This window comes from Lagopus muta, chromosome 3 (assembly GCF_023343835.1).
Source record: "Lagopus muta isolate bLagMut1 chromosome 3, bLagMut1 primary, whole genome shotgun sequence".
NCBI lineage: Eukaryota > Metazoa > Chordata > Aves > Galliformes > Phasianidae > Lagopus > Lagopus muta.
Window position 1 is genome coordinate 23514621 of NC_064435.1, and position 72089 is coordinate 23586709.

The 72089-nt window shown below is 41.8% G+C and overlaps 1 protein-coding gene across 1 annotated transcript; it reads left to right on the top strand.

The window, feature by feature from the left end:
- The first annotated feature begins 17740 nt into the window (after positions 1-17740).
- CDH17 (cadherin 17) lies at positions 17741-44952 on the top strand. Its single transcript, XM_048939961.1, has 18 exons — positions 17741-18166; positions 20540-20609; positions 23706-23804; positions 24482-24619; positions 26152-26290; positions 27419-27577; positions 27868-28067; positions 29912-30043; positions 30822-30972; positions 31722-31937; positions 33718-33794; positions 34887-35078; positions 36149-36393; positions 38198-38328; positions 39529-39765; positions 41152-41268; positions 41374-41490; positions 43701-44952. Exons 2-18 carry the CDS (start codon positions 20565-20567, stop codon positions 43811-43813), a joined length of 2508 nt encoding a protein of 835 aa, XP_048795918.1. The 5' UTR covers positions 17741-18166; positions 20540-20564; the 3' UTR covers positions 43814-44952.
- The last annotated feature ends 27137 nt before the right edge of the window (positions 44953-72089 follow it).

Sequence of the window (72089 nt, forward strand, 5' to 3'; positions counted from 1 at the left end):
TGACACTCACCCTCTTGCTCAGTTCTGCATTATCAGGAAGAGATTCTGGGCATGGAGGAAGCTATAGGGTGAAGAACTGCTAGCAGCAGCACTAGCTTAGAGAGTTGTTGCTTCAGTTCACTGAGGTGTTGGAGTGTGTTACTGTTTGTTACCTCTGGGTGTAGAGTGGGAAGGCTAGTGCTGAGCATCTACACGCTTCGGGGATTTTCTTCCTTTCGATCAGGCCTGGTCTTGTCCTATGGGACAGAGTGCCCACCCAGGACTGCAGTGCATTTGTTGTACTCCTGAAGGACCCTGAGTTTCACATGAAAAGCCCCTTGCTGCACAGCCCCAGCAATTATCAAATCCACCAGATTATCAGAATGCTCACAATACGTAGCAGCTGGTGTACGTAAAATATCTAATTAATACTATTCTAATCTGCAATGCTGACATTTCCAACCCTAAATATCCACAGGCCCGCTGTTCATCTCAGATGCGAGTGTCCAAAACCATGGAGCAGATCAATCAGTGATTCTAATCTCTGCCCTATTTATTAAGTCAGGGCTGCACTGACAGGTCCTAATGTAATAATTGCAGTGTCGGGCCCAGAGATCTGGCAGTAGCTGTGGAATACATGAGTCACAGCAGTGAGCACACTGAGGCCAAAAAGGCAAAACTCACTGAGTCCAAACAAAATAAAACAAATAGAGAGAGAAAAAAAGCCTAAGAGCACGCAAAATACCAATTATAGTGTAATAGCTCTTACAAAAATCTCTTTTTTTTAAGAAGGCAGATCTGATCAACAAGAAGAATTAGGAGGCATGTCCAGCTTTAACTAATTTAATCATGATAGTTTTACTGCAAGAAGGAAGATTTACTTATGCATTGTAATAAACTAGATGCTAAAGAACTGTTATTGTTAGGACACTACATATGTGCAGGTTTTCCATTGCATTCAGATCTTGCAGAATTGTTAATGCAGTTTAGTCAATTAAAAGAATACCACTTGCAATAAAATCAGCAGATACAATGTGGATTTAACTTTCACATATACAAGTTTGTCAACATTGGTTCCTTCAAAAGCTTCAAAGACCGTGGACCACAGTTATCGCTCTTGGACTGCTTTGGAGTGTAAGTACAAATGGGAGAAGGGCTCCTGTCAGCAGCAGTCCCAGTGATGATGTGAGCTACAGAGGGCTGCAGCAGAGGAAGGAAGCAGTAGAGGAAGGAAGCAGATGTTTTCTATGCACTATTGCCTCTACGATCACAGATGACCCCTCTTGCTCTCTACAAAGGCTTTTTAAGGAAAGCACTCAGAGAAGAGAGGAGATGGTAAAGAGGGTAAGTGATGGATCCCACACTTAGGTCACAACAAACCCATACAGTGGTGTAGGCTTGGGGAAGCAACTGGAAAGTTCTCAGACAAAAAAAGACTTGAGGGTGCTGGTTGGCAGCTGGCTGAATGTGAGCCTACATTGTGCTCAGGTGGCCAAGAAGGCTGATGGCATCCTGACTTCTATCAGAAATAATGTCAGCAGAACTAGAGAGGTGATTTCACGCAGCACTGGAGAGACCTCACCTCGAGTACTGTGTTCAGTTTTGGTCTCCTCACTACAAAAAGGATACTGAGTTGCTTGAGCGTGAGCAGTGGAGCTGGTGACAGGACTGGAAAACTGGGGCGTGAAAGGGAACCCAGGCTGTTTAGCCTAGAGAAGAAGAGGCCAAGGGAGGCCCCATTACTCTCTGCATTTCCCTGAATGGAGGTTGCAGGATCCAGATGCTAGTCTTTTTTCTTAGTGACAAAGTGAGGAAAATGTCTCAAGTTATACCAGCGCACGTTAAATTGGACATTAGACATAATTTCTTCAGAAAGATGACAGTCAAGCATCAGAACAAGCTTCCCATAGACTGTCATCCCTGGAATTATTTACGAGTCATGTGGATGTGGTGTTTAAGGTTGTGATTTAATGATGGGGCTCAGTAGGCCAAGCTGATAGTTGGACTTGATGATCTTGAAGGTTTTTAGAAGTTAAATGATTCTATGATTTTCTGAGTACTAGTAGCGTTTTATTGATGAGATCCCCCGACAAGTAAATTCTTGGATCACCAAAAGTGTACTTTGCACTCATTCCTTCCAACAACTCTGAAGGCCGCAGAACTAAACACACAAATAATTTCCACATCTGACCTGCAAATGCTTTTACTTACACAGGAGGTAAGATGTGCAGCTTCTCTTCCAGTTGTCTTTTCTGGGCTTACCAGAGGCCATTGCTCAGTGCAGAACTGCAGGCTCGACTGCGCTCTGCACACTGCTGGAATTCATCAGATATATCTCCACATACACAAAACAATATTTAATAAGACTTGCCTTCCTTGTCCACAGTCACCTTCTACTCTAGTTCAGTGTAGTCATACAGGTTTCTTTGGTTTCTTTGGTGCTTATCTACTTGATGGACTCATGCAGTACAAAGTATGTGGCAACACCCAAGGTATATGTGGCTGTGTTCAAATGACTCCACCAGCATTTTTCAATGTGTGAGACTGTGATATATTTACACATTGACCTTTAGGCCTCTCAGTGTGGCCTCCTCCTGTTAAAACAGGAAATGTCACAGCTATGTGACACTTTTCACTATGTTCTAGAGCAGCTGTGGAGAAGTCTTGCTCCTGCCATCACATCCAGTAGGGACCATGGGTTGGTGAGCAGCAGCTGTATGGACCCAGGGCTGGGGGGCTAATGTGCATAACCTGACATGAAACCTCCCCATGTGCCCTTCCTCCCAGTGCTCTCACTTTAGAAATCTCCCACAGACATCAAGGCAAACAGAAGCTCCTCCATCAGTGGCCATCTCACCTGCAAATATCTCTACATTTATCTTCTGATGCCTCCATTCTATCCCTGGAATTGTTCAAGGACTGTGTAGATGTGGCCCTTGAACAAGGGTTAGTTGGGATGGGTTGATGGTTGGACTAGATGATATTAGAGGGCTTTCCCAACCTTTGCAATTCTGTACTTCTAAGATATCAAAGCAATGGCTTTCTTGCCTAGAGACACTGAAAATCAGTGTACTAATTACTTGTGACTTTAGCTATCAGATAACAAGAACAATGCACCCACAAGAGAGCACACCAGTCCTGGGTAACTTGCTTTGCTGTGTCTGCCTGCCTCATCACCTGGTTAATAATTTGCTAAGGAAATGATTAGCGCAGAACACTTCCTCTAGGTTTTGAAAATTATGCCTGAGTAATTTTACAATGAAATTATTTTCTCATCTCTGCAGTGCAGGGTGAGGGAGCTAAGCAACTGCCTCTATGGAGGAGAGATCTACGGCTCCTCTCAGCTTTGCACTAATTCCTCTCTGACACTGTCTGATTTTTGCTGAATAACTGAATGGCTCAACTTCTGCTGATTTCTCAACAGGTTTTCCATGGCCAGTATGTTATTTCTGTGTCGTAATTCCTCATGTTCAATATCTTTCAATTAACAGGTCTTTGTATGGTTGCATTCAGAAGCAAACTGCTGGAATCCAGTTGGGATGCTCTCTTAGCACCCTTGGCAGCATTTTGCCAAGCTACTTTGGAGCTCCCCATCCCCACTAGGATATGCTCAAAACACTGTGGCACATGGGTTCCTAAAGAGAAACTACCCCAGCACCTGTGCTGTGGCTAGGATATGTCCTGGTAGTGGAGCTGTGCATTGTGGCTGTATTGAAACTACCCGTCATAAAAAGCAAATACAACTTGGCAGGAGAATTCTGGGCTCCCATCCATGACCCAGATACCTTAGGCTACAGAGAGAGAAAGTGTAGATAGAGCTTGCAGTAAATAAACCTGAGGATTGGAAGGGTGATGGGATAAATGTGTTGCTTTCACATCCCAGATAAGTGCTCTATCCATATAGAAAGCCCTCCTCTGGTATTCTTGTCAAAGCACATTGATATTTTTTGTGAATAAATTTCAGATTGCCACTGCAGAAGTATCAGCATGGTGCTTAAGGACCCAGTTAGAAGAAATGCCCTACTGCTTTGATCTAGAGCTGCTTCTCACCCCATGCTCATTCTGACTGGGGGAGGAAAAGTTACAGCAGGACATGCTGTTGAGGGATATCGCCTATGGGCTTTTATCAACAATATCTTTGCACTCACCTTTTCCACTGGCTTTATGAATCTGAAAATATCGATCACTTCCCCTTTATCCTTTAACTAAACCAACTGTAGTGTCCCAAACTTTTAATCTCTCATCTAAAGGAGCTGCTCCAACTGCTTACCCACGTTTGTTGTCTTTCTCTGTTCCTTCTCTAACACAACCCTACCTAAAAGGCAAAGGCTCCAGCACTATATGCTGCTAGGATTTGAATAGTGACAAAACATCATTTTATTTCCTGCTTTCAGTATCATTTCTAATTGGATCCTGAGTTGATGGGGTTTTTTGTTTGCTCGTGGGTTATTGTTTTTTTCTGCATTTTTGGCTGCCATTGTAAAATGAGCCAATGTTTTTGGACAATTATTTGTCATCTGATATTTTTTTTACTCACTGATTAGTTTTTACAAAATCCTTCATCACCAAAAATAGTTTATACTGAAAAATATCCTTCTTTTAAATGCACCACAGATTTATTTAATGCATTACTTTGAAAACAACCAAGCAAATCATACTGTACAGTCCTCCAAACTTGACTTAAATGGGACTTAAGTGCGTATTTGGTTGCAGTGTACAACTCCTATATTCTGAGTGTTGCAAAACTTGCTTTTGTAAGGATTATTGGATCAAGACCTTTTTGTAGACCTTTTCACATGGAAACCTGAAAAGAAGTTGGTGAAAGCAGCTCTTTCAACCCTGCTAGTATCTGGCATTATGTCATAATGAACACAAGGAGGGATGCCTGCAGCCTGCGTTTGCAATGTTTGCTTAGGCAAATGGTCCAGTGAATATAATTCAAACTAATGGTACTTGCAGAACTAGGGAGCATCTTTTCAGAAGATGGATCTGTTGTTTTTCATGTGACTAAAAAGTTACGTCATTCTTCCACGTGAATAGGAAGTACATCATGGTTTTGTGTGATTCATCAGATACTTTCAGTATGATGTACTCTTATCTCTGTTGGGTGGACCTGGAACTGTCCTGCACTTTGGCATGCACTGAAACAAGATACTGTATTGAAACAAAATACAGACTTTTCTCTGGACAGCTCAGAGCAGGAGGCACACTGGGTGGAGAAAAACGAAATGAGCAAGTATAATTTTCTACTCAGATTTTCTGGGCAGCCACTTCCCTTCCATAACTTGCTGTTCACATTACCAAAGTCCATTTAAAATATCTCTAAACCATGAAAAAAAGCATATAGATGCACCAGTTGACTCACGTTTGCTTTGGAAGAGTAATTTCATGCATAGAATTTGTTTGGAAAGAGGCCGCTCTAAGGCTACAGGGTGACATCCTAATTTTATTCCTGAACATGTCCTTGACTTCAGATCCAATTATAGCCAGGTTAACAAACATGTATCTCGTTTCGCCCTCTGCATTCTCAGAGAGATACTGCTTTCTTTTCTAATACATATGGTTGAAGGATGTCAGTTGGAATGTTTTTGCAGGACTCAATGCTGCCTTTTGGGAGGCAGTAGGTGGCCTCCAGCCCTGCCAGCCCCCCAGAACATCACACCCACTTGCCAGGAACTGGAGGATGATAAGAAATGTGGACTCTGTCATAGGGAGACTGAGGACTTCCGGAGCTGCCAGCCGGGAGAGGTGCAGGCAAAGCTTGCCATGGTCCAGCTCCGTATTTGAAGGCCATTACTACAATGGTTTCTACCTGCTCTTTGATAGAACTCTTGAGCAGAAGAGGGAAATGGCCAGAATGCTTTATATCCATAAAAGGACTCTTGCTGGCTTTAAATGTTTGGCTCTGGAAGGCAGTACTTGCTAGGAGTACCATACTGATATCTGCATTGCTGGCAGATGGAACCTGCTACAAGCTCTGCTGCTGAAGTACACCCTACTAGTGACAGATTTGGCTTCTGGGGTGGTAGCCTGGAGGGGAAGGATACTTGTACCCAGCCTTACTATGGCAATCAGATATTTTTTTACAGCAGTCTGTTCTGATATATGCTTTGTTCTAGAGGAAACCTTTCCTCAGAACTGAGCACGCTCTATCACTGTGCATTTACCATAGTAGTTTTGGCTGTGCTTGGCAAAGTTTTTGCCAAAGTTTTTTAAAATAAAAGAAAACTAACAAGCAAACTCTTCCTTCTTCAGCTAAAAAAAGAATTTAACATGACTGTAGACCTGCGTATTTAAGATGTATACATTTAGAGCATAGAGATTTTGAATCTGAACTGTAAGATTAAAAATTGCGTGACTTCAGAAGCCACATTGTTACGTGCATGCAATGTGTGTTTGAAGCAGCTGCAGAAATATTAACCACTTTACAGAAGTAGAGTGTAACAGTCCACTATTGACGCACATGTTAATGTTGATCATAAATAGCACTCAGTCTATCTCAAGGAAATGAAACAACTTCAAATCAAGAATAAAAAAAGCCACAGTGTTTCTAATGGGACTGCTCTGTCTGTGAGCATTTCTGCGTGAGAAGACGTAGTCGAGGCCTCTGTGAGCAGCGCCTGTGGCATTCCTGTGGGCACAGCACACGGCTACCACCCAGCTCTGCTCCTGGGCTGTGTAAGTAACACCAGTGTTGCTCTTTCCCTATGGCTTCTGTCTCTGTTCTGGTCATTGCTATCTTGCAACAGAACTTGGCATCAAAAGCTAGCAGCACAGTAGGTGCAGCTGAAGGTGATGCCCAACCTACTGTTCACCATTCAGCAAGTGCAATGCCAACCTCTGGCTCTGACGGCAGCTGGAAGGTGACCCCTGCTGGTCCCTGCTTGGGCAACAAGGCATGGAACGACTATAGCTCTTGTCAAAAGGGCAAAGAGGGAAGGACCTTGAGGGGTGTACAAGAAGTACTGCTGTGCTTGGAAAGAAAAACAAAGGAGTGAGCCAGTGACTTGCTGGCATTGAATTCTTCCATGCCAGTATAATCAAAGCACTTGAGAAACTGTATTTTCTTTCCTTTCATTTGTCTTTGCCTTTGCTTGCCTTTCGCTGTGAGTCTTCTCTTTCTGACTGCATGTAATAAGAGTTGAATGGAACCACAACACAACCAGCCAGAAATATTCCTTTCTGCCTATGAGAATAATAACACAATTATAGAAATGATATAAATGATTTGAATTGGTGGCAATGTGCAGGGCTGGCATCCAGCTCCGAAGTGATATGGCAGCAGCAGCAGATGAAGGTGAGAGCAGACTTGCTCTATGCAGCAGCCCACTCAGCACTTCCATGCTGGCTGCGGTGTGACAGCAGTACCCAGGGTGTCACCAGTGTGACCAGTCCCTCCTGGGAGCCCTCCTGGGGGCACACTGGAGGGTCAAAGCTCTTGTCCTCAAATCTAAGTTCTCTTTCTTATAAAATGATGTATCAGCCATATATCCAGAAACATTGTCCCTACTCTTAGATAGGTTCAATACTGAAAACCAGCCATGTGCTAGGTGGTACAAGCCGAGAGTGGGTTCCCAGTGATCAGCTCAGCTCCAGCTTTCAGCATTCAGCAGAAATCCCCATAAAGGCAAATCTTGATAGCAGCTGGTGCTGCATGGCCATTAATGCTTTTGTGTAGAACATATACACAGCGGTCACTGTTGTCTAAATACAGAAGCTAAAGTCAGCTACAGAAATTCCCAATGGCAAGAAACTGTTTCTGGGAGATCTATGATAAAATCTTAGTTGTAGTTTTAATTTCCAGATTGGATAAAAATTAACACCAAAAATGAACAGCCTTACTACATATGCATGGAACTGTGCTAAACACAAGAAATGTTTATATTAACCTTACAAGAGGTAAAGAACTAACGTTTACAAATAAACTAAGACCACGTGCATTTACAAGTTATATGAAGATCTTTATTATTTATATACAATAATGGTTCACTATGTAAATAGAAATTATTAACATTTCTGTAACACGCCGTCCCACGTGTCAGTCAGAGCATTTAAATTAGGTCAAATACTTGCAACTGCTCAAGAAATTGCTTTCCATTTTGCAAGTAACCTGGAAAATACCTGCACAGAAATACGCATACCTAACTTCCATACTAGATAGATATTGAAAGCAAAGAAAAGCAAACTTAAAAACATCAAGGCTGACTAGGGAACATATAAACAGGAGGGGGAATGGCTGTTTATGAGGGTGGATAGTGATAGGACAAGGCGGAATGGTTTTAAACTGAGAGAGGAGAGATTTAGGTTAGATTTTAGGAGGAAGTTTTTCACTCAGAGGATGGTGACACACTGGAACAGGTTGCCCAAGGAGGTTGTGGATGCCCCAACCCTGGAGGCATTCGGGGCCAGGCTGGATGTGGCTCTGGGCAGCCTGGTCTGGTGGTTGGTAACCCTGCACATAGCAGGGGGTTGAAACTGGATGATCATTGTGGTCCTTTTCAACCCAGGCCATTCTATGATTCTATGATCCTGTGATTTTAGATTACAACAGAAAGTCTGCAAATGTGATTTAATTAAACAGGATTCCATAAGCAGCAAATGAAAAAAAAACAAAAAAATAAAGACAATAAAGTTGCTTATCTCATACTCACTGATGTTAGTTTAATAAAAGATTACAGTGGTGGGAGGTAAGAATAGTGCTCTGTAGAAATTAACCATAAAATTCTTTTGTAGTCAAACTACATGCTCACAAGTCCAGGTTTTATTTTCACATAAAGTAAAATCCAATTATCAAAACATGCTGCTGTTGGCATGCTGTTTTTAACACATAACAAGAACACAAAATGCTACCAAAGCTTTGTGCTTGCGTATTTCTTTTCAAGTTAAGATTTTTCTGGAAGAAAATGGGTTCTTAACCTAATGGGGATTTAAAACAACCTGACTTGCATTTTTGAAGTAAAGATAATACAATTCTGAGCAAAAGAAAAAAAAAAATAAACAGAAAACCATACATGTTGAGAAAATTAATAAAAGCTTCAGTGTCTGACAAAGGTGGCATTGCAGTTGATGCTGTTGCAGATTTAGAGAGGATTCATCCACAGCTGCCCATTACCCTGGAAATCATAGGATCATAGGATCATTAGATTTGGAAAAGACCATGAAGGTCACCTGATCTAACTGATCCAACACATCCCACTGTGCCCACTGACCCATGTCCCTCAGTGCCACATCCACGTTTCTCAGACCAATGACAGTGACTTCCCACCTCCCTGGGCAGCCTGTTCCAATGCATTACAGCCCTCCCTCACAGCAGAACTCAGGAACATGTTTACATGTCTCAGCCACTGTGGCACAAAGCACCGCACGGTGCTGTGAGTGAAGTTGATATCAACGTAATACGACAGCGTTTGCCTGAAAATAGCTGACGTTTGAAGGGAACACCCCACTTTCAGTGCAGGCAGCTGGGATGAAGAGTGTGCACAGCAGCACTCACCTGGGAATGAATTCCTAAAGCATGGCCACTAGAAGAAAAGTAACAGAAGCCTCCTGGACAACTTTTATTTGTTTCTAAGTATGCACTAATCACTTCTGCACAAACAATGCAGCATATTAATCTAAAGATGTAGACTAAGTAGACTAAGGCTGAAACAAATTTAGCAAAAACCTAAAGACCAACCTAGAAATGAGAATGTTTCCAAAACAAATAGAAGTACGGTTAAACATATTGGGGCAACAAAGAGTCTAAAGTGCCACACCCTGCCCTCATTACATCTCTCCTCTTTGTGATCTTGTCACAGTCGGTTGCAGGAGCATCAGAGGCACTGGACATGCACTGCTTCTCTTTCTACATACAATGTTCACTGTGCTGTGTAACTTAGCAACAAAAGTCACTCGTAAGAATTTACTACCAACATTACTATTTCATGAACATAACTCAAAGTCCTTACACTGGTAACAGCTTTTTATCCTTTAGATTAGCTAAAGACAGCAGCTAAATATCTGCGGTTCCAAGAAGCATAGAATCAGAGAATCATAGAATAGTTTGGTTTGGAAGAGACCTTAAAGCCTACTCAGCTCCAACCCCCTGCCATGGGCAGGGCTGCCCCCCACCAGCTCAGGCTGCCCAGGGCCCCATCTAACCTGGTCTTGAATGATTCCAGGGATGGGGCACCCACAGCTTCTACAGGCAGCTTGTGCCAGGGCCTCGCTGCCCAAGAGAAGAACTTCCCCCTGACATCTAATCTAAATCTCCCCTCCTTTAGTTTAAAGCCATTACCCTCTTGTCCTAGAGAGTTAATTCATTTGAAGAATATGCAGAAAGTTCAAAGCTGTATTTTTGTTCTCCCAGTGCACTGCATCAAATGGTCACACATTTTGTTTTCTACGAATACGTGATAAGTTCTCTTTAGTTCAAAAAAGCATAATTTCCACAACTATAAAGAAATATCATGAGTCACACAGCAAAAGAAGAATACAAGGACATTCATTTGTGGTGGCATCATTACTTAGATCTTTCTAAACCCAACATTGTATTCTGGGGCCTGAATTTATTTATTTATTTATTTATTTTTCATTGCTGAAATAGGCAGCAGCACTTATGTTTGTAGAAGGGAGATAAATTTTCTTAAAGACATCTTGCAGAACTGCATGAGTTCAGGTCTACAACATGCTGAGAACTCCTAAAACACATTACCCGAATGTGAATGTATTACTAACCAATAATTGATAAAATTTCACCAGTATCCCAAGAACTGCTGCTTTCACTCACCACTTACTGGGGATCCATAAAAATGAAGAAGTTGAGGCAAATAGTACCTCAGCAACCTGATTTCTGTTTAATAGGTGTGCTTCTAGGCACAGGTCTCCCTTTGGACTGGGAGGAGAATGTGCCATGGCAGCGAGCTCATCGGGTGCTGGGTGCATGTTTGCTCAGCCCTGCCCTGCTGTACCTGCTCTGGGGATATGGCCTGGGAAGTAGCTATGCAGACAGAAAGTGCAAACCTGAAAGCAGACTAGAGATACTGCCATGAGTCAAACTGATTGCAACGTCTCGCTGAAGCATTTGGGTAAAAGGAAACAGCTTTGCACTTCTGTTGCTTCAGTGAAACCTTAGCCTTGTGGCTGGGCTCCCAAGAAGGAAGTCTGTCTTGCCTTTCTGCTGTCTTCAACCACAATATTAATGCCTGAATGCACAACATTTAGTTGCAACTTTGTTTGTCCTGGGTCACTGTGGTCTAGGATGTATGTTGACACTGGGAACGTAGGGCAGCACCTCTGCACCTCTGCTCACGGGCACCGCAATATCAAAATCATGGCTTATCCTCTATTTGAATTAAACTTGAGATACAACAAAGTCAGATGTAGATATAAACTGATGGATTTTTCCTACTGACTTTTAACTTGAAAGTTATATGACAAGCAAGTTTGAGACTTTAAGATAGGAGATGGGGAAGAGTGTTGAGTCATACTATTTCAGTTAAGGTCAAGAAGCAGAGGTATACCTTCAGGGAACCATTTCCATATAAGTCACAAATGAGGCAGAGAAAGAGCTAAAATGGTCACACGTCAGTCTTTGAAAGTACAGAAGAAGTGAACACAAAGTACATAAGCTGATAGCCCAATAGCACTGCTGTTTAGTCACAGAAGCAGTCCCTTGGGGTCCCAGCTTGTACATGGCGTGCCAAGGAAAGCTGGTTATCCACTGCTGGCAGGAGTTGAAGCTATGTGGTATTTATGGCATTTTCTATTCTAAGCAGAGGAATTAGTATTTTAAATAATATTAATCGTGGATGGCTGCAGTGCATGTGCACGGTTCTGTCTTGCAAACAGTGAGCCTTATCTTCTGGTGGCTCATCCACGCAACTAGGCTTTAATCACAGAAACAGATAATTAAACTGAAATGAGATATAGTTTATTTTTGTCTTGGCCTCTAATGCATGTAATATTCCTTCAAATGGATATATTCAGTCTCAGCATTGATGCAGATCTCAAGAAGGCTCAAGTCCACTTCTAGCTCTTCTGTGCAAGTCCATCACGCTTCCAATGGAAGGCACTGCTGCAGTCAGACCTTGTGGTCCTGCTGAGATGGGATTAATGGAATTGATGTGTGACTTAATTTTCCAATAGGGATTACATTTGTGCCCATCTGGCAGTTCTTCAGAAAAGATGTGCAGACAGAGTTGAACTGATCTCCTGTTGCTTTTATAGTCTAGGCAAAGTGAGAGTTAGTGAAGTCTCAGGCAGAAACTTATTTTGTACTCAGAGGTGTACAAGTGGGAGAAGGACAAACAGCATCAGCTTCCAGCTGCAGAACTGAGGTCCAGCTGCTTGTGTTGGTTTTTGAAAAATATGTTCCGTTTTTCAGGCTTACAGCAGAGCTGTGGGACTTGGGGCTGCCCAGCCACTGCAGATGGCAGTGTACAGTCCAATGTATTTTGGCTTTTTTTTTGTTAGTCAGTCAGTGCAGGATGTAGTCATAGTTGATTTTTGTTAAAAGGCTGAGAGGAGAGGACATGGGAAGAATATCCAAGACCTGCTTTGGTTTGCAGAGGAGAGCCTTCGTGCCTGGGCTTTGCTTCCAGGTTCTGATATTTATGAAGTGACTGCTGTATGTCCAGACAGCGCAACATGTGATCACAGTGATAAAAACAGCTCCAGAGACTGGTTTGCTTTACTGTGCCCATTCCAAAGTCCCATAGGTGGGTATGTATATCCAGGTGATTGACTGCTCTCAGACCATCTGCTTCACGGGTCCTCAAGCCACGTGCACTTACATGTGCGTGTGAATAAGCAAAAACAGCATCAGCCTGGCAGTTTACTTCTTGTTTCTTGTCATAATACTATCTTGCTGTTTTCTAAACAGGGTTTAGCTGAGAAAAGACTGGTTTCCTATTTTGTTTTGACACAATGTTATGCTTTGTGTTACGTTTTGAGCCTTGCAAACTGTGAACTTGTCTTCGTATGTGTTGAATAATGACCAAAAGTGTTTGTTAAAAAAATTCTTTCTTCAGCATTTCTAGCAACAAAATGTAATTTTGAAACACGTGGGTCATAACTTCTAATGCATATGTCACTTCAAGTCCTCCTGAGAATTAAGTAGTGGACACCAACATGCTGAAAGAAAGAGAATTTCAGTATGGAGCACGAGTTTTAATCTCCTTTGGAGGTCTTGCAGTAAGTAGTGTAAACACAAGTAATCTCTAGAATATGCATTGTTTATTCCAGAAGAGCTATTTGGTTCCATTATGTCATTGCTTGCATGAAGAAAAAGGGAAACTAAAATCTATCATCTTGACCTGGGCAAGTTTAATAGCCCAAGAGTTTAACAGCATTAGCTCAGCAACTAGCAGGGGCCAGGACCCAATGGCAGCAAATGGGAATTTTACATCAGGCCTCATGTTAGAGATGAAGAATGCAAGCTGGTGTGGTCGTCTGTGTGCTGAGGGAGAGCTCAGACATCTGTGCCTGGGTGAGGTGAGGGATGTGGCTAGGAGCACAACTTTTGTGGGGTAACAGCTGCAAAGCTGGGGCTGGACAAGGCCTTCGAGGAGACACCTTATCAGAGCCAGGCACGCTGATTCAGCTTCTGCCTGCTTTAATGGTGGCCATATGTGCCTACGCATGAAACCAGACTGGAACATCTCCACCCAAGTACTGGTCAGGATTTGCTAAACTGCAGTGTGCAATCAGTTTCACCACGAGCTGAGAACAAGCTACTTTGTGGATGAAGAGCTGAGGTGGCAAGGCTGAGATGTACTGATAGCCATGAGAATTTCAGTATAACTGATGTGGATGGATGGCCAAAAGAAGGTGCTGGAGACATACAACAACAGCAGTAGGGACAGAAGAGGCCTTCAGTGGTTTGGAAATGGTCTACTAGCTTCCTGATGGAGGACAAGACCAGAGTTTCCCAGCAGATGAGCAACTCACAATGATAGCTCCAAAGAAGAAAGAATGTATTAAGGAGCGCAGAGGACAGTTTAAGGTACCCTATCTGAGCTCCTGGTGGTCTGCTACCAGCTGCCCCATGCAGACACTAAGGTTTTGGCCAAGAACAAATTAATTCAAGGGCCAGTCAGAAGAATGTATCTACTGGGGCTGCATAGGTGATGTGACTTCAAGAGTTCACACTGTGAGCTTCTGAATACGCTTGCTTGTCTTTTCCTGTTGGTTAAGGTAGAACAAGAGGTTAAAATGGGGTTAAAGGGAGGTGATAGTAAAACCTCACAGTATAAAAATTACACTGAGAACTTGTTGAACAGGCAGTACCGTCCTTTGTTCCCATCCCAACATGTGCACACCTAGTAACCTCCCCTTATCTCCTTTACCATGGTACCCTTCTTATGGGTGAGTTAAGTGTCCATCTGATCTTCCTAGTTTGTGCTTTTTATCCAAGTTCCCTTTGCCCAATGCTGTATTTTGTACCATTTTATAAACTTAAATTATTGAAATGTGGACAGGGTTCTAAACAGTAAAAAGTGTAAGACTTTGAAAAACTGAGGGAGGGATAAAATAAAAGCCTGAAGAGCATCTTAAATGCAATTAATATGAAGTTCTGGAACTCATCATATATTCTCAAGATTGTGAGAACCATAGAGATTTGGCTGAGAAATACAAGACTGAACAGTTTGTATAGAAGGATGAAATGCTAGTGGGGATGCAAATCTTTGCTTTGAAGACTACAGAAGAGTGGAGTGATGTAGGTGCCTGGTAATTGTACCATAACCACAGAATCACAGAGTCATAGGTTTGGGTTGGAAGGAGCCTTTAAGATCACGTAGTTCCAACCCCTTGCTATAGACAGGGGCACCTCCCACTAGACCAGGTTGCTCACAGCTCCATCCAACCTGGCCTTGATTGCTTCCAGGGAGGGGGCATCCACAGCCTCACTGGACAACCTGTTCCAGTGTCTCACTACCCCCACAGTAAAGAATTTTTTCCTATTATCTAGTCTAAATCTACTGTCTTGCAGTCTAGAACCATTTCCCCTCATTCGGTCGCCATGTACACTTATAAAAAGTCCCTCCCCAGCTTTCCTGTAGGCCCCTTCAGCTACTCGAAGGCCACTGTAAAGTCTCCTTGGAGCGTTCTCTTCTCCAGGCTGCAGAGCCCCAGCTCTCTCAACCTGTGCCTGTGGGGAAATTGCTCCAGTCCTCTGATCATTGTAGCCTTTCTCTGGGCCTGCTTCAACAGCTCCATGTCATTCTTGTGTTGGGGGAAGTACAGTACATTTGAAAAAAAGAAGGTTTCTTTAAAACAAGGTTATTGGTAAGAAGGGCTTTATAGAAAACAAGAAAATTACCAGGAATAATAATGTCTCTCTAAAAGAAATGAAGGGGACAATGTGTTCCAATATAGATGTGGTATAAGGTAGTAAGAATAAATGACTTTGTTAAACAAGGCTCTTTATTGATCTTAAACTCACTCAAGGAAGCACAAAGACAGTTATGAGTAGTTGTAAGTACCGGAGTTGTAAGTTCCAGAAACGAGCATATAGTACAGGTAAATCCAGGCCAAATCAGAATTACTGAGGTTCAACTATGAGTGCAGTGAAATTAACATGAAAATACTATATAGGGGCTTTGATAAGAGTTACATTGCTCAGGGAGTATTGTTTGTAGGAGCCTGTCTGTGGCAGCACTGAGAAGTCTTGCCTGGGAAGATCTGAGGCATGGCTCATAGGCAAAGGTGGGAAGCAACTGAACTGAGAACAATGATATGATCAAGAAGATGTCTAGAAGTACCACCTATGGAGATTAGCAGACACTGTTCCAGGAGAAATGAAGGAGCTAGGTGACTGGAAACTCAGGTTTCTTTCGAGAGTTATTTTTTTCTTTTGGTTTTATCTCCTTTTGACACATATTGATGATGTTCTGAAATTATCATACAATAAAGGACAAAAAAAAAACAACAACCAAAAAACATTTTCTAAATGAGAAGAAAGGGAGAGCACCTGAGGTAAGGGAGGTCCCCTTAATTTTGGAAGTAGAAGAGGTATGTGGAGAGGCATGAGGTGAATCAAAACAAAGAGTAAAAGTAAAAAGACAAGAAGGAAAAGCAAGAAAGTAAAGAGGGAGAAATGTCAGCACTGATAAATGGGAAGAATAAAAAGGATGTGACTAATGATATGAGAAGAGTTGTTTCTGGAAAAACTGACGTGTTGGATGGTGATTCACACAATAAACACCTGGACACTTGCCTTCTTTTCATCAGATTTACTCAGAGAAGCAGCTGGCTCAAAGATCCAGTCTCAGCGCTGAGTTTCTTCTTGTGATTTTATCTGTGGCATCATGTTATGACTATTTTAAAGCCTTAAGTGCTTCTGGACTTTGTAATATTTTTGACATGGGAGCTTTTTTTTTTTCCTATGAGCTTACAACCTGGTTGTTCTGCAGCTGGGGGATTATTTCAGCCAAAGAAAGATGCTGAGGAGTGAGTAAGCTCACCTCTTCCATAAAAAAAAAAAAAAAAGGATGCATTCAATTAAGCATATTACCTTTCTTAAATCTGTATGTGAAGTACCCCACTGCACTTCTTAAGAGCAAGACATCCAAGCAGACTCTAATTTCTAATATTTTGAAGACATAAGCCAAACTTTTTTATGTGCTCCTGACTTACGACTCGACTTATTCTGCTTTCTCTAATGAAAAGGAGGGCTAAAAAGTGAAGGTCAGAAGCTGTTCACAAGAGTTTGTTTCCTTAGGCTTAATTTTGAAAGCATTGCTCATTTATGTTCAACTAATACACAATTAATCTGCATGTAAATCACTTCAACATCAACATATTTCCAAGAAAGTCCAATTGCCTTTCCCTTATGATATTTACTTTGAAATAATTATCAATGCTTTAATGGAAACTGTTGTTTCTGAGCTGTGCTCCAAAGATAACTTGCTCCTAGCAGGCAGCTTCTGAGAATGTCTGAATCACTCTGAGTACGTGAGCAAATGAAGAGCAGTTGTTTTTGAAATAGCTGGGAGCACTGTCTAGAGGTTTTTTTTCCTACAGAAACAAATGCCATCTTCAAGATTAAAGTGTGATCTGGAGTACAAACAGAAAGTTCACCTTTCCCAGAATTGTACAACTTCCAGCTATAAGCAGCTCTAAATGCGCCTTTCTTTGGATGCCTAATTCAGAAAATGCTTAATGCACTGCACAGATGATTGAACAATGTTCAGGAGTAATATAGCATACTTGGGAAATTGACACCAGAAGTTAGAATCTGGATGAATATTAACATTTCACAGGAGAACAAAACCAGTCTGTTCAAAGCATCTGAAATAAGCGTGGTGTTAAAAAGTGGGTTAGCGGGAAATACAGCATCATGATTCTTGTATTTCTAAGTGTCTCTGTGGGCTTTTTGAGATTTGATTTCAGTGCTATTTTATTTATTTTTTATTTTACTATTGCCTCTTACAGTCCAGTTGATTTCAGCTCCCCTTACCGTCGGTGCTGTAATTACAGAGACCAGCAGGCAGTGGTTCTAACCATTGGGCTAACACCTAAACAGACATGAAAGCTGACATACAGGGGAGAGGAACCATTACATCTGTTGTGAGAGGCCCATCTGGAAATGAGCAAGTGATTTGCCCAGTTACCAAAGTTCATTTACTGCACACCTCAGGAAGAATTTGAGCCCTCTGAGTCCATAATGGGTGGAGTATTCTTACAAACAGGACAAGTCCTCCCCACACATAGAAAACACATCACCTCTATGCCCAAAACTTTGTCTTCCATCTCCAAACTGTCCGTTTGACAAGGCAAGCAGCAAACACTTTCCCTACCCAGGGTCATGTTGTCCCCTTGCCACTTCCTGTCCTCCTAGAAGGACAACTTTTCCCCTGTGGCCCCAACCCACATTCTGTGCATCACCTTCCTCGTGACCCCGCTGGAAAACAGAATTCAGAAGGAAAACCCCAATGGACATAAAATATACCGAAGGCTGTAAATTATCTTAGAGCTGAACTGCTTCCTTCCGCAGCTGCCATTTTGTGCCACCACACCTAGTCATTAAGAATCAATAATTCTCCATGCTGTTAATGTTTGAGCTGCTGAACCTCTAGGGCGAGTCTCAGAAACTCTACACTGTGCGGAGACGCACAGACGGACACGGCCAACCTGTGCAAAGGCAAGCACCACGGCTGGAAGAAAGGAGCAATTTTTAGATCAAAAGAAGCCTTTTGTGTTACAGGTAAGCGGTGAGCTAGCTGTTGTTTCACTGAGAGACTTTAAAGGCTGAAACAAGGGGTTTGCTGAAGGCTTTGCTGGCAGTGTCAGGAACTCAGCTGTCCTTGTAAAATGGATGTCTGCTTGTGCTGAGGCTGTCTGGTTTGTATTTGATTTGGATCTATTTCCCCTGTTTTCTCTTCACTGAATTTTAACATCTGAAATCAATCATTTTAAGAAAATCAGCTTTTTTTTTCTTTTTTTTTTCTTTTTTTTTTTCTTTTTTTTTTTTTTCCATGGAACAAAATATTTCTGATTGTTCCTGATCTTTAGCCTCCAGGAATGTTCTTTCTTCTCTGAATGTTTATTATTGAAAGTTGCTGAGATATGTGCATGCTAGAGGTTATCCTAGAGATTTCTTTTCAGGTAGGGAACAAAAAAAAAAAAAATTACTAGGGATATGGAGTGCAATGAAACAGAGAAATGAAGGGGAAATACGGGTCAAGTCCTCATCCAGATCTCAGGCTGCTTTTGCTATTATTTCAATCCTGAAACTGTCTAATGCTGATAAGTTATGTATCTGTTCATATAGACCCAAAATCTATTCTAAGTGGCAGAGGAGTACGTGTTTTGGTGCTCTGGTCTTTGGTAGTGCTGTGACTCGGCAGCAGCTTTCAGCCATGCAATGGTTGACACTAAAAATGCACAATGGAGATTCATACCACTCATCACTGCCTTACAACAGGCCCTGCAAAGGGTACCTCATTAGGGCATGATATTTATTTCCAGTAAGGACACTTTGTGTCCAATCCAAGAAATGTCTGTATTTCCACTGCCAAACTTTGCAGTCAGTTCTGGGCAGAGACACCTGATGAAGACACAGCACAGATGGACATGAAAGAGTGCATTTTCTGTTCCTTATGCTAAGGGTGAACATGCTGCATCCATAAACTTTCTCCTCTCTTGCTCCTTCTCTTCTCCCTAAACCCAAACCAAGCTATTCCCACGTCTTCTGTTCCAGTTGCCACCATAAGTAATTCATTTTTTGAGGCTCCTGTCTGCTATTGAATGCAGTTGAAATTGGCCAGTGTATTCAGAAGGTGCTGGGAGGAGCAGAGAAGTTGCCAGACAGAGGAATGGCCCACACCTCCATAGACTATCTAATTGCAATATTGGGAGCAGGAGGTATCTTCACAGGTGGTTCAAAATGACTTCTCTCCATCTTGCTTGTGCACAGTTCCATCTCCTCTGGCTGCAGGCAGGGCAGTGAGGGACCTGCTCAACAGCATCAGTGCCAAGCACTGAAGGTTTGCCCTTCAGCCATGCTTTTCAGACAGATCTAATGACTTTCCTCATCACATCTAGTTTCAAAGGTGTGCTGTTACATTTTCTTCCAGTACCCACCCAGCTAGCTCGGGTACATGGAAGAAGCCCAGTAATTTCAAAGGGTGCAATTGCACACATTCCTCAGAATGACATTTGCTAGAGAAAACACTGTGTCACACTTCAAAATAAGTGGACAGCAATGTGGACAACAATTTCTATATTTGCAGGTCCTATTTTTAGTCAGATGTTAAAGAAAATAAAGCTTAAAAAAGGTATGATGGAATGGCCAAGCACCAGGGAGGGTGCTGTGCCTTCATGCTGTTTTATTTCAGTGGACGCCTCTAAGGGACAGGGCTGAGGTGGCTGACTGATACCTACAGGTGTGAGCCAGGTGAACATGGATCTGCACTGGAGTCATCAGCACTGTACCCCCACCTCACCTCTCTCCAGGACAAGCCTCATCCTTTTAGTTAAAATCTGGTAGCAGTGAGGAAGTAAGATTTCATTTCTGAAGAACCATTTCATTTGCAGGAGGATGTAACACCAGTCACTGCCTTTTTTGGAAAACCAGGTTCTCTTGAGACATGCAGTGCTCTCTGGTTTGGAAATTTCATTTTCAGTAGCCAGCTAATTTTAAGGGGTGCTCCCTCTGCTTCTGCAAGGTGCAAGGAGTGGTTTTGTGACCAGAAGACAGGGCCCTTAGGGTAGCTTCCACAAAGATGTACAGTTTTCTGTGATTATATGTTCCCTTTCAACATGCTTTTGCATTTAGTAAAGCAGAAATGAAGAGGGCTTGTGTGGTGCTGACCAGCCCAGTAGTGAGACCACATGACTTGACATTTTGTGCTGATTTTGGCTTATTTCTAGCAGCCACCTGAGGCTCTCACAGCACCTGGGACCTCCAGCAGACTGGGGACAAGTGTGTTGTTCCCATTCCTGCAGCCCCTGAGAGGGGTGAGCAGTCCTTCGGTGTTCATCTTTATAACTGTATAAAGGTTTACCTGTAATCTCTACGCACAGATAGAGTTGGCTAGCTCATAGGCTTAAAGTTTCTCTCACCTCTTCTTTGCAGGAGCTGAAGTAAATCATATTCCAGTATGTTTAAGCTGTGTGGACTTCAATTTCTGCTTGCCTTTCAGTGGGTGAGTTGCAGCTTTTCCTTCATTTATCTTGGAAGAAAATGTCAAAGGTTGCCCAGGGGCCTCGGAGCTCTAACATGAAAAGAGCTCAGCTAAGCAGCCGTAAAACTGGGTGCTGGAGGACATCGCAACCGTGTATGTGATCCTATGGCCAAAGGTTAAGCAGCCATGTCACTGATGAGGAAAAATATATATATATTTGGAAGAAATCAGTTTATCTATTTTGCCTCTTATAGTTTCTCCTTAGATACCACGTTTTCCAATAGATTGGCTTTTTTGCCAGTTAAGATTTAAAAATACTGCTGCAAACCATTAAGCAATGCAGACATCTGTCACATCCTAGTGCACTGTCCTGTATTATAACCCGTACATAGTAAATGAATGTTAACTGAGCACTGGAACAGGTTGCCCAGAGGGGTTGTGGAGTACCCTTCTGTGGAGATATTCAAGACCTGGCTGAATGCCTACCCGTGCGACCTATTGAAGGGTACTTGCTTTAGCAGGGGGTTGGACTCGATGATCTATGGAGGTCCCTTCCAACCCCTGCAATTCTGTGTTTCTCTGTATTCTATGGCATATAATGGCATATGGTTTAACCCACACGTATTAATTATTCAACCTCATTATTTCAAGTACATATATTCCTTAGGTAATTTTGTGGAGATGAAATGTATAAATTTTGCCATTTATGGACCTCATCTTCTACATTCAATAGATTTCCTGGTGTCCATAAAGGCTTCCCTGACTGTTTGTTCTTTAAAATTGAAATCAATTGGAAAGCTAGAGTGAATCAAATTCAAGTCTACGAAAAAATGCCTTAAAATGTGGAGACTCCGGGCGTAGGACTGGTGTGCAACAGGAAGCACTTTGCTGCAGCTTCCCTTACCAGAGGCAGCGGCACTGGCAGTTCCAATCCCAGGAAGCCATGCCACAGCGTATGGCTGTTTGAAACTGAGCTGTCAGCCAGCTTATGGGCCAAGGAGTAAACCTTATTTCCCCTTTAGGCCCCTGAGGAGTGATTCATGCTGTAGACATACGTTTGGAAACATTTATGGTGCACATAAAGCAATTTTAATTGACAGGAAGAGATATCTCACTTGCATCAAAGCCTGAACTTTGAACCTGTTGGGTTTTATGGTGTCAGCCTTTGTTCCTCACAGTGGGGCAACTCCCGCTGTCAAACACGACCAAGGAAAACCCCTCCAAAAAATGGCCCTGGGAAAACCTCCAGAGATTTGCGGGGGTCAGGCTGTGCCCACCAGTGCCACGTGGGGAGAACCAGAGCAATTCAGATTTGGGCTCCTGCTAATCCCCTGTCTTGAGATGAGCTATCAACATCCAGAGAAAAAGCAAAGGGCAGCCATAAAGTATTGTATCCTGATATGCGTAGCTATTACGTGGTTTCTTTGGGTATGTTTCTACGGTCACTAATGCTCACTAGAATTCTTTCCTCTCACCTCACAACTCTTTCCCCAGTTCTCACAATATTCCAGTTTTCCCATTTGCAAGAAGTTACCCTTGCAGGCAAAGAGGGCAAAATCTCTGGCTATTTATAAGCACAATCTGGTGTTATTCAAACGCAGCTTGTGACACACACACACAGAACAGCGCTTTAGGGTAAATTGTGCTGAACTTAGCTATGTCATAGTTGGAATTAAGTTTTCCCTTGGTGATATGTAAACTGCACTTTTCTGTGAGAGGCTAAATAGCTGTCCTGGCAGCATCAGAACCAAATCCAGGGGAAAAGTCATGCAGCACAGTGCCTGACTCCAAAGAGCTGCAAATAGTGTGGCAATGTCTCTCTGAATCCATAAAATAGAATAAACTCATTTTTCCTCCAGAATAAAGAGAGGAAAACTCTGGGAGGATCTCAGCAGGGAGTGCAGCCCAACAACATCACTGTAGTCCTGGCAGGTGGTTTGTCAGCACTGATGTGACTTTAGAGACAGAGAGGAGAATAGACATCCTTTAGGATTTTGGTTTTGCCCTTGCAGAACCGCAGGTTGAATTGTCTCGTATGCTGCTCTAAGAGACCTTGTCTTTTTCATTTGGAAACAAGAACTGCCCTGAAACTTTAGGGCAAGTGTGTGCCTGGAGATCTTTGGGCGCCAGACAGGGATTGGTTATAAAAGTCATGAAAAATTTGTGAAAAAAAACAGCCTGTGAAGGGATTGCCAGCAGGAGATTAGCTGAGCATGTTTGCTGCAGTAGGGCTTTACACTTACAATGTGAAAGCATAGGACCTGTGTGGTACAGACCTGTGTGGCCTGCTCTGATGTTGGGAGTGGTGGAACTGGGGACCTGGAGATGCCCAGCTTGTTCCCTCACAACACATTTCACGATTCCATTTGAATTTTCTGAGGAAATAACATGGGGTACATCTCCAGTTCGTTTCCTTTTCCAAATGGGGTGCTGGGGTCCCCAAAGCATTTGTGCTACAGGGTTGCATGGCTCCTGGATGGATGTGTTGGTTCTGCTAGGGACACTGGTGTGGTCCTGTAACACTTCTGTTTATTTTCTTTTGCTCTTAGTCTAACGTCAGCTCTTCAGTGTGCTAATTTGCTCTTGAAAGTTGGTCAAATATCAGTTCATTATAGAATCATAGAATCATAGAATGGCTTGGGTTGGAAGGGACTTCAAGGATCATAAAGTTCCCAATCCCTGTCATAGGCAGGGTTGCCAGCTGCTAGACCAAGTGCTAGATCAGACTGGCCAGGCCCCCTCCGACCTGGCTTTGAACACTGGCAGGGGTGGGCATCTACAACCTCTCTGGGCAACCTGTTCCAATCCTTCACTGCCCTCTCAATAAAAACTTCCCCTGACATCTAATCTAAATCTTCCTCCTTTAGTTTAAAGCTATTCCTCCTTGTCTTATCACTATATACCTGTGTTTAAAAAAGAAAAAGAAAAAAAAAAGCATTCTTTAAAAATGAATACACACTCGGAGATGTTCAGTCAAATATCTCTTCCGTTACACTGCAGCAAAATGACTTGCAATGGGCTTGGAAGTGGAGGGTTTCTGTTTGTGCCTGATGACAACAGATGTTCCTAAGCTGCTCTCTTCTTCTCTCCTCCTCCCCCTCCTCCCCCCCCTCACAGGCCACATGCCAGAATTTGGGGGACCTGCATTTAACTGGACCTCTTAAAGACATGAATTTTTCAATTCCAGAAGGAACGGGAGTGCGGGCCATTTACCAGGTAATCAGTGTCTCCTGATATTCACTTGTCAAAAACCTATAGTCTTCACGTGCTTACCTCAGGGACAATTTTACTGCCTGTGCTGATGGGACAAGCAGTCCCCTGAAAGGATCTGAAATTAACTTTGATTTCCTTTACCTGTGAATTCAAGAGTCTATATGCAAACAAACAAACAAACAAACAACAGGAGACAACCCCTTCTCTTAAGCAAAAATATTAAGGGCATATTGTATGACAGAGATTAATAATATCAGCATTCCTCGAGAATGGCTTTCCATGCAACTGTGTCATCATTTTCCTTAGGCTCTGAGATTTTCTTCCCAAAACCACAACCACAGAAGGACAGATCCAGCTCCCAGGCAAATGGAGCATGTGTGTCATTATTTTCCATTCCCGTGCTCAGACAAAGTCCTGTCCTAGACAGACGTTTGCTTTGGAAAGAAACCACACTTGGGATTTCCTGCAGCACTCAGGAAATGGTGTGAAAACGCTGTGTTTTGGAGAGGGATCAGAAAACAGCAGATTTTTTGAGCAGACTCTTGCATTATCATTCTTCAAACCAAGCACACTATTGGCAATAGATTTTAAAAGACAAAAAAGCCCAAAATTATTTAAATTATGCTGAAAGTTCTGGAAAAAAAAAAGTTGATTTTTCTTCTGATTTTTCCTCATTTTAGTTCACATCTGAGTCTCCCAATGTGATATTCAGAGCAACTGGTGAAAAGGATGGACTAATTGACATTCTGCCAGATACAGGAACACTGTATCTCAATGGGTCTCTGGACTGGGAGACCAAAGTTGTGCACAATCTGCAGGTAAAAACTCAATGAAAAATAAAAAGGAAGGGTTATTTGCATTCAGTTTATTTTGGGGGAAACATGAAACAAATAGAAAACTGTGCTGGAATTTCAAATTGTTTATTTTGTCTATATTAATAGCCAGCTTTTTATTTTTTTTATTCTGAGCGTTGCTCAAAGATGTGATTTTAGAGTTTTGAAAGATTTTGCACAGGAAGGTTACACTGAGAACAAGAATTATCCTGATGTCAAAACCAATCCATTAGTAGTCCTAACATGAGGAGAAAACTTGATTAGAAGTGAAATATGGTGCCACAAGTGAGGCTTGCCTGTAACTGCTGAAGACTGTTGTGGTGAATCCTATGGTTAGAACATGAAAATAAACTATCATAGTCTGTTTAGGAAGGTTATTATCTACTACTTAGTGACAAATGATGTCACTAGAAGATATTTAGACTCAGAAGCACAGATGTAACCTGTGTTAGCAGCAGAAAGCTATTTGGCAGATGTTGGAAGCTACTAGAGGAAAGATGATAGTATGTTTGCCCTGTTATATTAATTCCATAAGGATCTTATCATGAATGCTGTTGGGAGTAGGACAGCAAATAAACATCTTTTTGACTCAGTGCAGCCTTATGCTCTTATTCTATGTCAAAAATGGCATTTCCTTCTTTGAGGCACTGACAGTGGAGAAAGAAATGCTTATGAGAGGATCAGTGTCTGAGCAGACAGAGAACGTGATGATGCTTTAGCTAGGCTTAGCTATTTTTCTACAGAACAAGATGTCTAGATCTTCAGGTTTAATGGTTTCATGTTATCAGCTCTAAAGCACACTTGGAATGGCAAGTATTAGAAAGGACAATTTCCTAGCCCAAGAAGTTATTAACTCTAAATTCGCAAATCCTTTACAGACGAGAAGAAAAATGACAGAACTGAATAATGATATTTGGTTAAGTATAAATAATTGTGATCTGATCGATTACATGCAAACAAAATAAAGTCTGACAAATATAATATATACTTGGTGCTTGAAAGTGAAACAAGGCTGAAAAAATGAGAAGTCAAAGTGTTTGGAACAAAAGTGTAATCAGAACTAAGAATTAAGTTGTATTAACAAACCTTTAGATCAGCTTATTTTCTGGTTGATGTTAACTATGGCACACTTGAATTCTCTATATCATATTGAGTTTTCTCCTTGTTCTTTAGAAAACTTCCATTTCTGCTTAAAGGAAATCTTTAGGCCAAAGCTGTGCATGAGTAAAAGTACTTTGCTGAGGCTGGAACACAGAAATTGCTCTCTGAAAAATGTCAGCAAATGCAGGAGGGGGTTATTCTCTTTTGCTGACATTGCTTAGTATGGTGAATCATTGTAAGTGGGCTATTGCGGTGAATTGGTCCCTGTTGTTGGAACCACTCGATGATGACTCTCACCAGATTTGTAGCACAGTAAGAATGACCTTGCATTTGACAATCTGATTTTCATTTAGGTTTTCAAATCCTGAATTCATCTGCATTGAATTATTCTGTTGTTTTTCTTTTTTCAAATCTAGGTGGAAAGCCTGGATAAAAATGGAGAAATAGTGAAAGGTCCATGTGCTGTTACAATATATGTTGAAGATATCAATGACAACCCACCAAAATTTGACCAAACACAATACACTGGAATTGTGAGGCAGAACTCCCGTGCAGGTAATCATTGTAGTAATTTAATATTACAGTCAGTAAGAGTTAGATAGAAAAGTTAAGTGGTAAGATGAATTGGGTATCATGCTTCAACAAGCTGAAAAAAAAGTTTTCCTTCCTACAAGACTGTACTAAATAAAGATGCAAGCAAGTATAATGTAAATGAATATGCAAAAAAGTGACTACTGTGTGGTGAAAAGGGATGAGTGTAATCAGAAATTTTTCACTCTACTTCTTGCTTTGCAAGTATTACTTAATAGGGAAATATTGCTGTCCTCTTCATTGCACTGAAAAGGAAAAACAAACAACTCTATGCTTGAAGAAGTCCAAAAGTTAAAAGTTGCCTAAGTTATGCAGAAGGAGAACGTTAAAAGTATGTAAATCTTTGAACATCAGAGTAGACAGTATTTGCCAGAGAAACTTGGATTATGGATTGCAGAAATCCATTCCAGTCTTAAGGAAGTACCAAAGAGCAGTTTGAGACCCATATTTTGGAAATGAAACAAATAGCTCAGCCAGCTCTATCACTGTGACCATGAAATCAAGAGGAAACATTCAATAATATGCATATTAGGCTATATGGTGCTAGAAAACCATTCTGCAATATTTTGGTGTATACTTTAACCTCATCCAAGGCAAAAAGATTTTGAATGTTACATAGGTGCTCAAAATGCAAAATTTTGTTCATCTTACCGTGCATCTCTGTGGTTTTTTTTTTCATTTTATGATTGCTCCTTTGTTTACAGGGAGCGTATCACAACTCCTTGTATGGCATTCTTCTAAGAGTGCTTTGAGTTGAACTGATTTGCATAAGGACTACAAAGTGACTTTAAAGTAAGAGATACCAGTGAGCTACAATCCAGTTACAGGCACTCTTTGGCTGGTAGAGTTATCTCTTCCACTTCTACATCTACTGGTTTTCACCCCCGTTGTGAGCCTATCAAGCAGAGATAGTGGACCCACGGGGTGGCACACAAGAAATGTAATCTCCATGCCCAAACATAGCTTAACACAAGAACTGTGAAATGAAACAGAAGCAGCTCACTGCAATCTGACTTCTTGGCTAGTGAGCTCTACACAGATGGACTATGTGTTGAGACTAAATTGTTATCACTGTCTCTCTAATCCAAACAGGCAAGCCCTTCATGCGTGTCCATGCCACTGACCTCGATGATCCTAGAACTCCCCATGCGCAACTGAACTACAGCATTCTCCACCATTTTCCCAATCCTTATGCAGAAATGCTTTTCCAGATTAATAGTTTAACTGGAGAAATCTCACCAAGTAGGACAGGTATGTAAAATTGTTTGTCTATCAGAAAAGAAGCATATATTTCTGGATATGCATAGAAACAAAACTCTGAATACACTAAGCGAGATCCTGGGGAGTTCTACTCTTTGAAATCTAGAAAACCAAAAGCAGTAACCTGAAAAATACAGCTTGCTGAGATTTGTACAGAGATCCATTTGAGGAATAAGCCTCCAGCAGACGCAGAAGCAAGGTGCATATAGTAGGCAACAGTCAGGTGGAACATCTCCCAGCCTCTGCTTCATTTCGCTTACAAATTTTTGCTCTGTCCCTAGGTTCTTACTACTTAGACCCCCAAAAGCAGGACACCTTCACACTCGTCGTCTCTGTGAAGGACATGGCAGGGATGACAGAAAATGCTTTCAAGAACAGTGTTGACGTGATCATCACTGTGAAGGAGAGCCTGTGGAAGGCTCCTCCCACCATCACAATTAAGGAAAACTCAACCCAGCCCCATCCTGTCAATATCAGCCAGGTAAGGCCCTTGGCTTCAGTTCCTGCAAGGCTACTCAGTACCACAGGATTGTTTTATTCCAGCTCACCGAGTTCAGTGATTAATTCTCCAGGACTTTAGTACTTCCCAGTTATTTTCCGTATGATATCCTTTGGAAATGATCTTCAGAACAGGGCTCATTAACATATTATTAGTATGAAATTAATGGGCTAAAGGTATGGAGATAAAGAGGCTAGACTTTGTCCTTCAGTTTGGAGAGGCTGGTAGCATCACTTCTGTGCAAGAATATCCCATGAATGGTGGAAACTTTTGAAAATTTTCTTATAAGGTAGTGTCTGAAAGAACGGTACCTTACATGGCTGTTTGCCACAGTATGAAAGATAAAGTGAGGACACCCTGAGTGAATTAGTTTAGAGATTGAAATATAGAGGTCTGTGAGAAAAATCTTCGAGGATAGTAACAGGTACTTATAGTGACAGCAGATGTGTGTTCTCTGCTGAAGGTATGATCTTGCATGGGTGTCCCAGAGGATGGAAAACCCCATGTAGTCCCTACAGGGATGAGCTGTGTGTCTCTTCTCATGCTCTCAAGATACACCATGGTAGTTCCTGATGTGTGGCAATTTGGTGCCGCTGCGATGGTGCTCCTCTTCTCTCCTGCTGTGTTTTATCACCTTTCTGTAACACATAAGGTCCTCCAGGCTTTGGACAAATCAAGAGCTGGCCCGCTTAAGGTAATTCTGAAGTTAGCCTTTTCTGTCTACAGAACAGCCTGTCAAGGGTCCAGCTCCACTGCAGCCCCATTGTGAATAGTTCCCTTTACTCAGAGACATCTTCTGTGGCCACTTTTGTGTCACATAATGCACATGCTTCCTCTACAGTACCTAAGAAGGGCTTAAAAACCTCCTTCAGATTCCTGCATTCTGATGGTATTTCTCTTCTGATGTTTCACTGGGCAAGCAAAATATTTTGCCCATAATTGCAGAGTGAGAGTGGTATATGCACCAATAAATATTAACCAACAGACTGACAGCCTTTCAGAAATGTTTGACTTTGAAAAGCACCTTAGCACTGGCACCCTCAGTGCAATCATCTCCTGGGTCTGGTTGAATTCATCCAACTGTGTTTGCAGGACTAACTGCTTGGGTGCAGTTTCCACTGGCCTCAGTGACAGCCCAAGGAAGCCCAGTGTGAAAATAGGTGGAAGAACAGTTTGGTGCTCACATTCTAGGTGGCTCGTATATAAATTGTATGTGGCAGCTGTTGGTGTGCTGATTCTGCCTACTGGAAAATGAAATGCAGTTGCTGTTAGAATGTATGAAATATAAACAGTAATATCAGCTCCTACACTAGTTTGACACTCCTTACTTAATTTAATTTTAAATCTGAAGTACCCCACTAAAGATTCTGTGTCACAGACATTGATGCATTTAATGAGCTTACACACACTTATGTACAGGTAGGTAGTGGATATTTGCTTTGATGCTCCACGTCTCTGCATTAGACAAACCAAGAACAACAAGCTGTAAAAGGCAGTGAGAGGAGATGGAATAGATGAGTGTTAAGACAGTTTCTTCTCCTGTATTGCCATTAATCTTCACAAAACCCACTCACAAAAAGATAGCCCATGTTTGACAGCTGGAGAAACTGAGATAAAATTGCTTTACCACAACTATTCAGAGAACTGGAGTAGACTCTTGGCCAGTTTTTCTGAGCCTTGTCCTGAGAGCCTGCCAAACTGCTAATTTTCTTGTTTATGTATCTAACAGGAATGCAATCTTTTCTGTTTGTGGCCCAGAAATGATCCCTGTTAAATCTCAATCCACACTTACGACTTCCTGTCCTGACTAATTTTTGTGGTTTTAGGTGCAGTCAAATGAGCCAGATGTAATTTATGAGGTTTTTGAAAAAGAGAGTCTGGGCAAGCTCCCATTTTCCATCGATCAGAATGGGTTTATTTATGTGACTGAGCCATTGGACAGGGAAGAAAAGGATGCTGTAAGTAAACACGTGCAACTTAGCTGGTGGGAGAGAGCATAGTGGGAAGCTGATTACTGGTGTGGGAGTAAACACAAGGAAGCTAAGGAGGACATGGGGAAAAAAGGAAATTAAAGTTTAATTTCTTAGTAGATGCGAAAGCCTATTCACCTACTATACTATAAGAGAGACTTATGTTTTCTACCCTACAATACTTCCACGTGGGTCTGGTGTAGCAGTCACCACCCACGACATTATGTATAATATGCAGTGCAGAACACACCATAGCAGGGTTGTTGGTTCACAAGAAGAGGATATTCTAAATCCACTCCAGATCCCAGACAGCATAGCAGAGGAGAAGTATTAGTTGCAGCTGTAACTGTAAAGTTACCTGAAGTTCTCTATACGATGGGCTTCTATACAGAAAACCCTCTGTTCTTTTTTCTTGGAGGAAATCTGGGGACAGAAGGGCTAGGGATCAGTTATGCTGGAGGAATCCTTTCTGATGTAACAGATTCACTTGTAAACCGACAAAAATGAGATATTCCTGCTTTTCTTGAATTTTTGAGAGTAAGATCTCGGGACAGTGACATATTCAGGATTTTGCAGTTCTTTTGAGAACTGAGATCTTGTGTACAAAGGTATAATGGAACAGTTCTGAAGTAAACAGAGGGAAAATGCTGAATGGTTAAATGAGGGAATATTTCTTTTGCATAGAAAGCTCCCATAGTTATCTATTTAAATGCAAATATGTCATTTTAGACATTCAACACACCTAATCTCAATACCCTCATTGCAGTATTCGTTCTTTGTGATCACAAAAGACAAAGAAGGAGAACTGGTGGACAAACCTCTGAAAATTAATATAGTTGTGGAAGACATTAATGACAACCCCCCAGTGTGCCAGAATGCCGTTACTATACTTGAAGTTCAAGAAAACGAAAGCGGAGGTAAGAAGATATCTTTCATTCATTCATACTCACATAATTCTGGTCCTCTTATTTTTTCCGGCTGGCTGCAAACAGAGACAGAAATTTGGACCCCAAAGTGTAAAACATTCTTCTGTGCTAACAGCCCTCTTGTTTCCATGTTGACAGTTCACACAGAAAAGAGATCAATAAACTGTCTGAAGTCAGATTCCAAAACTGCATTTAAAAAATAGTCTGCAATATAAAACATAACATTGCATTTTCCCACAACCACGGGTTTGGACTAATGTTAAAATGTTAAAAGAAAGTGTTAATGTTAGAATGTTAGAATGTTAAAAGAAAACAAACAAACAAAAACCCCACAACAAACCAACACTTATATTATCATTTCAGTTGTTATCATTTCTATAAATGTTGATCTGAGCTCATTTCTTCTCATCCTGGTGCTCCTCCAGCATAATACCTCTGACTTCAGTGGGCCATTACCAAAATTTACTTCTACGTCTTCACATCAGTTATTTGGTTTCAAGTCTAAAGTATCTACTGCAGATAGATCAATAGACACTTTAGATCAGAACAAATAGCACAGGCCCAGAGCAGCTGGTTGGAATGCTAAAGGAAAAAACTATAAGAAGTCAAATGATTGTGTCCATTGCAGAGTTTTCCACTGAGCTGTATATTTATTAGTGTTGCTGTGGTCAGTGTGTACCTCTGAGCAGAAATAGGAGCACTGTGCTATCTGGCTGACTCTGTTCTCCCCTCTGTCCTAGGAAGCAGCATTGGCACTCTGTCTGCCACAGACAATGATCAGAAGGACACTCTCAATTCTCGGCTGAAATTCAAAATTCTGAGTCAGGATCCTGCTGTTCCTACAAGTAATCTGTTCTTTATTCAGCAAGACACAGGGGTTTTGCAGCTATATGGCCATTCATTAAACAAACGCATTGCCTCTAACTATTCCCTGAAGGTGCAGGTGACAGATGAAGGTATGTAATGCTTTCTGTTATATGTTGAAGTAATTTTGTTCACATCCTCACTGTCCAAGAGATGAAATGAATCCTAGGGAGTTCACTGGAAGCATCACTGGATGCTGACCTGCTCCAGAGCTGTCTTTCCTTGTTCTTGAGGTGTAGAGATGTTCAGCGTGACTCACAGTGCAAGTGATGGAAGGAAACCAGCTCTAAGGCAGTGCATGGTTAAACCAAGCACTTTGTTAACGAAAGATTTCCTTGCACAGGGGAAAAAAAAAAAAGAGAAGATGTATGCCTGATTGTTTACATATCGCATTTTTTCCCTAAAATTTCTCAAACACACTCATAAATACATGAATAAATAAATAAATGCATGCAGAGAGTCCAGATAATGTATTTCAGAAGATTTAGAGCTGAACTTCATCTTTAAAAATCATAGAATCATAGAATGGACTGGGATGAAAAGGACCACAATGATCATCCAGTTTCAACCCCCTGCTGTGTGCAGGGTCACCAACCACCAGACCAGACTGCCCAAAGCCACATCCAGCTTGGCCTTGAATGCCTCCAGGGATGGGGCATCCACAACCTCCTTGGGCAACCTGTTCCAATGTGTCACCACCATCTGTATGAAAAACTTCCTCCTAATATCTAACCCAAACCTCTCCTCTCTCAGTTTAAAACCATTCCCCCTTGTCCTATCACTATCCATCTTCGTAAACAGCTGTTCTCCCACCTGTTTATACGCTCCCTTCAAGAACTGGAAGGTGACAATGAGGTCTCCCTGGAGCCTTTGCTTCTCCAAGTTAAACAAGCCCAGTTCCCTCAACCTGTCCCCATAGGAGAGGTGCTTCAGCCCTCTGATCATCTTAGTGCCCTCCTCTGGACCTGCTCCATGTCCTTCCTGTACTGGGGGCTCCAGGCCTGGCAGTACTACAGATGGGGCCTCACAAGAGCTGAGTTGGGGAGACAATAACCTCCCTCTCCCTGCTGCCACCCCTTTTTTAATGCAGCCCAGGATATAACAATCTTGTCCATTACACAAGATCCCAGGAATCCTTTGTGGTTCACTGTATGGAATGTAAAGCTTAAAGCCTTGAGCTGAGGTCCTCAAAGAAAGGTAACATTTGTGTTTGGAGGAACATCCCTGCACACAAAGCAGAGAGATGAGCCCCTTAGTGAAACAGCACCACTAGGAAAACGTTGCTGGAGGAGAAGGCAGTGAATTATACACTTTCTTGAATTCCAACCAAGCAATTTTTAACTTTCAGTTTATGGAGCACATGTGGAAAACACAAAAATCCATCTATACTGGAATAGCTTACAGACAGACAGAGTTTTAAAATCACAGTCCCCTAGCTGGGGTTCCCTGATCAGGCAGTGGGCAGATTTATTGGGATCTGAAGTTAAGTCTGGCTGGAATGAAAATTAGGGCAGTGTCCAATGGCCTGCCAAGAGGACAAGGTAAAAGAACATCGCGGTGGTAAATTTCTATATGCAAAAGTGATATTGGGAGAGATGGCACAGCTCATAGCTGATCTATAATAAAAGAAAAGATGAGGGAAATGAAACAGGATGAGCCAATGTTGAGGAAACTGGAAAGGTGAATGGTAGGACAGAGAGTGAGATTTTCACTGATTACGGGACACTAGAAATGAAGTTCTTACAACAGCAGGGCTTTGCTTGGTTCAAGCAATTTGACAGTGTTCACTTTTGCACACAGTGAACTCTTGCAGAGCAAAGTTATTTTTGGCAGAAGGGTTGCTGTGACATTGCTTGTTCTCTTTCCGTGCAGTTTTCCAGACAATCTGTGATGTGCAAATACATGTCATTGACATCAACGACCAGATTCCCATCTTTGAAAAATCAGATGTGAGTATTTATAACACCATCTTTGATGTTTCTAACAAGCTTTTGACAGATGTTTGAGCATGACTCAATGTCCACAGAAGTCAGTGGGAAACTAACCATTTACAGAACAGGTAACAGAACAACAGAGTAAGAATAAAGTCAAGGAATTGCTGCAAAGCCTGCTTGCAATGTGTATCCAGACCATAAATGGCAGTGCTTCTATTAAGGCTGTTCATTTCAGAAATGTATGTTCTAGGGAGGGGAAGAGGGAAGAAGAGACTTTAAAATTAATTAAAATGGCAGTCCAATCCAAACATAGACCTGCTGGCCCTTGATCCAGAGCAAGTGTCAGGCTCTTGCCTTTCACTCTGGTGGAGCTACTGAAGCCTACAGACCTTCCCTAACTTTAGGCAGTTGGCCCGTCTCGCTACAGATGCTGCAGAGGCCAACATGCCTATACCTGATGTGCACAAAATCCTGCTGTACTTCAGGCAATGGAAGCACAAGGATCAGGAAACCTATCCAACTCATCAGACGTTGGTGGCCTCGAGGGGAAGTTGAACTGGTTTTTGGGCTTTGCTGACCACATTGCCCAGCTATTTGTTCTGTGCCTACGCAGAAAGCTCTTTCTTGCCAGAAATTCTTAGTTCAGGACCTGTTCTCAAAATTGCTGGGTTATAGCACACGTCAAATACAGTAAGTTATGCTAGACTGCTAATGTGGCAATGATCAATAGTGCAATAGAACAATTAAATATTCAACAGTCTCTGTGATCAGGGTGCTCAGTGGGAACAGAGCAGACTTCTGTACTGTCCCTTCTGCTGTGATCATTGCATGTGCTTGGAGCAATTTCAGCAGAGGACGTAAAAGCTGCCCCAAAGGGTCTAGGACTGCTAGTTTGGACTGTACTGGTCGATTACCCATGGACAGGGATCCCCTCATACTTGCTAAATGTGCAGCTAAAAAAGAAGATAAAGCAGCTTTGCTGTAGTGCCTTTCTTGCTGATCTTGGGCAGTGAGTTAGCCCAGCTCTACTATTGAGCTTATTGCAGAACTCGGGTTTTAATCTACAGATGATGCTCACTGTGTCACATCTCACCAATCTCTTCTCAGTATCACAACGTGACTGTTCCTGAAAATCTCCCAGTAGGAACGGTGTTATTAGAAATTCAAGCTACTGACGGGGATGAGCCTGCCACAGGCAGCTCCCACATCATTTACCAAGTGAAGGAAGGAGATCCAAACAACGTGTTCATTATAGAGACAGATTTCGAGACAAACCGAGGATTCCTGAAGATTAACAAGGTGAATAGATGGATTTGTTCTTCTCCTATATATGCCTACACACTGCTGCTGGCTCTGCTGTTGCCCCCTTCTCTAACAGAGCAGGAGATCTTCATGTACCACAGGGGAAAAATTGCATTATTGGAGTGATTGACTGCAGCCACAGTGGTAGGCTATCATGGAACTGATCTTCCACCCTACTGGTGATCTAGGATGGTGGTGGCTTTTGCCCCCAAGCACAGGTGAAATTGGCTTGATTCAGCATAGGACAGTTTGTTCCTGCAGAGACAAATGCTGACTGTGGCAAAGACAAGGTCAGCGTGTGCTGAGGTGGCTGATAAATCCCACATGCTGAATGTTGGAATCAGAAACACAAGGAAGGTTTTCCACTGAATCCAGGCATTTTAATAACAAAATACTTCTCCCTTTGAAATTAGCCTTTTTGGAAGGGCAAGACCTATGGGTCTGAAAAAATGATTGCTGAAAAAATGATTTTCCAAGGAGTGACACCTTGTTAGCATCAAGTTTACCTGCCACTAGCCAGGCCAAGAGCAGTTATTCAAGCTTGACCACAGTATCATTTCTTTCTTGAGGAGGCAATTGTGAGAAACTCCATGGTGCAACAATCCTCACAAGACTTTTATAAGCCAGAGGTCATCCAAGGCCTTCTAGTACGGAACTATAAATACTATTGCTGTAAACAGGATATTAAACAGTTATTAAACTTAGTCAGGCAGGTGGCAACATTATTAGGAAATGTGGTTGCTGAGGAACCCTCCAAATGGGCATATGGTTTCATTTAAATTGACTGTTCCCAGTGTCATTTTACTCTTGACAGTTCTTTATTTCCTCTATATCTTGGGAAGAAGAGGATTTTGCTGTTTCTCATGGTGAGAAAGGCAGGGGAGCTCCTCTCTGCCCTCTGGCAGCAGCAGTGAGGACCTCTGCCTGTGCTTTGCTGACTCCTCATGGGTCAGGCTCCACCAGGTGGGCCACAGATGAAAAACGAGAACATTCTCACATCAATCTGGTGCTTGCTGAAGCAGGCTGAAGCAAGCATTGCTTAAAGTACATTTTTCTGATTTATCCAGGCTCTTGATTTTGAAACAGCTGAAGTGCACAACCTGGTGATCAACGCCACAAACCCCGAGCCTCTGGTGTCAGGAGTGCAGTACAATGCCAGCTCCCTTACCTTGTTCAAAGTCTTTGTAACAAATGTGGATGAGCCTCCTGCCTTCCACCAGGAAGTTTACACTGCAGAATTATCTGAAGATGTTCCTGTAAATACTCTGGTCACGACAGTGGAGGCCCACGATCCTGAGGGGGATGCTGTACGGTAAAAAATGTGACAAATACTTGTTTATTTATTGTACTTAGGATTTATAATTTTCTTTCTAATACGAGTAAAAGGTGTTTGGAATACAGAAAAAGTTTTTTTTTTAAGAAAAGCTTGCTTATTCTTATTTCCTAGTAGAAGGAAGAGATGTTGTTGAGTGGTGGCCAGTGACCTACCCACAGGAGACTTCCAGGCAGTGCTTTTTCAGTCATCTATCCATCTGTGTTGTGACAAACACTGCCAGTGGGGCCCTGGAGCAGTGAAACTAAATGTGGAAAAGAACAATATATGTCTCCAGGAAAAAGTTAGAACTGGTTTGAAAATAGCAGGGTTTCCAAATGCACATTACCAAATGTCTTTAAGGAATGAATGATGTACTGAATGCTCCCAGGAACCAGTAGGGCAGTAGCTGATTTTCGTGTCTGTCAAGCAACTTCAGCACTTTTTATCCTAAAACACAAAAATAATAGTGACACTCAGGTCCATGTCTGATAATTCATTCATTTTCTTTTCTGACTGTCAAAGACTAAAGATCTACCTTCACTCTGAATGCAAGGCTGTGTGCAAGCCAGTTCCTATGCTTGTGAGGGGATGCAAAACCTCAGACTGGCTCATTTGGTGCCTAACACTTTGTCATAAGGTCAAGATGTCTTCAGCCTCTGCCACATCTCAGATCCATGCACAAAGCTGTGCCACATGGTGTGAATGTACCTTTCACAGCAGTGTTGGGTAGAAAAACTATTTGTGGTTCTTTCTGAACAATTCCCAGCTAGAATGCTGAAAAGATCAATCCAAAGCAAACAATCCTTGAAATTTGACTAAACACCAAGTAGTTAATGGAGTTGCAGAATACAACCATTAGGCCTTCTGTGTTTTTTTATTCCCAGTGGTTTATCATCTGGCTTTCTACTTTTCCCTAACTTTTGGGAACTTAACAGGCTTGGCCTTCAGTCAAAATGGTTTGACAGTGAGCCACATAGTCCAGAAGCTCTGGGGGATGATGACAGAGACAGATGACAGGAATTCATGTTTACATGAACCACATTTATGCCAAAAAATAGGTTGAAAGAAGTACAATATAAAGAGTAAAAATGTACAAGCATGTCAGCATGCTGTTTTTAATGTAACGAGTACTGAAAGAACAAAAGTAGTCAATGAAAGATATTCAAACAAATGTTTTTAACTGGGTCATGTGTTCGTGGTTAAATTTGTATAAATAAATACCCAGAGACCTTGTGCTTTCTTCTTTTTCTTTTTTTAAACAACAATATACAGGCAATTAAGCAGTGATCTTTAAAGCACTCCCAGTTTCAAGGCTGCTCCTATGGTAATCATACAGCAGCCCAGCTCAGGGTGCTGGCCCCTTGCTTATCCTGGCTCTGCTGCTTTTTATATCCCTGCCTCCTATGGCCTGTGTCCCCATAAAAACCAAGGCATGGCAGACATGATGGGGAGAGAGGGGTATGGCACTGGGACAGAGCATACTTCTAGATCAAAAGCTAGAAATACAGCAGGTTTTACAGTTACTAGGAAGGTGAAGCACACATAAGCTGGAGGAGTGGTGGCATTCCCATAGTTCTGCTCTCACTCTATACCCTCTGAACTAAATCACTACCAGAAATGAATGGGTTTGACCTCTCTTCCTCTGTCTGTCCCTTCTGGTTGGCAGTACTACTTGGACCTTTCTCTTCAAGTACAACATTAATCTAGCTACTTGCCTATGATCAATAAAGTATTTTCTCCGTAAACTTTTTTTCATGATCTGGAATAGTGTACATGCTTTTTTTCTTATTTCGTTCTAAAGATATTCCTTAGAAGGTGACTGGAGAAAATGGCTGAGGATTGATTCAACCACTGGGCAGATATACACTGCTTCTGCTTTGGATCGAGAACAAGAACAAGCGTACAGAGTTAATGTTGTTGCATCAGAGATAAGTAAGTGATGAAACAACTACATACACACACACAAATAAATCCTCTGCCCTTCTTGGTGTGTGAGTAATGATCGTATCTCCCATGAATTCATGAGGACCGGGCAGCAAAACTGAACACATGAAAAGTACAGGAACATGTGATACATCTTTAGAAGGATATATCCCTTAAGAATTAAACTTTCTTAAAGGATATTTTGAAATTGGAGAACATGAAGATTAAAACAGCTTTCAAGAAGTCAGCTATCATAAACCATTATATTTGCTTGAGCAACAAGGCATACAGTGAAGATCACAATTTCTTCAATGTTTTCAGCATCAACTTTTTTACCATTCTTTTTCTCCGCAGATATAAAGATTTTAGATCTTTTGGTAGGCATGTCTAAGGTTCCCAAAAACATATCTGGAGAGTAACTTTGTAATCTGGAGATTACAAATCATTTTATTACAAATAAAGCTAATAGATTAGTTAGTCTGAAATTCATTGAGGTTCCTAGGTCCACTAGCATCTTTGAGGTAGTTTACATGTGGAGATTTCCTTGTGTGTTTTAAATCAAATAGAAGTTAAAAACTCTGGGCTATATCTAACTGAATAGGTATAAATCTTGTTTTCCCCCTTATTAAGCACTTCTTAAAAATAATGCTGTCCTCTGTTGTGGAGGATATAAAGATGCAGTTACTGTATGTCAGGAGGAAGGTGTGCTTCCTCAAACACTGAGTTGGAGTGGGGCCATTCCTATAGGAATGGGCAGAAGAAATAACAAGATTCTGAGAGCTTTTCCCGAGTATCTTATGTTGGCCCTGTGGCAGGGTATTGACCTGTGTTTCTCATGTACTGAAAAGAGAGAGGAAATGTTTGGAGTTTCACACTTAAAAGAGTGCTCCAAAGAGTGAGTGCTCTGACCTTGAATACAACTGTTTCTCAGATACAGTGGTCTAGCTGCCTCCTTTGGTTTGCCAGTGTTAGTTGCCAGTAAGTTAAGTTAGCAAGAAATAAATCACACTGTTTTAAGAACTGGTAGAAGCTACCACCAGTCTATCTGGATCTCCTGAGGCCTTGCCTCCACGTTCCGTGAATAGAGTACCACCTCCCACTGCCCACATGATGTTGACCAGGATACCTATAAGACAGCTGCAAATGAACCAACCCAGCCTCTACATCCAAGCTGTGATTTGTAATTTTGCATCCTGTTAAATTCTACAGATAACGCGGCTCAGAAATTCACAGCACCCTTAGTATTAAACTTAAAGGATGTGAATGACAACCCTCCACGGTTAAACATGGATTATCCTGTTTTCTTCTGCTACCCGCTCAGAGGAGGAGAGAAAGCACTAATTCGAGCTACTGATGATGATGAACAGAAATTTTTCTCAACAATTACCTTTTCTCTCAAGGATGATATTGATACAAGAAATAATTGGGAAATCTCAAAAGTCAATGGTAAGTTAATAAAGTTATTCTTATAATGAAATGAGGCTCTTTAAGTTGTCTGGGAAACATAACAAAATATTGAATTCCTTTCCATTCCTACCATCACATACCCAATATTTCAGGTAGAAAAAAATGTAAGTTGTTGAGAAATTCCATACATTTTGGTATGCACTTATTTGAACACTGAAGTATTTATTTATTTATTTATTTAAGAGTAACATTAAGCACATTGCAATTTAATATTTCACTGCTACTGAGGAGAGAAGAAACATATAAGAATGAACTATACAGTAAGCTTAGAATAACATAAGTCATTTCTGGCAAAGTTAGAGATGTTTGTAAATTGTCTATGAGTTACTGCTATTTGTGTACCAAGAGAAGTCCTGCCTCGCAATCCAACTATATTTTTTGAAGGAGGACAGTAAGCACGTGAATAAGAGCGCTGGGTTGATAAAGCCCATTCCTAAAAGTCTTCTGATGAAATGTCTCACTAGATAAGTCTGGATTGGCATGGTGAGAGGGACAAGTTTTGAAAGAATAAATTATCTAAAAATCAGAAATTGGAGTAAGTGGTCAGCTCTTGCCGTAGAGGGAATTCACATTTGGTTTTCTATACTATTTTTTTGCTAGGAACTGTGCAGTTCTACGTATCTGCAAAACATGTGGATGTGCAATAAGGAGGCAAAGTTCACTGGTGATCCAAAGTTATTTGAGTAGAAACCAGTTGACTGTAGAACTTCTTGTCACAGGATATTTTGGATATAGAAATATTCAACAGATTCAAATAAAGAAATTAGATCTTGTCCAGGAAGTCCTTGAAGTGAAAATGAAGGCTAGGAGACTATTAGGAGAAAATAATACATATGCTTGTCTTTTTTATTGTAATCTTCAGTTACTGTTTAATTCTATTACTGGATAAGATATAGGCTTAGATGGACTTTTAAACTGATCCCAATGAATGTTACACTTGTACATTTCCCAGTTTTAGATTGTCTTGGACATGTCAGTGTAAGAGCAATAGAAAGCTGATTTGTCCTCCAAATTTTCTTGGGAACAATTTTAGTTGGTTTTGTCTTATAAGAGTACATAATGATTGATACTCTTGGTTTATATGTGATGGCATCACTGTAGCAAAACCCAAGATTAGATTTGACTGCTGCAGAAATTAAGAAGGAAATTCTCTGGCCATATGACACAAGAGGCCAGACTATGCATTCAGACAGTCCCTTTTGACTTCATGTTTGCAAACCAGTAAGACCTAGAAAGACCTGGAGGAAAACAGGAAGTGCCATCACGTGGAAAGCAGCCTTATGGAAAAACATATGCAGCTGTAAGTAATGTTGAGCTGAATTTCTTCCCTGTGCTGACACTAATATACCTTTTTGTTATTTACAGCTACTCATGCTTACCTCTCTCCAAAGCATACTAACTTTGAAGAGAAAGTATATACTGCTTCAATGATAATTAATGACAACGGAGTACCACAATTGGAGAGAGAAGTGGCACTTGAAGGTATGCTATGCTCAGAACTATTATTTCAAGACAACAGTAACGTGTAAGAATGATCAAACTGCACTGTTAAACTTCTCATTAACTTCATGGCACTTCTTTTTGCAGTAAGCATCTGCACGTGTTCAAGTGAAAATTCATGTTTTATACAAGTAGAACGTGAGCACTCGAAGCCAAGCACCGGTCAGGCAATTGGGATACTTCTTGGCGTCCTGATAATTATTGGTAGGTGATTTCTTCTTGGTTGACATGAAGTCTGGTCTTTGAGATGCTGCTGCTAATTCACTTCTTCTGTGGAGAGATGTCATAGATGTTGCAGAATAAGCAAAAGAGAGATTTCATACCTCAGATCATGATCCTGTACCACAGTTGCTGCAAACTTGAAGGTTCTTGGTCATAGAAACACATTTCTTTTGTACTGCATGTTCTTCTGCATGCAAGTATAATGGCATAGAAGGCTGTTATGACAGAAGAAAATCCTACACTTATAGCATATTGCCACTTTATTGCTAACTACCACCTTTTCCCCATCAGAGAATGGACTGGAAGCCTGTCTTGGGCTTTCAGATTATAGTGAAAATAGTAAAAAAATGTCCAGTCATGTCATGCTATTTACTGTCTTTAGATTTCCAGTCATCTGCTACCCTTAGATTATAATTATTATTTCTTTCACCTGTTTGAGCTTTGTAGGTTTCCATTTTCCAGAGTGAGAATAAATTGAGCTGTGGAAAACTGGCACTTATTTGAACAAAGTAAATTATATTGTTACCATGAGCTTGAGCTGACAAATGGCTTAAAACTTTTCCAAAACAAAACATAATATTTTTCTGGTATTCTTTTTATGAAACATAAGTGAAAAATCAGTGAGGATGATTGTTGATGGGTTCCAGTACATACGTTTCCAGCAAGTAAAGAACAAAAATAATTCAGTGCACAACACCATGTGATTTTTGAATGTGATGATCACAAGCACCAGAATGGGAGACTGTGAATGAGCCATGAAGAAGAGAGGAAAGATCCATGGAGAAAATCAAAGAAAATGATTAAATACTTTATAGACCTCACATTCAAAAGAGTAGGGTGAAGCTACAGGATAAAAGTGGGGGGAAAAAAACCGAACACCCAACTTATTTAATAATGATGCCAATTTGTAAAGAGAATGAGTCTCCAAGAACAAGTTCCTATTTACCCAAAAAGACAAAGACAAAATACTATACATCAAACCCTTAGAGACAGAGAAAATGCCAATGCATATTTGATGCACACATGTTCATATTTTGAAGATGGAAAGGGAAAAAAAAGGGATCCAAAAGACCTACAATGGAAAAAGCCATGCTCAGATTAAGTAATTGACAGAGAAAAACATTAATCTGCATCTTTATCCTCTCTGCTCAAGCTTCTTACAACATTTTTTTTTTTACAATGCCTTAGTTTGATCCCTCTCTTAGCATGATGCTATATGTAAATACAAATGATAATGGGTAACTAACTGAGAATATTTTAATTGCAAGAGTCGGCTGGCTTTAGAGAGCACAGTAAAATTTGCTACCACATTGTAACTTCAAAACAAAAGAAAACAACACAGTGCATGTAGCTCATAAAAGACTTTTAAAAATAATTCCCAAAATGATTTTACATAGTTTATTTTTCAACATAATTTTTCCACTTTAAAGGAAAAATCAGATGATAGCGTCTTAAGGAGAGCTAGCATGGATGAGGGATCAGAGATGGGCAAGGAAAAAAGGAAGAGAAAGGTATCTAAAACATTTTTGAAATCTGGCTATACAACAATGCTGAGTTTGACCTTGTAGCTCAGAAGGTACGATCGTAAAAACAGTCATTTTTTGGAGGTGTGTCTGACACAAGAATGAATTCCTGCATGAGCTAAGAGCTATCTGAGACCTCAGCACTTTTTGTTTCAAAAGAAAGGGTCCTCTGTAGCCTTACTTTATTTAAAAGAAACACTGACACTGGAAAACAATTCAACAAAGCACAAAGTGAACTGCAAACCTTCAGCCAATACAGTTTGATGGGACAAAGTCTTTCATTCAAGCAAAATTCTCTCTCTTTAAAAGAGCTTCTCTCATTGAGGAAAGGATGAGAGAATCACTGAATCACAGAGTGACTGAGCTTGGTAGGGACTTCTGGGTCCATGTGGTCCAGCCCCTCCCCCAGCAGGGACACCTACAGCAGGTTGCACAGGACAGCTACTCAAATATGAATGTAAGAGAACAGCTGTGGAGGAGATATTCAGGGCAGTGAATGGGGTCCATGAGCATACTGCTGCCCCAACACTGCATGGTCATTCCCCAGAGCCATTTGGTTTCATTCAAGTTGTGAAGCAGTACATATATTGCAGTGTCACTGTCAGTCTCTGCCAAAATACCTTTTCAGAATGTTTTCTTTACTGACAAGTTTTTCTCTCTGTTTTTCAGGTGCAATTATAGGAGGTGCATTTTTTCACATGAAATACAAAGAGAAAAATAAGAAGAAGAGCCAACAGAAAGATGCAAAGGATCAGTCTGAAAGTGATAAACTGAATGCATGACTGCTTATGTCATCAAGAGAAAAATGCCCTTTGGGCTGGGGAGAGGTGACCTTTGTATCTCCCAAAGCCCAGAAGTGTATTATCATGAACTGAGGATACAAGCATGGAAAAGCAGGCTCCCAGGGTCTTGTCCTCACTTTTGCAGGTAATTATATTCAGCAACATACACTTCAGCATCAGCCATTAGTAAAAGAATCAGCTTTGACAACTGTTAGCTCATGACACCACCAAATGCTGAGCTCCTGCAAGGATCAATGTATGGAACCAGTCTTTGTTCGGCAGCTAACACAAACACGGACTTTCCAGAGGACTAACATTTTATTTGGTTGTACATCTACTGCTCTATACCTCTCCATAAGTATTTGAACAGCAGAATGGGGAATAAAATTGTATTCTACATTTGAAGATGCATCATGAAGTATCAGGAGTTCCTTTGAGTATGAGCAAAGTTCCTTTGAAACACTGCAGTCTGAAATCTGCCCTGGGTCATATCTACCTGCTTACATTATTCTGGTGAATTTGTGCTAGCAATATTCACTAGCGATGTGACATTTCGTTTTTTTGTTTATGGGATCCAGTTTGTGAAGTGCCATTGTCTTTCATTACAGTTTTGAGGTTAAAAAACATGCACTGAGTCATGTGGAAATTGAGTGATGTCCTGTTTTATCATACGTGCAAATATTTTGCTTGCCTCCTACACACTTGATAAGAATAAAAATGTTCTTTAATGGTTTTAGTGTCTATTTTTATTAAGAGAGAGAAACAGTGCAGGTGAACAAACCACTGCTGCTTGGACATCTGTAGTGTTTAACCCTTACATCACGCATATTGAAAATGGCTGTCTGATAGATGCAATGGTTGCTGAAGGTACCTGTGTATTGGCTTCAGTAAGGACTTGGACCGAGAATGACTCTTCAGAACAGAAAGCTTTTCTCATGACAGCATGCCTATAGAAGGCATTCCTGGTGACAACTGGTGACAGTTTGAGGGACGCTTTTAAGCTATAAATAAAAGTTGACAAATATTTTGTTAAACTGAAAAGACAATATACTTTTGAAAACATTGTAGAAAAGGTCATATGGAAAAGGGTATTTGTTTACATGTGTGTGTTTTTTTTTTAATAACTTTTGCATGCGGCGCAGAACTAGAAAGAAAAGAGTACTTTTTGGGTAGCATTGCATTATAATAGGTTTTCCTAGAATGCTGCCAGCAAAAACTTTGCTTTTGGGCTTCAGCGAACCCAATTGTTGTATCTCCTACCCCAGCTGCCAGAGCTCTGTTATTTGCTGTGGGGCTCGCTGCTGGAATGTATTTATTTTATGATGGGAATGCAACCCATTATATTTGGAAAGTATGACATTCAATTACGTCAGTGTGTCCGGGGTTTGGGATTAGTATATTATTTTATAAATAAAGTAGCCAAAGTTGAGGAGTCATTGTACTTGTATATACCAACATGGCTTCATCTGAAGATGGGGAAAATGTACAGCTGTTCAACTTCCCTTTATTTCCCCAACCTGCCCTCTTTGCTAGTTTTACAAAGAGCATCTCCTATTTTAATCAGTTTCTCTGAAGAAAAGTCAATAAATTACACACCTAATTTACCTGCATTCCTGCTGCCAAAACACATCACTGGTTGGGCAACCTTTCCTTCAGCCTTCAACAGGCATTGCTGCAGTTTCTGTATCCTGTGGGGAAACTCAGTAAGGACAAAAAACACATAACTATACTTGTAAATGTGTAAAGATTAAGACAGCACAGAAAGCAGAATTTAGGACAAACCTCTAAATGACAGTTTTTTGATGTTGGACTCATCATCTTCTTGAAAACAACATTGAAATGTTGTCCAACATTCATATTGAATGTGTGAATAATATGTATAGTATCTCTTCATAACTTGCACACAGTATGATCTGCTACAAAGAAAAAAGTTCTGCAAGCATTAGAACTGATTGAGTTATTTAAATGTGTGATACTTAAAGGACTGAAGAAGCTAAATCTCCACAAATTATCAGGGCCAGTTTATACACTGATAGCAGAAGAACACATTTTGATCACTTTGGATTTCAGTCACATCCTCCTTGCCAAGAAAAATATCCCTCAAGTCCAGTGATGAAATCTTCTGAGTACACGTCTTCTGGCACTGTTCCTTCCCATGGCTCCTCCTTTAAGGATGCAACATCCCATTACAAGGTTCACAGATAGCAGAAGATGTTTCACTGCATTCTGATCGTTTTCTACAAGATTAAAGACTTATCAGAGTTTCAGTTATCTCCAGGCTTAATGATACACATTAATTAAACTGTCATTATGCCTGTTCTTCAAATATTTTGTAAATATGAACTTGAAGAAATACAAAGAAAACATTTATCTGGGTTTACAGGATGAATGCCACAAAACAGCAGCTCCTAGAAAAAAATAACAGTTGTAAATTGTAAGTTGTTCCATGTTTTGAAGTCTAGTTCCCCAGTTCTACTCACACAGCTGAACACACAGGGCTGTGTCCACCCCATGTACTGCTGCTTTGCCTATTAATGGGGATGAGAAGGAAGTCCCCCATGGGGAGGGATGGAGCCATGGGCTAGAGGAAGGATAGATGCCTACAGTACATCTGTATGTGATAAATGTGGGGAGAAGTGTATCTTTTTGCTTGTGAAACAGTCCAACAGTGAGCAGTACTGTTACATGGACAACTGTCGTGTGGCTAGAAGACACTTACATGGGACTAGGAAGCTGAGCAGAAGGGGAACTGGCTTTGACTGATACTCTCCTGTGCCCTGTGCAGCTAACCTGAGATGCATTCCACAAGGAGTTGAGAAGACTTAATATAAAGAGAAAAAACAAACTTCTATTTCGAGCGTCATTTCCTCCACATTCACCAGAACTGGGAGCTGAAACTAGCGAATTGCTTGTGCAAACTAGAACAAGGAGCTACATAATCCACTCCTTCTAGACACTAGAAACCACGTACAGTCTCCAAACATTATTCCAGCAGTGTTTCCCTCCTAGACAAGTCCCCTTTCCTGCTGGTTGACTTAAGTCTTTGAACAGAGCACCCAGAAATGTGAAGCTTCAATCAGAAGACAGCATCCTAGAGCTGCAGGTCATTGACACAGAAGCGGAACAGCCTGTGTGGATGGAGCTCAGAAGTGGGAGGTACCACGGCTTTTGACCAAAAGGCTATGATGTTGCACATGGGCATCCACCAGTGCAATAAAAGCTGTGGAAACATTCAGAGTAATGGACAACAGTATGGTACCAAGGATCTTCAGCCAGGAAAACACTTCCAGTGTTTTAATTACATATCCCAAAAGTAAAACAGAAGATTAAAAGAAAGACAGCAGCAGATATTTAAACCCGTTGCTGCACAGCATGTTCCTCCACTGATAGCAAAAGACCGTGCAGGGAGATAAACCAGATGAACCTGTTCTGCTTACAGACCAGGGATCAGAGATAGGCAAGGAATACAATTGCAAAAGGATATTATGCTCAAGGGGAAGAATTCTCATGTGTTTGCAGCTGGGATGACAACTATTATTACTATGCTATTACCACATGTGTACTTGCATCCAGTTAATTCAGTTATGGCATCAGTATCAGAAGAGAACACCCCTCACCATTCCTAAGCTGTTCTGTAAGATGTATGTTAATGCTGAATATGGTCAAGAAATGCGTTTCCACAACATCCTATTCCAGCACACTGCTCCTCAGGACTAAAATGTAACTTGCAAGCACTCTATGGAAGTGTAGCTCTTCAGCACATCACCTGAGTTACAACTCTGGAAAACTTCTCAGTGGGTTTGTAAGAGCAGAAAGCCTTTTCCCAGCCAGCTGAGCTGACAAACAGCTGGTAGGCAGTGGCATCACAGGTGCTGGATTGCATTACACTGTTTCATCTATGCAGAAGTGATGGTGGGAGGCATCAAAGAGTGGAAGAAAAAAAAAAAAATATCAAGCAAAACATGCTGCAAAACGAGAAGAGAAATGCATTCCAAGCCTCAGCTGAAAACTTGCGTGACTGTCTGTGCCTGATGGCTGTAAAGTTCCTCTGAGCCATCACTGCTCCACCTTTAAGGAGGATCTTCAGGATGTAGATACATCCTTCAGAGCCTGTTGGCTGCAGAAGAAGCAGCAATGGCAGTGGCCTCAGGAGCTGGGGCACTTCCAGGTGCCACTCTTGTTAAGCTCCTTTTGCTGGTGGGTGCTTCTGCCAGACCTGACTGAGAAGAAACCTCTTTTTCTTTCACTTTTGGCCAACATCTGAAAGGCTATGGATTTTTTTTTCTTGCCCTCTGGATAACTCTGCTGATGTTAAAATATACTCTTATGAAATTTTTTCCATTTCCCCAGGAAATATTTTGTGTTAATACATTCTTATTGATTTTATCTGCCATGAATTTTGCCAAGTCTAATTCTTAGAGCCTTACGTTTATTGTCTTAGGCCCTAGTTGAGAAGTGTTTTGTTGGGCTCCTTTCTTTTTCCATGATGCACAGTGCTCTTTTTCAGTCAAGGCATGGCCAGGAACAGCTTGGTATTGCTGTGTCTGTCAGGCTGGCTGTGGGTCTGACAGAAACAGGGTGAATGAGCACGAGATGAGGCAATTTGCTACACACTCACAACAGGGAACTGAAGCCAAAAGAAAGCTGATTGATGTGCAGTTAGTTGAGATAAGATGGGAATGAGAAGGGGACACATGAGAAGCTTGAGGCAGTGACTGTTTGCAACTGCTTTGGTTATGTGGTATTGTGTTCTTGCAAAACACTTTGTACTAACAAGTCACTTAGTTATAAATGTGTATTTTAGGAGCATTTGGGATTCTTGCTAATTTGTCACTCTGTGAGCTCTGGGACCATGCAGGCAATGGCAGCCCCCTGGGGCAAGGGAACTGTGATATCACAGTGACAAGATGTCCCCAGCCCACATCCCTCCTGAGTTGGGCACTTGTTAACTCTTCAGACACAAGCCCACATTCTTGACTCATTTCCAGAGATCCTGAGAGCAATAGGCTCTAGTTGCAAAAGCAAGTGCCTTCTGCCTCATGTGTAAAAGCAAGGCCAGCCGTGAGATGCTTTCTTGGTCTGTTTATGAAGTTTCACCACCTGCAGAGCCTGCCTTCCTCCTCTCAGCTGAGCTGAAGCCCCCAAGGGGCTCCTCACACTGTTTGCATGATGATGCACCCATCCCTGACCACAAAGACAACTCTGTGCAGACCAACTGAGTGCCAGGTCAGCCATGAGCCACAGTGGTAAGAGGGTGTCCCAAGGGGGTGGTGTCCTGGTAGGGGCTGCAGGGCACCCAAAGGCTCTGCTCAGGAGAGGGAAGGAGCTGTGAGGTGTGGTGGGGCTGTAACCATGCAGAAGATGTCCAGTTAGCAGCAAGGTCAGGGAGTGTTATGACAGCCAGTGGTGATAGCTGTTTCCCCAGAGATAGCCTGGACATTTAAATATTATTGATACTCACAGCCTCCAGAGCTTGTTTAATCTGCAGGGGCTTATCACCCAGCTCCAGCCTGTGTCTGATGTGCATCCCTGCATATACACGTAGCACATTCATTTCCTTTTGCAGTGTTTTCCTTTGCTGCTAGAAAGCTCCTAGGCCTCTCAGAGGGGCCAGTGGCTATTTAAACAGTGTCAGTTGTTCTCTTGTCACTGAGTGTCTTAAACAAACTCTGCTAGTTTATGTACCTCTGCTCTGTGCATTTTACTGTGGTCAGAGAGCTTTAAATTCTCACAGTAGAAGCTGTGGCTTCTCTTCAGAAATCTTCTACCATCACCACTGTAACTGTCCAAAATGTTTGCCTGAAAGTTGAGATCTTGGCAGTGTCCACTGTGGAGTTCTGCTAACCCTATAGAATTCTCTCTCTGAATCCATGCCACCAGGTGCAAGTACAATTCAAATATATTCTGTTAAGATGCACAGATTTGCACAGGACAATGTTGGGTGGAGTTCATCTTAGCAAAGAAATGTTGCCATAAATTACTTCTGTAAGAAAAATCCTGGAAAAAAAATAATGTGTGGGTGAAGCATTTCTCATGCATCATATTGTTCTCTGTGCCTCCTCTACTTGCATCATTTTTTGATTTCATGCAGTGTTCCCAGCAGAATAACTATGGCAAACCTGCCAGGCCACCACTGTTTCTCAGGTGTACCACTAAGCCTTCAGAACGTGATGACACGATGACACAAAAAATAGGCCAACGCATTGCCACTACTGTTTATTAATTACCATGAATGTGGAACAGCTGAAAATGGAGAAAAGTTAAAGCAAAAGGAAGCAGAAATCTAGATTTGCATCCAAAGAGACTGAGACCAAAGCCAGGGTGTCATTGTCTGGTCAGTGGACAGGCCTGTGGTTGAGGGCCAGGTTATGAGTCAAAAAATCAACGAGCCTTGAGTACAATGCATAGAAAAGGAATGAAGGTGTGCAGTCATGCCCACGGGCCTCTGCTTCTGCATTCTAAGAGCACTTGGGTATCTCGATGGAGGATGCAGGTCTCCCACAGGTCCTGGGCCACAACTACAAGGCTCAGGCAAGCATCTTAGACACTCTAGGGGAGGGCTGTCTTCCACTGATGTCCAGAAACAACCCACGGTGTTCTTCCTAGTCTGTGAATATGTGAAGAAGATCTCTTGTGGCAGGATCTTCCGGGGTTCAGTATGTTCAGCTCTTCATGACCATAGATAATAACTAACAGAGGAGGGAAATGGGGAGGGTGTGAGCAAAGAGAAAAGTTAAGCAGTGAAATATGGCAGTCTTTCTGGAACGCCAAGGAAATGAGCAAGGAAATGCCTGCATTGGTGTTTTAACTGGAAAATAGTTTAGGTGACAGGAGCAAGTAAGCCTATGTTTTGGGGACTTCACACAGCTATCAGCTGGAAAATTGGGAGCTTTCAAAGGAGAAGCATTTCATAAGTTCTTGGTATGATGGCTTATCAGCTTTGCTACACTGAGAAATCCATCAGAGCCAGGAAAGCAGAATGGAAAGCCCTAATCTGATGAAGAACAAGTCCAGAAAGCAAAGGTATGGAGGTCATCATCAAGAGCAAGTGTGGTCAAGGTTTAGGTGAACCACATCACTCTGGTGAAAGTTTGAGAAGGCATTGGTGTTACCTTAAAGTGACTTCCTTTGCAGGGAGTAACGGGCAGAGTTATGTAGATGAATTTGAAAATCATTTTTAGAAGACTAAAGATTCACCACTGAACATAAGAAATGAATGTGTACCTCAGCCTGAATTGCTCTGATTGGCATCACGGGAACCAAATGCTCTAAAGAGCAGTGGGCAGTGAAAGATTCCTACATAGAAGACCCCAGACTCCCAGGGCAGCATTCAGCTGATACAGGCGACCCAGAGAGAGTTTCTGAAGACAATGTCACTGAAGTCTGGGAGAAACAGCTGTGGGCCTCTGTAGGCTGGTGTGATCTTGGCTACTGTGTGAGTCAATACATATTTGGATCTCAGGCTTGTATGCCTGCCTGTCAGAAATTACCTCTGTCCCAGTATTTCCAACCTAAATTGTACCTCCAGGAGGAAATCTCACCTTTTAAGATGCAACAGAATTAAATTAAATCCAGGACAGCTGATTCTATCTGTGAAGATCGAGCAGATCTGTACGAGGATTCTCCCTCTAACTGTCCTAAATGGACAATTCCACTGGAATGACCTCCCTAAACTGTACATTTTTTTCACTGTTGTAACTGGGAGGTCTCAGAAAAGTATAACTCACATTTTCCCCCTGCAGGGTGTTTACTTTACTCTTTTGATTACTTGGCTGATAAGAAAGTTACAGAAATCTAAACAGTGAGAAGAACAAGGATGAAGCTGCCAGTTGCTTTGATAGCGTGGCCTTAACTGCAGTCAGAAGCATCTACCCCCCACAAAGAGAAGCTCTGCTGAGTTTTCATGTGTCCACACAAGGATGAGGTAACCATCTGCTTCAGTTGCTCCAAAGAAAGATGGCTTTGTCTGGAACATATAATCAGTCACATTTGAAGAGGGGTCACTCACTTGAAAAGCCTTCGATGAACCTGTAATATAAACCAACACAGAACCAAGTATTTTTAAATTATTTGGAGCAGTAAGCAAGATCCTAATTTAACAGCAACAACCCACATGAGGGACATCTATGGTCCGTTGGAAGAAGTTGTGCAGCTCAGAAATACCACGACTGTCACTTTCTTCTGATTAAATGGACAGATTATCTTAACAAAAAATGTCCCAGGGCACAGGAAAAATGAGAATTACTCTAAGCTTCCAAGAAACAAAGTCATTATTTTCTCATGTCAGTTTAGATAGATCTAATGTTAAAATTTTATGGACAAAATCCTAGAATATCACAGGAACATTTAAAGATATTTGGGTATTTCAAGATATTATGACATCCATATCAATTGAATATGACCTTCCATTCTCTGCCCTGATAGATGATGGTATATTCCCCGAAAGCTGGCTCAAAGTTAAGATCTATGCTGTTGTGGAAGTTGGACAGACCAGCAAGGCAGAGTTAGAGGCCAAGCAACATGTGCCTTGTGTTGACTTTGAAACCATTCATTTCTGAAGAGCAGGAGATACAAGTCCTCAGATTCGACTTGAGTCAGAAGTCCATGGTTTACATAAATGACACAAAGCCTGGACTTGCCCTTGCTGGAGGGGCTACCTAAGGTGTTTCCTTGGATGCATGTAGCCCCACCTGGGGCAGCTCAATGGAACAGAGAGAAAATGGCAAGCAGTGATACCGGAGGTGGACAGGACACACAAGCTGGCAGGCATCAGTGTGAGAAGGGGAGCAGAAAAAGGGCATTATCACTAGAAGAGAACAGTGAGGGAGAAAGAGTGAAACAACAAGACTGTACAGGAGTATAGGGATGGAATAAAGCAGTAAGGAGAATATGGTCACACTTCAGAATAGAAGAGCAGCTATCTCCACCAAAAACAAAGGATGATAAAAAGATGAGAAGATAAAGAAAGTAACAAGTAGTTGATAAATGTGTGCTTATGAGAAAGGTTTTCACATGCTGAATCACTAACAGATTTGTGGAAAGATTACAGACTGTTTTGATAATTACTATCAAGTAGTACTAGCATTTGAAATACAAATATTTTAGCTAAAAGAGGAGCTGCAAAGTTGAGAGAAAGTGCACACTGCATGTTTAGAATAGATGACAAAATTAGAAATAAAAGAGGATAGGCAGTAATGACTAGCAACAGGATGATTGTAAAAAAAGAAATTGGCATTTCTAAGATGAAAAATACTTTAGGAAATCTGACAAAGGAAATCTGGGGATAATATCTAGGGATAATATCCTCAGGACCCAGACAACAGCATGGAGGAATTTGTCTTTCCCAGGTAAGGCGTAAAACCTGCTACAGCAGAGGCATGGTGAAACAGCAATTTATTGTGGATATTGAGGGTCATGTGTTCATAATAAAGACATGAATAAAGGCACATCACTGACATAGAGCTCTGTGAGTGTGTACTTGTGAATGTAGAGACTTATGAAAGAAGACATAAAAGGGATAAAGGAATATATTTCTGGGAAAACCGTTCAGGAAAAGGTTAAAAATAGGCCATGTTTACAGCTGGGAACTTGTCTTAGGTGTTCTGAATTAAGTTTAGATTTGGCTAATAATCTCCAATGCTAAAGAGAGAAATGCTGTCAGCAATGATGTAAATCAGTCATGCAAACTTGGAAGGTGCGTGGTTTGCTTCTTATGATGTCAGTAAGTGAATGGGAGGCATTGTAGCAGGGTATGATCTCAGCCATCAAACTGAAGCAGAACATAAGGGTTTAGGATGCTGTGACTCGGATGCAATCATGTGAACATGCTCTACCTTTCCCAGGTCAGTTTTGAAGAACAAACTCTATGGGACCTGATGTGCAAGGTGGAAGGTGCCTTCAAAAAGTTACTGAACAAACAAAAGTAACACCATCTTAGACTTGACTTCAGCAAGTGGGAGGAAAATCATAGAATGCGTATTTATAAATCAAAACTGTAGAAATAGCATTCAAAGTTTAAGCTTCCTAAACACATAGTCAAAGGTAGGCCTATAAAGTAACCCTGTAAGTCCTAAAGCACAAGTTTCGGTAAAAAACAGGAAAAATTGTGAAGCTGAAGAACTGAAGAACTCAAAGCATTGAATGAGGAGTAATCTTGGAATTTCTTCATGTCAAAGATGCAAAAACTAATTGCAGAGAGATATTAACTTCTGTTGAAGCACTTCAGATGCATTTTGCTGAGTATCCTCTCAAAGGAAACATAAGAAGCGAATAAAACTGCTTTACGTAGCAGAGAAAAAGTAAGACTAGACCAAAATTCAGAACAGATTTAGAGGCTGCAAGATTCAGTTCATATCTTTGTTTAATTTACAATAAGAGAAAAGAAATAAAACATTGAAAAGACACAACTACAGGAAATTATTGCATTTGAGATGTGAACAAAACTTCAAGGACTCTTCTAGTGGGCTTCTATTCTCCAAATTCTGAAAGAATTAGGACCATGCAATCATAGTTTTGGTAGCAAGTTAAAAATGGTGCAATGATGAGTGAAGGACAGCAAATATGCCTCTGTTTCAGGAAGAAAAAAAACTGTTGTAAGTCAGGACCAGTAGTGTGACTTCAGGAGTAGGCGTGGCTATAAGGAACAAATACTACTTAAAAGAAAGAATAATTAAAGACAAAATGGGATAATTTACAAAGTTTAATTATCTCAGACTGATAGAAGTATGAAAGGCAACAGATTTAATCCCACCGAGTGTCAGCCACTGTTTTGATACTCTATCAAATGGGTAATGATTAATATAATTAATGAAGGTGGAGCATAGAACCAAGGTTAAAAAGCATTCCCAGATTTCACAAAGAGCAGAGAAAACCAGACCATGCTGAAAAGGACATTGCTGGGTGGAAGTACATTGTGAGTGGAGTTTTTGTCCAAGGTCAGTCTCAATTTCATCTATTTAAATATTTTCCTTTGGGACTTCAATGAAAAGTGTAGTTTTAGCAACGGCATCTGTTAGAGATACAAAATAGTCACTAATGGTGAATACAGTGCAGTATCAGAGTACCACAGAGGAACAGAAGTGACACTGAGGAATTAGTAATAGAAGCTGGTTGAAAATTAATAACATGAAGGGCACCGTCACTTGGGGATCAGAAATAATTTCTGCTGTATCTGAAACAAGGAGTGGCGGGGGGAAAGGTCTGCCATATCACTGTGCTGCTGGATGAGCAGGAGCCTGTTGCAACATGGCTTGAGAAAAGCAAATATGTGCCCAGAGTGTATCAGAGGAAGTAACTCTCACTGCAGACAGCAAAGTGTAATTGGGTCTCCAGGATGCTGTGAGACCTCATCTGAAGTGCTGCGGACATTCCTGGTCATCTCCTGTCAAGAATGAGAAATTTAAATGGGAGCAGATGCAGAGAGTGAGGAGGAGAATGGGCACAACTGTGCAGGAAGGAGCCGAGCTGGCTTAGCAGGGGAGAGAGAAGGAATACAAAGGGGTTCTATAAATACCTCAAGGAAGAGTAAACACCAGGGGAAGAAAAATAGCTATATAAGGGAAAGCGGCATCAGATGGGAATCTAAACTGGCTACAAAAAGCATTTGTGTAGAGCATAGAACACAGTTTTTATGACTCAGAAGAGCAAAATTGTAGCACATCCTCCTAGGAGAAGCAGTGAAACAGAAATCTGCCTGGTATCAAGGTATGGCAGGATCCCTTTGTAGGATGACACCTATCAGTGCTGTCTGAGCAAGAGGAGACTGCACATGGTACTGCCATGTGCTCCCACTGGAGGAGGTGGTGGGAAGTCCCTGGTTCTGCTGAGGTCCCAAACCATGATTCATGTGTCTGAGAGGGCAGTCTGGTTTCATTGGAGCTCTGCAGTTCTTCCCTGTCCCTTTTCTCATGTGGAAATTTAAAAGCACTCATCTGGAGGGGCACTGGCACAAGTTGCCCCATCCCAGAAGCTCTGCATGCCCCATCCCTAGAGGCATTTAAGGCCAAGTTGGATGGGGTCTTGGGCAGCCTGATCTGGCAGGAGGTGCTCTACCAATGACAGAGAGTTGGAACTAGATAATCTCTAGCCTTTTTCTATCCCAAGCCATTCTGTGATTCTGTGATATAGAGCTAACAGTGCCTCTCCTTCCAGTCCTGCTTTCATAGTGTAGTTTGAATGAGAAGCTCTCCACATCAGTCTGTCTCATGCTGTACACATTACTATGCATGCTGTACAATTATACTACATATGACTGCCAGTCATGAACCACTGATTCCATTCGACAGTAGAACACTTTCCCTATATTGTATTCTCTTTTAAGTATTGCCATTATTCTCTACTGCCAGAAACGTGTGTACCCTCACAAACTATACAGTACTGACTCCTTGCAGTAGAAGATTATGTCTGCTTAAGTTGAAAAAAGTCATGTTTCTACAGGCCACACATTATATAATAAAGCTATAAGCTGTGCATGGTTTTGCAATCTGTTTTTCTTGTAGCAGGAAATGTCTTCAGTAGTACAGTGGGTGAAGAATAACAAAAACAGGCTACGGTTTGGGAGTAAATGAAACAAAGCATGAAGTGGATTAAGTGCTACCATCACTCTGTCACAGACATGCGATTAGGAGAACTGCTTTTTATAAAAGCTCCAAAATCTTTTTGAAGTCTCAGCTTGGATGGAACTAATCTGCACAGGAAGCAATCATTTTTCTCTCTGTCTATGTGATTGTTGTTCTTAACATTTCAGCTCCCCTAGAGCCTTTTTAAGAAAAGTCACTGCTGGGCATCGGAGAACTGTAAATTCTTCATCTTGCAAAGCAATGGATGTGCCCCAAAACCCAAGTTTGCCCTCATGTTCAAAGCACAAGATGTCAAGATATTCAGGGCTAGATACAGGTTCATGTAGTGCACATCACTTTGTTGTGAATTGAGGGAACCCACAGTCAGGATGGATCAGAGTGCCACATTCCTGTTTCCAGCCATTCTTCATAAATTGAAACTCCTCCCTTTCACTTTGAGACAAAAGTGGTGCTTTCCTGGGATTTCCTGGAGAAATAAAATCAGGAGCGGGCCCAGCACGGACTGCCTTTCACACAGCATGTGAGAAATGTGTCCAGGGGCTCTGCACTCATCCTGCTCTCTGTCCGCTGGACAGTGGGGGGAATTCCTTCACTGCAAGTATATGGGCAACTTGGGATTCACAGGGAGAAAGAAGAAAAAAGAGAAAAACAGTGCCTGTGGCACAGAATACAGTACAAGAGGGGAAGCAAACTAGTTGCAACTGGCAGAGAAAGATTGGAGAGGCACTTCAAATACGACAAGGTTCATGCTGATGGCCTTATCAGCATTTTGAGATTTCCTCCTTCCCTCAGATCTCTGTTTCAGCACTGGTCCAAGGGAATCAGAATACAATATTTTGGTGCTTGTGGGGGAACCAGAATACATTTGGGGAAAATTCTTTTTCTAATGCCAAACTGGAACAAAGCACCTTGAAATTTTCACGAGGTAAATGACATTGGTGAGTGCCCACCATTTCCTGTCCATGAGAATATTTCACATTCACTTTTGCATTTCCAACAAGAAAAACAAAACAAAAACCACCACAAATGTTTTGAAAAAAAGATCACCCTGAAGTTTTTAAAAGAAAAGCATTGCATTTTAAAAACTGGCTGCTGAAATTACTTGTTTAAAAATAAACACCAGACTGAAATATTCCATCCTCCTTAAAAGGTTTCTGGAGGTTTTCCTTTTCCAAAATAAGACACCCTTCACATAGCCATGTTTCCACAGAAAGCTTCAGTTTTGACAGGAATGGCTTTGTTTGACCAAAAAACAGTCTTCCACTGGAAAAAATTTGGCCACCCACACCCATGCCCTATTTTCTTTGTTTTTTAAAGGAGTTCTCAGGGTGTCTGTCCCGATAACATCAGCCAGAGGTGAATGCTGCCATTTATGATCTAACTGCTCTTTGCACCACCTGAGGAGGGTTTCTAGCAGGTCTAGGTGGCTGAGAGCAAGGTCTGCTGCAAATTTTAGAGGAAGAGAGGTTGTTGCATGGGTAGGTCTTGGTTTTCAGACCTCCTAGGAGTCCACATCATCACCAGACATCACCAAGAGTTCATAGTTCTTCAGGGCCCATCCAGGATTTATTGTTATTTCTTGAGCTTGTTAATGGAGCACTGAGTGACATAGTTTAGTGGGCATGGTGGTGATTGGTTGATGGTTAGACTAGTTGGTGTTAGTGGTCTTTTCCAACCTTAATGATTCTATGATTCTACTTGAGCACCAGTAGAGGACAGACAGGGCCTTGACAGCAAACAGCAAAATTCACCTGTAGTGCAGAGCCACATAAACTGCCTTCACCTGTGCAAAAAAAAAAAAAAAAGCCTTCTTTTAAAATGCCTGCCACGGATAAGTTAAACATAGCAGATCACTGCTCACAATCCAGCTATCACTTGTCTTCACGTTACTGGGAGTTGAAGAGGGGCCTGGTATGGGAAAAGCCATGCAGCAGTTGACTTGTGCATTTCCCTAAAAAATGCAAGAAGAAAGCTCTTTTACTCCTCAAAACTTTTTAAATGAGCATGAGAATCTTTTCCAAAAGAAATCCATAAAGCCTAATAATATTTATTCCTCATTGTGTCTTTGATGTGGCATCTGTCCTTGGGTCCATATTTTGAAGGGAAATATAAAAAACATGTCTGGATGAAACACAGTTTCACAAACCATCACCTCATGCCAAGCTGCAGCCTCAGTACCACTACTGAAGGACCATCACAGCCCTTCTTTGAGGCAGCACAGTCTCTCCTCCAAGTGCCAGAGCTACCATTCCCACAAGGGCTTTTGATTTCTGCAAAGACCCCAGAGTCAGGTGCCCATAAATTGTCCCTTGTTCCTATCATGGGGATGTCACAACCCAAGTGGTGTGAGAAGGCTCTTGTTCTGACACTAATGGCCTCCAAGAAATAATGAAAACCCGCACCATAAGAAGTGGCTCGACAGTTCTTCTTAACCATCTCCATGGTGGGGAAGGAGGAAAAGTTGTTTTTTGGACTTAAATGTTTCCTTCAGAGATGTTTGCTTCAGAGTTGGTGCTTCTCTAGCTCCTGAGAGGCAGTAAACATCAGCCATGAAAGGAACAATAGCAACACTGGAGAGGCAGAAGCTGGGGTGTTGGGATTGTGAGAGAGCCCTCAGCATGCAGTGCTGAGCTTTTGCACTAGAAATCTGTTCCACATCTGAACTAGATGTGTCTGTCCCCATTGCTTACACAGGAGGTAGCACAACAAAGAGGTAAAGCCTACAGAGCTTCTTTGCATTCAGAGCCACCAGCAGGAAAGTTCAACAGATGGGAGGCAAGAAGCCTGTTCTGCAAATCCTTCTCTTTAAACAAGTGTTTTTTTCCACATGTCAATGGGAATGTTCATCATCATTTATCCTGGCACTGGCCAGCAACGGCAGTAAAGCCAGGGTCTCTTTTGTTTGTAATCTCTGCTGAGCAGATAAATCATTGCTGTGCATCATCAGATCATTGCTGCTTTATAACACCCTGCTCATTTCATTACAAAAATCCACCCTTCAACAGAGCAAATTAATTTGTCTTTTTGTTGTCCTCACATTCCTTTTGATATTTAGAATGTGATTTCTATGGAAAAACAGAAGTACTGACCTGTGCCTGGGGCCAGCTAACATCAGACTGCAGGCTGTGGCCAGCACAGCCCTTTCTGGGCACCAGCCACCACTTAGTAGATGGGTTGCTTTGAAACAGACCCCTTGTAGTTATCCAGTTCACATCCTGTCATCACTGACTTGCTGTTTCATCCTTCTGCAAAAGCAGGATAGTTCTGGAATGTTTATTAAGCCCTATCCTGTCTAATGTCAAGTGTAAAGCTTCCCTGGCCTTTTTTTTGCAAGTTCACCTGGGTACACCCTAACAGCTACACTGCACTGCACATCTGCTCAGCAGCTGCCTTCAAATCAGGAGATGGCCATGTCTCAGAGGTGTTATATTTTCAGTATGCAATGTGCAAACATCACTGAAGGACACCAAAATGAAAAGCATGTGCAGTTCCCCATTGTATTTTCTAAACGTGCCAACCCCGAAAAGAGCACAGAATCTTGGGCCTCCAAGACAAACAGGGATCCTCCCCAGCTGCACAATGAGGTCAAAACTGTACCCATAAACCACGTGTGCGATGTGCACAGTGGAAAGTATCCTCCACAGGAGCTCTGAACAGAGGGAAACCATGGTTGGGATAAAACAAATAGACATAAAACAACTCATCTGCTGGTGTGAATCTTCAAAGATATTGCACTGCAATATCTGATGTCTTCTGATTTGACTTTTTTATTTGTGAGACTTATATCAGCTGTTAGTTTCTTTGGCTCGCTGTGGCAGTGAGGAGCAATCTTCAATGCACAGCTGGTGGAAAAATAACAGCAGTAATGATGGTGCAGCCAGAACTGTGGTGTTGAGCAGCTAACTAGAAAATAGCCCAGGGTCCAGTAAACACATATTGATCATAGAGTCACAGCATCTTTTGAGTTGGAAGGGACCCTTAAAGGTCATCTGGTCCAATTCCCCTACAATGGACAGGGACACCTACAGCTACATCAGGTTCTCAGAGTACCCTCCAAACTGTCTTTGAACATCTCTGAGGACAGGGCCTCCACCACCGCCCTGGGCAACCTGTTCCAGTGTCTCACCACCCTTATTGTAAATAACTTCTTCCTCACATCCAATCTAAGTCTCCTCTTTTTAGCTTGAAACCATTTCTCCTTGTCCTGTCACAACAGACTCAGCTAAAGAATCTGTCCCCTTCCTTCTTATAGCCCCCCTTTAGATATTGAAAGGCCACTCTCACAGCACCTCATAGCCTTTTCCAGGATGAACAGCCCCAGCTCTCTCAGCCTTTCCTCACGAAGACTGTGGAGATTTCGCCCCTGCTCTGAACACCCAGATATGAACACAGATGCTCATAATGAGCTGCTGCGTGCAGTTCAACTAGGTTCAATGCACCTCCCTCCCATCCAAGCATTCCTCTGATGTATGCCCTGGGCTCTCCCAATGGTGTAGTGGAGCAGCAAGGACGGTGGTGAGCTGTGCTGTGCCAGGTAGCCTAGGTTTCAGGGAGAACTCCTGACTATCAAGGTGGCTTTGAATGCGTACGGATGTACACATGAAATGAGATATACACCAGTTGCTTCCCCTTTGGCTGCAATATGCTGTGCCATCTCCCAGGTCTGGGCTTCTTCAGCACTGATGCTGAGACCTTTCCTCCAACATAAACTTCTGAACCTCTGCAGAGCTCAACTTGCTGGCCCCATAGTCTGTGCTCACTGGGAATGGCAGCTTGCAGAGGTTTGTTTGCTGAGACTTAGACAGCTTGGAACCCCATGTTTTTCAATTAAAGAAATAAAAAAGGTATGAGTATGGCTGATTTTCAACAGAGAAGACAAAACTCAAAGAAAATGTATGTAACATCTTTCGTAAACAAAATGTGCTTTGGAGTTTAATTGAGGCTCTTTGCAGGAGCATGTAAATATGAAGCATATGTTATCATGCTTTGTCATTTGAAAAACAAAGAAGCATCTTCTTGCATGTTAGCTGACCAGCTCACTGCTTAGGAGAACACTTTCTTAGGCTTGCTCAATCCTCATGTGCCTCCAGACCCCTTGGCTCAGACCATGCTTTGTCTCCCAGCACGTCACACCAAGCTCACTGTGCCCCATTTGCACATGTCCCCCTTTGCTCTGCCCTGCCTAAGTCACGCTGGGCTCTGTACCTCCAATGCAAAGAGTTGCTGCCCATGGCCAAGGTAGCCTTAGCATCTGCATCCTTACCTGAGTTTTCCTGTCAGTCTCTTTATATTTGACAGCTCCTTGATCAGGGTCTGATAGGGAAGCACCTCTGCCCTCCCTTCCCATTCTCACAAGGGAAGCGATACGGCCAACGTGAAAAGTATGAGCAAACTCTTTATTAATCTTTGGGAAGAAACGTTACTCTGTGTGTCTGCACATAAACTTGTGGAGGTACAACAGTGCACTCTGTGTCCTGATTAATACAGTTCTAGGACTGTCATTTTGTTCTGCAGATAAAATTGCTATTTGCTAGTGAATCCTCTCCTGATTTTTTTTTTTTTTTTTTGTTGGTTACATGTATTTATTCTGCATCATTTTGTTATGTTTCTTTGTTTCTGATTTTCAAGAGATAAGCATAGGCTGCAGGCCATGGTTCAGTGATTCATAATACAAAGACAGTGGCTCCTTAGTCTAATCAGAAAATTTAATCTAATAAAGATACAAGCATGCTCTGCCTTCAAAGGGAAGCTTTGTGTCTTTCTACTTGGCGTCATAAGGGAAACTTTTGCCAGTATTTGTGGTACACCATAATACTGGTTGAATGTTAAAATCTAGATGTTGTGGTTTCTAATATAAATCCACAGTGTTCATCATGATCAGTTAGCCAATCCCATTTAAGCTAACTGGAAGCCAGTAGGAGGTGTATCTTCTCAAGTATGATGCTTTCATGCTGCAATTGCTAAGAAGGAGGGTCTGAACTGGGGGCAGGAGCAGCCATGAAATGCTCAGCTATCTTTACTGTATTAACTCACTTGGAAGTGGAGAAAACTATGCAGGATTACAAGTAGAATGAGGAATGGTGTGTTTCTCCCTCCTCCCTCCCCTCCCTCCCCTTCACTGTTTTAAGTATCCCAAGCAATTTATGGCTAAGTTTTAAATTGTTTGCCAAGCAATGTTTAGCTCAAGACTGGACACAACATATAACAGGTTGACCCCCGTACCATTGCTTCCCTCACAGCTCTGGTTTGTGTCAAACAGAAACAATAAACCTCTGTTCAAAGGAATTAGTGAAGTGAAATGTGTCACCCTGAGTCTATTCTTCACAAGACTGATGTCTACAGTTCAAAATCCCTGTCCCCATCAAAGCCAGCATGTCTGCAGACATGGCAAAGAGTGAATAAGAATGGGAATGAATTATTCTCTAACCTTTAGAAGTGAATCTTGCTTCAAACCATTTACAGTACAGGCAAAGTTAGAACTTGTAGATGTGCCTGAAAATAATGAATCTCATTGCTGTCAGCCTCATCCTTACCTTGTAATCTTCCCGAAGTCAGCATCTCAGCAGCATCACACAACTACAAGAAAGAGTAGCTTGCTAGTACTTATTGTTCACTGTTTTCAGAGGATATTTCATAGTTGTTATGGAGAGAATCACACCATGTGAAGGTGCAGTACAGACTCAACGCCAGGCAAAGAACAACACTTTTTCCATGTGTGCAAATTCAAGGAAGTTCTCAGCACTCTTGGCCATGCACTATGTCTTCTCTCTAAAGCCATTGAGATATTTTTGGTGCCTCCAGTTGGATAAGAAAACAGGGAAATCAAGACGTGCTACAAATTAGCGGAGGTAGCAATAAGTAGTACTGCAGGTGTTGCCAAAGGGAACTGACAATCCCTAGTGTTGCATCTTCACTGTGCATTAGACCCCTGGCCTAGCAGAAGTCTTTCATGGATATTCTCCTCTTTTATGAATGATGGGAGAAAGATGAACTCCTCAGTTGGGAATGTTTAGCCTCTATTGCTTGAAAATGCCTTATTATGCCCTTGATGGTGTCTGAGCAAATAGCTGCCAGTGCCAGGATGAAGCTTGGTGGGATTAGGGCAAAAACTGGATTAGGTTACTTCAGGCAGACAGGCCCAATCGTTCTAACAAAACAGATCCATTACAGAGCTACTGAAGGGCTCCATCCTGCCTTGAGATGAGACTTGCTTCCTTTGCTAGAACATGATCTTTTTTTATGACAACCAAAGCAGATGTATGCATCTCTGTGGGAGAAGAGTCCATCCAGCTCACAGCCTCACGTCCAGCCTCATGTGCTGACATCTCAGAAGTGCTCAGGAAAGCAGAGAATGGGCAGAGTCATTGCTCTAGCAAAGATTGTGTTCAGTTCTGTAAACTTGTCCTTTACTGAGGTGGGCTCATCTTTTCCTCTCAGCTGAGATAAACTGGAGCAAAGATTAAAATACCTGAGTTACAAAGCGCCTCAAAACATTCCTCTGACCACATATCCACAAACTGACATGGAAAATCTCCTTCTCAGTGCCTCCTTTCACCTGAGAATTGCCAAACCAGTGAGTGCACTCCCTGTGTCCCTAGGCGATGGCATTGATTCTATGGAAAAACAGTGGCAGGAAACACATTTAATCTATCTTCTTATGCAGTAAATTACTTTTCAGATTAGTTATATTTTCACAAGATCTCTATGTTTGGAATATAATTATTTTCACCCACAAATGGAATTAAAATGAGAAGTAATATTCTCAAGTCATCAATTGCATAAAAGCATACAAATTGCTCTTTTGGAATTATGTACCATTTCTCTTACTTCTCCCATTAATCTCACTCTGTCTACCTCTAACATATTGTTTCACTTCTAAACTTGTTCGTACATTAGATATTTCAACAAATCAGCTTATTTGACAAATATCAAGATGTGATTTAGCTATTTTTCATAACAATTTAATGACATAATTTGTTGTTCCACCAGCAAGTTAATAGCAAAATTTACTAGAAGTAATTCAGAACCCTCATTACAAAATATCAAAGTTGATAACAAACATCTAAGCAGCTGGATGAAGAAAGTGTTGTGAAAGAGCAGGGTAATCCCCCAAATATATTTCTTAGATAAAAAGTGCTGTGTCAAATTTGAGGAGACTGTTTTGTCTAGTCTTGTTAGTGCTTTTCTATATTAATGGATTTTTCCAGTATGCTACACAAGTTGCCAAATGTTTGAGGATATTAAATTCTAACTGTCACAGGCTATTGTGCACAGCAGATTAAAAGCTGGACTCAAATACATCTGGTTGCAGCAGTAACTTTTGTAAAGATGTTTTATATTGATAACATTTATTTTCCAAAATACATAATGCAAACAAGACAGTCAAACACTACAGATGTGGCTTGGCTTTTTTGCAGCCCTAAGAGGCAGAATTCCCTGTAATTCTGCAGAATTTCCACTCCAGAACTGAAGCCAATGAGAATTTTGAGTGAAATCAGATTATGGGATGTTGACCACAGTAATTAGAAAGAGAAATATGCCTTGGGGCATTTAATTATGCCTTTCATATATGTATGTTTTCTAAAACAACGAAAACCACCAAGCAGCACACAATACTTTATAGGCAGGAAGCCTGCAATGCATAAGCATTTGTATAGGAATCAGCATGTGATTTTGAATTCTCCCTTCCAATGGTTAGATTTGCAGAAGAATAACTGAACAATCACAACTTAGAGATGTCACATTGAATTCTTTCAATACATTTGAACAGTATGTTCAATGGCTTTATTAATTTTTCTAACATTCATGAGAAATGTTTTATTAGATAAAATTGTGTGTTTGTGGAAAGTATTTATGGAGTCAGTGTATATGCTGCTATGTGTGAATGTTTGGACATACTGTCACCAAAGCTATGCAGGTAGACATTGAGATGCTCTCCTGTTTTGATGCCTCAGAGCTTGCAGCACTACACTTTACATCAGCAGCCTTCCCTGGATGTGCCTGAAGTTCAGTGGTGTCCAGGACCTACAGTATCAATGGCTGAATGAAAAAGTCTAGGTGCTAGAAGAGGCTGCCCCGAGAGGCTGTGGATGCCCTATCCCTGGAGGTGTTCAAGACTAGGTTGGATGGAGCCCTGGGCAACCTGATCTAGTATGAGATATGGAAGTTGGTGGGGGGGTTGGACCTTGACGATCCTTGGGATCCTTTCCAACCCTGGCCATTCTGTGATTCTATGATTCTATGATCTTGCAAAAATATTGAAAAGTCGAAAGCCACAGCACTACTCTCAAAACACTGCACTTCGTGAGAGAGAGAACACTCATAGCTATAGCCAATTTATAAATTATTTCTAGTATAGGCATTTTCTAATTCTTAGGCTTTAACAGAGATTTTTGTTAGGAAAATAACAGATTTCCAAGGATCAGACTTTTATCCATCTTCATGTTTGCAAATGCAGAGATTACCATAAAATGTTCTTGTTTATCATGCAGACACATCTTCCCTTGGACTGTTTGACTTGTTTTTAATTCTGCAATGGTTCAGTGTTCACTTAGTGGGAAAGTTTACTCTCATCTTTTCTGTTTCACAAAACAGAGGAGGAGCCAAGTCATGTCAGGTGGTGACAGAAACCTTTTCCAGTCCTAGTCATGCAGATGGCATCCCTGTGGCTCCTTCCCTGTCACCTCTTTATTTTCCACCTAGTGTCGAGCTGCAACAGGGAATATCAAAATGGGGAATCACACCAAATCCCCAGCCTTGCTGTTTGAAGGGGAATTTTTCCAGCTGCTCTTAGTGTGGATCTCCCCTGGGCGTGGTCCTCTGGACCTGGTGCCCTCCAGTCCAGTCCCATCCCCAGCATTTCTGATAGCAGCCTGCCTGGAACTGATGGGCAGGTGCTGATGTCCCTGCTATGGGCTAGCAGCCAGAGATCCCCATTACACAGGCTGGGTACAGCAAGAAAGTGGCAATTTTCAGTTGTGCACACTAGATGTTGGAATCCATCCAAAATCCAGTTTGGGATGTCCCAACCTTGGAGGTGTTCAAGGCCAGGCTGGATGGGGCCCTGAGCAACCGGATCTAGTGTCTTGATTTAGTGGTTGGCAACATTGCCCATGGTAGGGGATTGGAACTGGGTAGTTTTTGAGGTTCAAAACAAGCCATTCTGTGTTTCTACAAATTTACTGGTAAAGTCTTTGGGTGTTGGCTCCCACGAGGTGTAGCTGGGGGGCTGTGACCTTTCCCATTGCTTTTGAGAAATCTGTTGCTACCATCCTGCCATCACAGCAAGCTCAATTTAAAAGCCATGGGAAGTTTTGCTGCTGATCTTAACATGGAAAGGACAATACTGCTTCTGTGTCTGTGTGCTGGAGCTGCAGCTGCTGCGCTGCTGCCCTTGAAACTCTGGCACCAAGTCAGAGCCTTCTAGCAGAGGGCTCTGTGCACAGGCAAGCAAACACCACTGAGCATTAAAGGAAACCCTTCATAGCAGTCACAAGACTAAGGAAAATAAAGACAATATTTCAAAGGAAAGAGAGGGCATTGTTAGGCTGTTAGGTTGGTTTTTGATGCCAATTTATATTTAACCCACTTAAACAGACCGTAATGGCTGTTGTGCGAATGCAAAAATGGATTGACAGTTTCCATTTGATTAAATAAGGAGAAGAAATTGCCCTCTGGCTAGTCTGTACATTCACCGATCAACCGCGAAATCTCGATGGAAACTAGTGACCTGCCGCTGTCAGCACACCACTGGTCACAGCCGCACTTGAAGGGGCAGTCATGCAAGCACTGCCCTGGGTATTTATTTCCCATCACTCTAAAGCACAGCTCTGCTCCAGCTCACGTTATTTTCTGTGTGGCAAGGGGTGAGACTCATTGACTCTAACGAATGGAACTAACAGCTCCATGTGCCCTGAATCCCAGCTCTGCACCAGCCAGGCCAGGCCAGGGCTGGGTCCCCCCATGTTCAGCCCATAAAGTCCCAGGGGGCTTCTACATTTACTAGTGGTGCACAGAGATTAGTTTAGCCCAAGATCTTACTGAAACTCTTGATTCTCACTGTCTTGTGCTACACAGAGTTCAAAAGGGAACAATTTGGTGACTTCAAATTCAACATCTTGATACTTTTTGCCACCCTTTTGTAACCTCTTTCCCCAGCCAGTGCTGACAATGTGGTCCCATGCATGAGCACTCTCTGCTCTCAGCTTCCCTCCAGGCAGAAGCTGGAGCGAGGGAGAGACATTTAACTCATACGATTTTTAACATAGGCAGCATAAACAGCCATCCATCCTCCCACTGGCAGCTCTGAAGCCTGCTCTGAGAACTATCCCTTATTTCAAGATTCATTATCTAGCACATGAAAAACACTCCACACTGCTCTTTTAGTTAAGGGAAAAGTTGCTGTGAAGTTCTTATTAGTTTTTTGTTCTGTGGAAATGCAAGAATAATTTACTTTCCTGCTATTTGTTGGCTTTACTAAATTCAAAGGGAGATGCAAAAGCAAGGATGTGCTGAGGTAACATTCCCATGCCTTTTTGTGGGACTTGAGCATTTTCTGTGCTCTTAAATCTGGCAGAAACACAAAATCTTTCTCCTTTGGGGTAATTTGGCTGAAGAGATCTCTGAGGTCTCTCCAAGCTGTTTCTTATGCAACTTTTGGTTGGCAACTATGATTAAAAATATCTAAATGCCTCTTCAATTTCAGGCTTCCTGATACATTTTATCTTTTAAATTTCATTAATTTGGTTGTCTAGTTCAGCCTTCATTTTTTTATCAGCTCTGTAAACAACCTGGTCTGTTTGAACCTCCCAACTACTGAACTACTGAGGGACACGTTTTAGTGGGAAATACTGGTGATAGTTGGACAGCTGGACTGGATGATCTTGGAGGTCTTTTCCAACCTTACTGATTCTATGATTCTGTCTCTGCTAGATGTCTGCATTTTTTCTGTACTTTCTGATTGCAGCTGCAGAGCCAGAAGGACACAGAGCAAAGATTTTGGTTGTTGTGCCTCTGTCTCCTTTTTGCTTCCTTTGTCAAAGATAGAACAAATCTGCCCCATTTCTTTGCTTTAGTCTTCAAATTCCTTCTTGCTTTTAGAGCTTCTTCCTAAACTCTAAAGGAGCTGGGGAGATTTCTCTCTGCTCAGGGCTCCCCTGAATTTGCAATGCCATCAACTTCTTCATTAGCATGTCTCTACTAATGGGAGAGGGTCACAAAGCTTCCAAAATCATCATGGTATTTTAACAGTCATTAGACACTGGCAGTACTTATATTTTTAGTATCATCCCTCCCAGCTTGCAGACAGCTTTAAGGTATCCACACACAACAAATGAATCACAGATGTGGTAGATAATAACTCAGTTGCAACTGAGATGGCTTTGAGAATATTTTTTTTTGCTAAATCACCTTTTCTCATTGTGGGAAAGGCATTAAGCTCCTTTGAGGATGGGGCAATAACTCAAGGCTCGGTCCGCAGGTTGTCTGAGGAATCCCTCAACACAACACCAAGACACACAAGTTGGGAACAATCTGTTTTCTCAGAAAAAGAGCAGAGCTCTTTGCTAGCAGGTGAAGCGGGAATAGCTTTGTGCCATGGAAAATGAGGCCCTGACAGTGTTACGTTATTGGAGTGAACAGTACTGTCGATACACTAATAAAAAATGGGAACACTGGCTGTGAGTACAAGGAGCAGGTTGACCTCGTGGAGTTCAGCTCAGCTTGGCTGGGAGAGCTCGCAGGAATGATTAACTCAAACAAGAGTATTTTATGGGGCCTTTTCTATCACTGTCTGAGAAGGCTGGGTGGGGAGGGTGCAGATTTACAGCTTGGGAGGCACCATCCTTGGCTAAATGGAGCTCAGCCTCAGTCTTCGGTAGATTTTGTGCTTTATACTTTCATGTGCCGCATGTGAAATTCTGGTTATTGATTGCGTTTATTGTGCTTAGCACAAATCTTTGTCCTCTGAGGGAAGGGTGAAAAACGACAGCGCTCAGGGATAGAGGTCACTTGTTCTGTTTTTAAAGTGGGTATCTGAGTTTTGGTGTCCAAAACACAGGGCAAAGCTTACAGACGTGAGATGGAGAAGTTCAGAAGACAAAACTGAAGATGATGCTGGTATTGAAGACAAATTAGTAACTTTCTCTTCTAACATTTGGGTGAAATATTAAAATATTAGATATGAGGAAGAAGTTTTTTTGTGCTAAGGGTGGTGAAGCACTGGAACAGTTTGTTTGGAGATGGTTTGGATTGCCCCATTGCTGTCTGCTTTTGGTTTGTCAGCTTATGGCAACACAAGTGTCACATTAAGGACAGCCTCAGGCAGCAGAACTTTGCTTCTGATGGCTGCAGTGATATCCCCATCTTGCTGGTAACACATCTTCAGATGTTAGGCTGGGCTATGGCAATTACAAACATAATGAGCTACGGCAGTGTTGTAACCCCTGATGTTATAGCCAGTGTCACCCGAGAGAACGTTGTACAAAGCTTACACAGAAGGGATCCCTGCAAGCATTAACATTTCCACAGGGTTACTCCCATTCCTAACTTCATGCGCGCAGGCTTTAGGGTCTGCCAAGATTAAGATTTCTGAAACAAAATACTGAAAAGAATACAGAAGAGAAGGAGTTATGAATATGATACTAAAATACATCAAGATTAGAGACTTCTAAGTTGGCACAGATGTTTTTTGAGGACATGATATTTTCTCATTGAGAGTAAAATATAAAAGGCAGCAAAATTGGTGGTACTACAACAATTCTGTAGTATCTGCTGTAAGGATTCCCACTGAAAACTGTTTCATCTGAAAGCAGGAGAAAGAATGCAGCCATAAACTGTGGCAAGTGGGAGTTTAACAACATCTGATATATACTGTGCAAAAAACCCGTGCCTGTGCCATGTCCCTAACCATCCCCTTTTCTTCCTTTCTATGCTGTATCTTCTACAAAAAAGCAGTTAGATGGAGAATTAGGAAGAAGTTGAAATTAAGAGTGAGACATGAATTTCAACAAGACAGCTCTATAAAAGGAAATTACTCAGCAGCATTGGAAATACATCAGAAAAAAAATAAATCCAGGATTTACGGCCCTCATCAGCTATTTTGGATGAATCAGATCCAAAAGAAAAATCTGAGCTCTGGTTTCTGGAAGAAAGAGCAGTACTTAGTCATGTGCCAGGGATAGGGATGCTTCAGGCTGAGATGGTAGTATGTCTCAACTACTTTATTCTTTCGTGATCAGCCCCTGTATACCCAAGAGAAACACATTATTCTCAAGCTATTTTTTCTCCTGTTTTGGGGGGATCATTATGCAGGGCTGCTGGCCCTGGCAAGCCAGCTGGGCTCCTACAGTAAAGCAGAGGCAGCCCTTCCCTCTCCAAGCACGCAGTTCATCTGATTTGTGAACCACTGCTGCAGCCTTGGTAGTCACCAGCGAGCCACATCCTCGGAAAGGTCTGCTGGGGGTGTCTGTAGTTAGTGCTCATCAGTGCATCATTCCAGTGGGTGCCTTGGGTATGAGTGGTAAGGGATGGCACGAGGTCATGTTCAGTCTTCATTCCATGCTGCAGAATGGTGATATCTTCGTTTATATGGCAGGCAGGAAAACAGCGTGCTGTGCAAAGAACAGGATGAGAGTCAATCCAGTTTAGCTCAGTATTCTTATTTGAAAGAGTTACTGCAAACTATGCAGAAAGCACAGTAGCCTGCAGCTTTCAGTTCTAAATGATCCCAAAGAGCTGTATTGATGTACACTACTCATTCCATTTAGGCTGAGCTCTGATTCACTTATGGACCCAGATAAAGTGTCACGGTATGCATGAAGCAATATCATGATATTTTGCAATCGTGGATGATTTGTGGAGATGAACTGTTTGAACTAAACAACATGTGCCGTTGCAGCTGAGGTCTAGCTAGTGTTTTGTCTTTCCTTGCACGCATACCAAAGCCCCTCCTAATATCTAAATTACATAAAATGACAAAACCATTCATCCATTTTTGGGAGAATGTTTTCAGGGTAGGTCAGTAAGGTGAGATGAGAGCTGGTGCCAACCAGGACAAGTGGGATCCATTGCTCTGAGAAGCCCAACTAACCACCAGAGACCCTGCACAACAGATGTCCTACGCAAATCATATATAGAAGTGGTCATTTTCAGAGGGGATTCAGCACCAGAAGGGATTGCAGGCATCCCAAATTATCTTCTGCAAGTGTCATCTTTCTCTATCAACTCACCACAAGGGCTTTGGGTCCCCTTAAGTAACATTGGTTTTCTCTCAGGAGCCTTAGTAGGAACTGAAAGCATGGTCACCCTGAAAAGAACAGTAGGATGGTGAAACAAGCCATAAACATTGACTTGCTGTTCTTGCTACTAGATCATCATCTAAAAGCTGACTTTTCAAAGTCAGAGATAGCTTGTAAATATTTTCTGGCTCCCCTGGTTCACTAGATGACTGAAGGGAAAGTAGGATCCTGAACGCCTCTGGATAAACATGCAAAGCAATTGAAGAGAGTACAGTTGAAGAAAACATGCCACGTTCATGGCTTTAAGCTTCTGCTCTTGGACTGAGCCGCTCGCTGTGCCTTAACGCACCATTTTTCAGCTTTGAACTATCATGAAAAGGCTGTTACGGGAAGTCTGGAGAAAAAGCCCAGCAGCAAGCGGGACGCTGACTCCAGCCCAAAGATGGTCACGCAGCCCTCAGG

What these genes read in the sequence shown, in the direction of transcription:
- CDH17 (XM_048939961.1), top strand. Translation starts at nt 20,565, where the DNA reads ATGTTTAAGCTGTGTGGACTTCAATTTCTGCTTGCCTTTCAGTGG. An exon ending in AAGTTGTGCACAATCTGCAG is followed by an intron (nt 24,620 to 26,151) that starts GTAAAAACTCAA and finishes TTTCAAATCTAG; the next exon opens with GTGGAAAGCCTGGATAAAAA. An exon ending in TGGCGTCCTGATAATTATTG is followed by an intron (nt 41,491 to 43,700) that starts GTAGGTGATTTC and finishes TCTGTTTTTCAG; the next exon opens with GTGCAATTATAGGAGGTGCA.